Raw genomic sequence first — 72,089 nt, 5'->3', positions numbered from 1 at the left:
GGCACAATTGTAATACCGTTTTATTCTCATGATATGGTGTAGCTACGGAAAATACACACATATACAACTAACTACAATTCTTCAGCCATCCAAATATGAATCACCTACAGTAAACACTAGCAGAGATATTAAGGAAACAAGTTCGAAATTCAGCCATTTCGAAAACAGGCATTACATTTAGACTGGAACATTAATTTTAATTTGATCTGTGAAATTCGCACTTGTGGACTTCAATCACGTGTCATTCCCATTGTCAATCCCTCTTTTTCAAGTTGGTATGAGTGTCATTTGATTTATGTAATCACAACAAATGCTAAGAAATGAAAACACAGACGTGTCCTGTGCGGGTCAATTGTAACACCGGTCTCTATGGCAAAATAAACTGATTTTGTCGCACATGTGCGATTTGTCGCACATGATAGACTTGTACTTCGTTCAGGGATGACACTGAACTAAACTTAACACAGCAACCTCAAACACCACTGTTGAATCAAATGCTTCAGGCATGTAAGAAATAAGCCCTTTCTAAACTATCCTTGCTGGTTTTATCAAATAGATTTGACCAAAATAAGTATATTTAAAGGTTGTTGTGAGCTAGCATGACATACTGTCATACGTGCTGTAATGGCTAACCGCTTTCATGATTTTAGCGCTGTTATTCATGACGCTTACTGTTAAAACTGTACTGCACATTTTTTTTTGCCAGCGTCAAGGTTGTAACACTAGCATATGTCGCTGTTTAGTAAAATTCCTCGCAATTTATGCTTTGTTGTTTAATTCTGTTTCAGCTCTCTGAGAGTAGACATGTGTGGCTCCCTTGTGGCCAAATTTCACAGCTTTTAAGCCTGCCGTCTTTGTGTAAAACCAGTTTGAAAATAGAAAGTGTTAAAATTGTGCCGGTTCTCCCCTATATCCCTCTTCGTGAGTATTGCCTTATGTATTGCTCATTTTGTCTATCCAATGAAATAAACATACCAAGTAGTATCAGACGAGGAGTTGCTGGTATAGAGAGTGAACTCTCAAGATCCGCTGCAGTGGCATATCCCTAAGACACAGAAAGTGAAATACACTCTTGATAAGTCATTCCATGACTACTATGTTGTGTGTGTGTGTGTGTGTGTGTGTGTGTGTGCGAGAGCGAGAACCATGGTAACATAACTTAACCGTTACAAAAATTGGTTTGACAAAACTGTATGCGAACATTCATCCTAATAATGCAACGTCAATCGAATGAGAGTCTGTGTGTATCTGTGTCTGCACTGGTTAAGTTAAACTAAGTTAAGTTAAACTAAGTTAAAATGTGTGTGTGTGTGTGTGTGTGAGTAAGAGAGAGAGAGACAGAGAGTGTGTAGGGAGACTTACATTTGCAAGAAGAATTAGTCCTGAGACATCTTCAGAAAAGTGAGCCAGAAGAAGATGAATGACTTGATAGGGTAGCTCAACATCATCACGCTCACATAGAACTTCCTTGATACCTGCATTTGTTGGTTTAGTCTTGAACATTTCCACAATAGCTTTACATTTACATTTACATTTACATTTATTTATTTAGCAGACGCTTTTATCCAAAGCGACTTACAAAAGTGCATACAGTAGGTACAGCGACAGTACAGGGACAGGATGTGTACAGTTCCACAATGAGACAGTTCTCAGCTGAGAGCAAGGTCTGTTTGAGGACGCAGTACTATCAGATTTTTACAATTACAGCCTAAAGGGCAACTAGTACGATATACTTTCGAACGGCAAACTTCAACAACTTCAAACGGCACAATGAGCGTCAGGTTAAAGGCGGCAACAAGAGACAAAATTTAAAAGCACAATTTAAAAAAGCACAGCAATTTACGACAGCACTGATGGGCGGGGGGGGGGGGGGGGGGACAGCAATTGTGTGCTGGGTCAGTCCAGGTAGAGTCTGAAGAGGTGCGTCTTCAGGCCCCGTCTGAAGGACTGGGGTGAAGGAGCTGTCCGTAGCGAGACCGGGAGTTCGTTCCACCACTGGGGAGCGATGTAGGCGAAACGCCGATGTCTGGCAGAACGAGCACCTCCTGCCTTGACCATGCAGGGAGCAAGGCGTCCAGTTGCTGCTGAGCGTAGGGGTCGGGCTGGTGTGTAGGGCTGGATGAGTTCTTGGAGGTAGGCAGGGGCTGTCCTGTTGACTGCAGAGAAGGCGAGGGTCAGGGTCTTGAATCTGATCCTGGCAGCGACAGGAAGCCAGTGGAGGGATTTCAGCAGGGGAGTAACATGGGCGAATTTGGGGAGGTTGAAGATCAGTCGGGCAGCTGCATTCTGGATGAGCTGGAGAGGGTGGGTGGTGCATGCTGGGAGGCCTGCAAGGAGAGCGTTGCAGTAGTCCAGTCGAGGGAGAACTGTGGCCTGGATAAGGAGCTGCGTCGCGTATGTGGTTAGGAACGGGCGAATCCTCCTGATGTTGTGGAGGAGGAATCGGCAGGTCCGTGACGTGCGAGCAATGTACTCCTTGAAGTCCAGGTTACTGTCGAGGGTGATGCCCAAGCTCTTTGCTGTCCGAGAGGATGGTATTGTGGTGCCATCGAAGGTGATGGAAAGGTCATGCAGGGGGGAAGGGCCGGCTGGGATGAAGAGGAGATCCGTTTTACTGAGGTTCAGCTTCAGGTGGTGGGATGTCATCCATTTGGAGATGTCAGCCAGGCATGCAGAGATTCTTTCGTTGACCTGGGGGGTAGAGGGAGGGAAAGAGAAAAAGAGTTGGATGTCGTCAGCATAGCAGTGATAGGAGAAACCATGCGATTTGATAACTGAGCCAAGAGAGTTAATATAAATTGAGAAGAGTAGGGGTCCCAGTACTGAACCCTGTGGGACTCCTGTAGTGAGGGGGGTGGGTGCAGAGGTGGAGCCTTTCCAGTAGATCTGGGAAGATCTACCAGTCAGGTAGGACGTGAACCAGGAGAGGGCAGTTCCAGAGATGCCCATCTCAGACAGCTTTGATAATAGTGTCTGGTGGTTGACTGTATCGAAAGCAGCAGAGAGGTCGAGGAGGATGAGGACAGATGACGAGCCGGAGGCTCTAGCCGTGTGGAGAGCCTCTGTCACGGCCAGGAGTGCAGTTTCTGTTGAGTGTCCAGCTCTGAATCCTGACTGATGGGGGTCTAGGAGGTTGTTCCTGAGAAGAAAAGGGGAGAGTTGGTTAAGTACTGCACGTTCCAAGGTTTTAGATAGAAATGAGAGAAGAGATACCGGTCGGTAGTTTGTAACATCGGATGGGTCGGTAGATGGTTTCTTGAGGAGCGGTGTGACCAGAGCTTTCTTGAAGTCTGTGGGGACAGTGCCAGAGGTTAGTGAGGAGTTGATAAATGAGGAAAGAAATGGGGCGATCTCACCAGATATGGATTGGAGCAGGGTAGAGGGGATGGGGTCCAGAGGGCAGGTTGTGGCGTGGTGGTCTGTGATGAGTTGTAGTACTTCCAAGTCTTTGAGCGGCATGAAGGAAAACAGCTGGTTGATGGAGTTGCCCGTGGTGGTCAAGAATGTTGTTGAGGGAGAGAAGGAGTCCCGGATGCTGGTCACCTTTTCCTCGAAGTAGACCCTGAAATCATTGGCAGAGAGGTGGGAGGGGGAGGGGGAGGGAGGAGGAGGGGGGGTGAGGAGGGTGGAGAAGGTGGAGAAAAGTTTTCGTGGGTTAGTTATATTGGCATTGATTTTGGATTGGAAGAAAGAGGACTTAGCTGATGTTGTTGCGGTGGTAAATGCTGTTAGCAGAGAGTGATAGGCAGCCAGGTCCACAGAGGATCTGGATTTCCTCCACTTCCTCTCAGCAGCTCGCAGCGCAGTCCTGTCGGAGCGGAGGGAGTCGGTCAGCCATGGGCATGAGGGTGATGGTCGCGATGGTCTGGAAACAGTAGGGCAGAGAGCATCCAAAGATTGAGACAGACATGTGTTGAAAACTTTGAGCTTCTTACTGATATCCCTGTGCTGCGTACCCTTGAGCTTGCCATGGAGGAGTGTGGTAAAGCCTGAGCTAAATATATCATTCTCATCTATATTTCTTCAGGTAAATAAAAATGAACACAATTTATTTACATGAGTGCTGTACCGCTGAAATGAATTTCAGGCTGCTCAGGGCACGTCTTGTCAATGCGAGGAAAAGACTTCCATGACGTTATTTGAACGGATCTTAGCACATCATTGGAAGTTAGGCAAATGGTTATTTCAACTAGTGAGGTGGTGGTAGTCTGGCTACAACTGCAGGTTTACTATAATAAGTGATAATAATTCACGAATAGAAACGCAAAATACATGAGTACACACAAGTTCATTTAGACATGTAGCTATTAAAAATATTCTGCTTGTGTTGTCTCATTAATTTTAATTTACCTAGCAACTATCTGATGAACTTAACTTAGCTTAGAATCATTCTATCATTACGTGCACTACAATGCAAAACGGACTTCATAACTTCACATTAATGACTCATGTATTTAGATATGCAATGTTAGATATTGAAAAGAGCTCATTATGTTGTATGGTTAATGGACAAACTATGAAAATATTGATAGCTAGTTGGAATCACTCAAGATTAGGGCTCTGCTTCATGGGCTATCGTCTATGAATTAGGCTAGCTGCTAAACGTTTAAATTACACTTATTTTCATGACGTGCACATGCAGTGATATTACCAAACATGACTGATAGACTTTACAACGATTCATAGCTTAAAAATTTGGGGTTATCTCACCAAATAATTGTGATGTCGGTGGATATAAACTTACCTGACGAAAGAAGCATCTTCACATGTGCTCTTCAGGTCAGGTGCCTTCTCATAATGCAAAAAATACTGTATGATAATATTATTTGGATGGTGGGTTAACAGGAAACAGCGGTATTTTTTAGAAAACATTATGGGTTGGTTAAATAACAGTGAATGGAGTGTGATTTAACACATTTTCTTTTATTTTGACGGTAAAGTGCAGTTTTTGAAGATAACAGGATAATAATGTAGGAATTTGGGTGATTATGCTGTTTCACGAGCATAATCATTTACTCTACTCACGTGATTGGTGTCAATTATTCTGTGAATTATTTGTTATTGTTAATCAAGGAGGATAAAGGGGAACAGGCTTAAAGTAATGATAGATTTAAAGGTAATGTTCGGGCTTCCGCTGTTTCCAGCTCACCCGCTGCCACTGCTGCAAACCCGACTCAACACTGTCACCTGAGAGGAGAAGGACAGTTGGCTATCAAGCATTACACCAAGACTATTGATAGTGCTATTGGTTGTGAGGCTTTTAGAGTCTAGGCTGAGGGAGAGCTCTTGAAATGGAGAGGACTTGGATGGGATGAAAAGCATCTCAGCTTTACCCAGGTTCAGCTTTAGCGGGTGGTCCACCATCAACTGTGAAAGCTGAGAAGCGTGCAGACCGTCAAACTCAAAATACAGCAAAAGTAAGTTTTTACAACTGAAGAAAACATCTTTTGGGTCTTATACAGTAGACACAGTGTTACACAGCTACACAACTCACTCTGGGTGGAACTCAATGAAGTGAACAGTACTGTTCACCATTTTTAATAAATTTATTGTCATATCTGAACACAGTCTGAGATTAGTCAGTAGGGCACAAAATCTTAAAGGTATACAAACTTTTTTGTACAAACATCTTTTTGAAGACATTGCAATTGAAAAGCTGACATTTAGAAGACAGGAGTATGCTGATCATGCTGAAAAGGTTCCTCACTTGGTTCCTTCTTGCTGTGTAAGCAGATGAAATTCCTCTTCCCATCCATGGCATGCTGCCTGGCTTTCTTCTATATATTCACTCATATTGATATTTTAAAGCTGATAGGTATTTTAAAATGATACACTAGTAGAACACCTGCAAAACAGACTTATTTTTACACGTTTACCAAATGTTCTTAGTTTGTGTGATTGTTTATTGCCACTCACATATGCCAAGTCTATCCCATGAAATGTTGAAGCTTCTACAGCAGTGCTTAACTGAGCAGGGCAGAACTGTAAGCATCTGGTCGGGAGCACTCAGCACACAAGATCCTGTTGCATTTGCCTCTGAATACAGCTGAGGAACATCGTGTTCCAACCCTCCACCACCTTTCCCACCACCCCTTAACCCACAGCGTGCAGATTCCCACCAGTGTGTGGAATACAATGGTGAAAACAGTGCATGGACCTTGAGGTCTCTCTCATGTGGGCTGAGTCACCCAGCACAGTGTCTTGTGGCCTGGGTCCATGTCTGTTGTCCAACACACCCACTCGGGCTTGCCCAAATAGACTCCCCCCCATCTTCTGCTTACTGTTGCCTTGCTGCTGTCATTCACACACATGCACGCACGCACGCGCGCACACACACACACACACATTTTGACCTTGAACCCTAACCTCTTCTTGATGATTCATAGCCGCCGGAGTGGAACTCCTTTTAAACAAATCCAGAAGAATGCAACAGAATGGAACAGGAAATCGCAACCTAATCCTGACCGGGAAACACCATTGTGCCTCTCCTTTCACTGGGCTGAAACTAAAGGACACCACATCGGAGGGGAGACCATGCAGCCGGAACACATGTGTAACCAGCAGCTGGGCGGTCTCCCTGGCGGAGGACAGCTTGGGTAAGGGGACAAAGTGCATGGCTTTAGAAAACCGGTCTACAATGGTGAGGATGGTGGTGTAACCGTCGGATGGGGGCAGGCTAGTAACGAAGTCCAGGGTGATGTGGGTCCAGGGCCGTCTGGGGACAGGCAGGGGTTACAGCAGACCGGCAGGGGGTCGGGTGGAGGTTTTGTTTTGGGCACAGACCGAGCAGGCAGCGGTGAAGCTCCAGATGTCCTCCGTCATGGTGGGCCACCAGAACCGCCGGCCAATGAACGCCGCGGTGCGCGGGGCTCCCGGGTGGCCGGCGAGCTTAGACGAATGCCCCCACTGCAGGACCTGGGAACGAATGGACTGGGGGACAAAGAGGCGGTTAGGGGGGCAAGACCTGGGACCTGGTTCGTTCTGGAGGGTGGCGCGGACAGCGGTCTCAATGTCCCAAAGCGCCGCCGCGACAACGCATCATGCGGGCAGGACGGTGCTGGGCTCCTGGGTGTCTTCAGCCGGAGCATGCTGGCGGGAGAGGGCATCAGGCTTACCGCTTTTAGAGCCTGGGCGGTAGGACAGGGTGAAATTAAAACGGGAGAAAAACGGGGACCAGCAGGCTTGTCTGTAATTCAGGTGCTTAGCTGATCGGATGTATTCAAGGTTCTTGTGGTCAGTCCAAACCAGGAATGGAATACTCGCCCCCTCCAGCCAGTGCCCCCACTCCTCGAGCGCCTGTTTGATAGCCAGTAGCTCCCGGTCGCCGATATCGTAATTACGTTCTGTGGGCGTGAGGCGGTGGGAGAAGTAGGTGCAGGGGTGGAGCTTGTTGTCGACAGGCGAGCGCTGGGACAGGACAGCCCCCACTCCCACGTCCGAGGCGTCTACCTCCACTACGTACTGACAAGCAGAGTCAGGCTGGGTTAGGACAGGCGCCGAGGTGAACCGATCTTTCAGGTTGTGGAACGCCTCCTCGGCTGCCGGAGACCAGGTGAACCCCCGGTTGATGGATGTAAGGGTGGTGAGGGGAGCCGCCACCGTCCCGTAATTGCAGATGAAGCAGTGGTAGAAATTGGCGAAGCCAAGGAATCACTGCAGCTCCCTGCGGGAGGTGGGGCGAGGCCACTCCTTGACTGCGCGAACCTTCTGCTGATCCATACGGATACTTCCTGTCGTGATGACGAAGCCCAGGAAGGAAGTGGTGCTCTGATGGAAGGCGCACTTCTCCGCTTTCACGTGCAGGTGGTTTTCGAGCAGACGCTGGAATAAATCAGGATGTCGTCCAGGTAGATGACCCCGAACAGGTTCAGCATGCCCTGAAGGACGTCGTTGACCAGGGACTGAAACACAGCTGGTGAATTCGTTAACCCGAAACGGCATGACCAGGTACTCGTAGTGACCGGATGGTGTGTTGAACGCCATCTTCCACTCGTCCCCCTCTCAAATCCTGACCAGGTCGTAGGTGTTGCGGAGATCGAGTCTAGTGAAGATGGTGGCCCCCTGCAGCGACTCAAAGGCGGAAGACAGAAGTGGCAAGGGGTAACGGTACTTAACCGTGATGGTGTTCAGGCCCCGATAATCTATGCAGGGACAGAGGGAGCCGTCCTTCTTCCCCACGAAGAAGAATCCGGCTCCTGCAGGCGAGGAGGAGGGGCGAATGAGACCGGCTGCGAGGGACTCCAGGATGTATTTATCCATAGCCTCTGTCTCCGGAAGGAAAACAGGCGCCCCCTAGGCAGGGACAAGCCGGGCAGCAGGTCAATGGCGCAGTCATTTGGCCGATGAGGGGGTAACGAGGTGGCGCGCGACTTGCTAAAAACCGGCTTCAGGTCCATGTACTTAAGCGGCAGTGCCGACAGGTCCGGGAAATCTTTGCGAGCGGAAGCAACCGGCGATACAGGGGCCACGGCGTCCCGAAGGCAGTGGGAGTGACAAAAAGGGCTCCATCCCAGGATCAGATTACCCTCCCAATCAATGTGGGGGTTGTGTCGTGCTAGCCAGGGATGGCCCAGGACCACAGCGGCTTGCGGGGAACCGATGACATTGAGCACAATTTCCTTGCGGTGGTTGCCCGAGATGAGGAGGTTCACCGGGGGAGTGGCATGGGTAACGCGGACCAGAGGGAACCTGGTGATAGCGTGGGCCTCCAACGGCGAGCGCAGTGGGATGCGGGGCAGGTGCAGCTGGGCTGCCAGGTCGGCATCGATAAAACTACCATCAGCCCCCGAGTCGATCAGGACAGAGACTGCGTGGGCTTGACCTCCGACAAGCAGGGTTGCTGAAAACAAGGGCGGGTTTGAAGGGAATGGTGTAAAGGGGTTACACTCACCTGTACTCCCCTCGCTACGGCTGAGCGCTGGCTTTTACCGGACAGGTCGCCACGAAATGGCCGGGCTGACCGCAGTACAGGTAGAACTGGGTGCTGATCCTCCGCTGACGCTCCGCGGGGGACAGGTGGGTGCGGTCGACCTGCATCGGGTCTGGAGCGCCCGGGGGTGGAGGTGCAGGGCTCCTGGCCGCTGTCACGGGGGGCTGTTCACGGACAGGGCTGGGCAGGCTGCTGGATGCTCTCTCCCGGCGTCGCTGCGAGTATCGAAGCTGGCAGGCAGCTCCCGAGTGGCCAGCTCGTCTTTGATGGGCTGGAGGAAGGTGTCATACTGTGCCTCTGCGTTCCACCCGCTGGTGGTGGCCAGGGTGCGGAAATCTATGGCATAATCTGACACCGACCGGCGCCCCTGGCGGATCAGCAGCATCTCCCTCGCTGCCTTGCGGCCCTGCCTGGAGCGGTCGAACACCCTTTTCATCTCCTCAGTAAAGGCTGCATATGATCGACAGAAGGGAGCACCGGCGTCCCAGACTGCAGTACTCCACTCCCTAGCGCAGCCTGTCAGCAAGGTGATGATGTAGGCGATCCTCGCCCGGTCCGTGGGGAACGTGGAGGGTTGCAGTTCAAACACCAGGGAACACTGTGAGAGAAATGAGCGTCAGGTTCCAGGATCCCCCGCATATGACTCGGGGGGTGGCAGCCGAGGCTCCTGACTGGGAGACGCGGGCGGAACCAGCGGGCAGGCAGCAGCGGGCGAAAAGGGGCGGTTCTCCTGACTCAGCTGCAACTGTTGCAACTGAGCAGTGACCCCGGCAAGGCTGGTGGCGAAGCCGTCCAGGGATCGGCTGATGGAGTCCAGCTGGCTCTGGTGCCCCCCCAACAGAGCACCTTGAAGCTCCAGGGCTGCCCTCAGCTGTGGGAGGTCCGCTGGGTCCATGCTGGCTAGTTCGTTCTGTTAAACCGGTGATTGGGACACACACGCGGACCACAGGATATTCCGGTTCCAGGCGTTTTATTGAAATTGGCAGGCAGTTCGTAAGACCAGAGACAGGCAGGGTTCGAAACACAGAGAAGCAGTCCAGGGGCAAATCCAGAATCGGGAGTCGGGGCAGACAGGGTCAGGAACCAGGCAGGTGAGTGGTAAGCAATAGGGTCCAAGCGGTAGGTTGAAATCGTAGTCAGGAAACAGGCAGGATCGGCAATGCAGCGAACAAGCAGGAAAACTAAAGCGGGGACGAGACAGGTGTTTAAAAAAAAAAAAAAAAAAAATGACACGAACTAGCAACGAGATAGAGACACGCAGGGAGATATAGGGCTGGGGTAACGAGGAGATGGGATGCAGGTGAGCAGGCAGGCAGGTGACGGTAATGAGGAAATCAGTTGGGCGGGGACCAGGCTGGGAGCGGGGCGGGGGCTGGAACACAAGGAAAACAAGAGCACATGGACATGGAAAAACAAAAACACCGCGGCTTAAGGGGGCGGAGCCCTGACAGCGACAGTGTAACATAGGCTACTACAAATGTAATCATTAATGGTCACATACTGGGTACTACTAGGGATGGGATGCTCGATAGGCTACTGACGTTTCGACGCTGTTTCGAGCTTCCGAAGCGCAGACGTTTCGAAACACTGCTACGAGATGTGGTTAAAAATGACCATGTCACGTGATCATGGTTAAGTGACGCTTCTGTGCGGTTCACTCCTGTTTCGACAGGTTGCTACCCGCCGCTCCTACGTTTGATTATCACTGACATTGTCTGGAACAAACCTGATCACACATCTGTCTCAACCGCAAACTCCCAGAATGCTTAAAAGTCACATCCCAACTTCGAGGGCTTTTGTGAGAAGAGAGAAAGTTTGAGACGTATAGCGATTGACAGTGCGATTTAGTGAGTGATAGTTAGGCTAGATATAAGGTTAGTGATACATATTGATTGATAGGCTAGATTAATGGAGAATCCACGTAAGAGATCCCGATCTCTGATGTAAGGATCATTTCCACTTGGAAACCCCAAATGAAGTGAGGTGTATGATTTCCTAAATTCCTGAATGTCATGTCTTACACATGAAACTAAAATACCAAGCAACTGAAATAGCGTCACAGATGTTAATAAACACAACACAACATAAAAAAGAAATATTTATTGAAACACACTGTTCATTACAGTTCAAATTTGCTGTCTGACAATCTGAAAGCTTTTGTTTCTTTGCTTGTTGTATGCTGATTTCCCCGAAATATGTAGCCTGTTGATTATGTATTGATAGCCTAGCATAACCCACCATAATAATACGTAGTTTAGAATTTGTCAACGCTTGTGTGAGTCGTTGTTTCACAGAGCAGCATTATCAAGATGTGACGATCCCAAAAGTCAAAGTCAAGTCAAAGTCAACTTTATTGTCAATTCTCCAATATGTACAGGACATACAGAGGATTGAAATTGCGTTTCTCTCAGGCCCACGGTAACAATACAACAGTTAGACGTAACACAGTGACACTGAGAGACAAGAACAAGAATTTTCACAGATATACAATAAACACAAGTGGCCAGTAGCCTAGGTGTCACCGTGGAGATGGGTGTCGGATTGTTTCGAAACCTCGAAACAATTTCCGGCACAATTGTTCCGAACGTTTCAGTGTTTCACAAAGCCTCGCTTTGCCCACCACTAGGTACTACACTGAAAAATAGCATGCAGTATACAGTATATACTTGTGTAGTACGCGGTACACAGTATGCAGTAGGCGGTTTCGAATACAGCCACTGCGATTTCTGCAGCGTACTTTTTGCGTCGTGTCATGTCTCCTGCACGCTCTACTCAGACGCCGCCCCTCGCCTAAAACAACCGGAATATTTCCAATATGTGAGAACGCGTCTGTCACGGACAATCTCCTGTTGTGTGCTTCATGTGTGAAAGGGCAATTCCGGCCAATTTACGGACCCGATTCTCCAGACATTTGTCCGGAGTTCATGTGCGAAAACGGTTCAAGAGTTCCTTCTCTCAAAACACTGAGCAAATGCAGTGTATTTAAAAAGGAATAAAGAACAGAAGATTACCCCCAACACTTTCGTGACAGCTGCATGTGTGTGTGCCACACACACACACACACACACACACACACACACTTTTGCACACCCAGGAGCTAATCAGTGTGGATTTACAAGTCGAGACCCGAGGGGCTGCGTTGCTTAGCGACAGCCGTGTTGATGTCCAAACAATGTTACCAGTGGTGATTCAGTGCCAGACTGTGTTCCATCCAGAGAAGTGAAACAATGTCACTTCTGTTCCGGACGGCAGTCAGTTCTGCGTTGCGCGGCTGTCAAACAGACACGGCTTACACCTCCACCGCATACAAAGATGACTGCAAGAGGCTTGGAAAGGACGGCAAAAAAGCATTCAGCAGGATGCTCAGTTTTTAACGTTGTAGGCCTACTCATTTTCTCCCAAAATGTTATTTAACTAAAATCACATTTCGTCGTGGTCTCGCCAATCCACGTAACAAGAGCAACGCCTCTGGGGAGTTACGAACATGTAAATCCGTGTAAAGATGTTGAAATAACGAGACGCTCCACTGGCTTGTGGTATAAAGATATCTGTCCCTTAACAGAGACACACGAGGAGGATAACTTCAGATTTCCAAGAAAACCCCACCTTATACACATCAACAAACAACCACAAAAAACAACAAACAGTGATGCCCAATAATAACGAGAATGAATAGCCTACAAAAATATGAACATTCTTAAGTATTTTCCTAATATACCAAATTGCAACGAAACTATTTTAATGTCTTATTAGGCTATTGTCTGGAAATTGTTCGATTAATGTCTAACAGTCTAACAGATGCAACCACATCTCTGGTATAACCCGTACTGATTTAAAACATTTTCTATTTGCCTAGCTAAAGCCTAAATGCTTCACTGTACAAATAGGCTATGTAATATTTCATTCTCCAGCAGGGGGAGCTAGGATCTCAACGTCCCGTCTGAGTTGTTATAAATACTCTTGATGCGGACGCCGTATTTAGAAAGAGTCTTGAAACCATGTTTAAAAACATTTCGAGATCAAATAAAGTGTCGGGGGGATTTGTAAAACACAACTGTAAAAAATATTGCGAAGTTGCACCGTATTGGGATATAAGGGAAGATGTGCACATTGGGTTTTCTTAAAAAAAAGTAATAAGGCTACTACACAAGAATGTATGGGGTCACGGGAGACCAAAATATTTATTTTATAAAACAAACCCCTGATCTTTCAGCATGTAATTCCTCAGATATCCATCGATCCGTATATATGGCAATGTGATTGTAGCTAACGCGCGTTTAGAAAAAATGGAAATAATTAGCTTCTTCAAGCAGAGGTAGTTGCTAGGCATCTAAAGATCTTCAAAAATAAGTAATTGATACGGATTGTTTAGGTATTTATCCAAACTCCAATTCTCTAGTTCCTTTCACTGTGGCGTTAGGACCCAGATGACTGGGAGCGCGCTCTTCGGCAGCGGCGGCGGTAGTGGCGGCAGCGGGACTCCAATCGCTCCCCCAGATTCCAAGCTCAACTTCCAGAGCTGACGTCAGCTGGCAGCTTTGGCAGTACTCGCCGCTCCGGACATAGCGCTGTAAAAAATGCTGCTCTCCGTGCCGCCAAGGACAGGAATCAACCCTTACAACGGCTATAACAGCAGAAACAGCAAAAAGGTAAAGCGATCCTGCGATTCTTATCTTTGCTTCGTTCTCGGCTGGCCAAAAGGGCTCACTCCAATGTCTGTCGCGACAGTAGCATATTTCGTGACTGTAAACTGCAGTGTCCTTGAACGCAAGGCATACAAAAAAGCAACTTCGGTTCTCAGAGAACAGTGTTGCTTAGTCTACACCGCACCGCCGCCGTGATCCGCGTAAAAGACCGCTCCGGTCTTCTGGATATACTCTGTTGGATGCTTATTTCTTTTGGATTCTCATGCGCGTTCCCTGTTTTGATGTCTGTATGAATTCTCGTCCACCCATTTGCAAAGATAAAAAAGGGACAAACCTGCGTTGGAAATGGTGTAATAATATGATGAGGGCTTAGGTTTAGGGAGAAGGTATGTTATTTCAGTATGGTCCAGTATGATCGGTTGTTAAGTACTAAAAAACTTCGATGTTTGACAGGCAAAGCAGCGGCATAAGTTTGGCGAAGTTTTTTTAAGTAGACTAACCAAAGCGGGTGACTTGCCCCACCCCTTAAAATTCTCACTACGATGACGGGAGCCTGCGTCTGCTTGCCAAGAATTATGAATCGGAAGAGAAACTCACCATTAAGACGGACCGAACGTAATCACCGTTTCAAAAACCATTTCTGGCTTGAAACTTGTAAGAGTGAATTTGTAAGAGCTTAATAGTGCGTGTTCTGAAAGTCAATACGTACGCTTAGAAAGAACGGAAATCAGTTTTTTTTTAACTTACATAACTCTGTGTATGTGGATGTTGACTACGTTGCCTAGGGTCTGTTGTATTATGTGTCTGGCTAATAGCCGACATTGATATGGTTACTGAATAGGCGTACAGTGATCGCCGTTGCATTATTTTTTAAGTAAAACTTACAGAAAGATCTGCAACAAACATTTATTGCACTGTCGTCTCACGTCTACATGTAATCTTATGTTTTCTCAGTGTACATTTTTCTGTCACAATTATAATAGTCTATATTTTAATAAAACCATGTTCTCCCTCTTGGAGAAAATCGAAATAATGGCTTTGTATTCGTTTAAAGGATTGTGTTGCTGAAGCTGAAAATAATTTAAGAAAAATGAAACACAGGTTCAGTTTCGACAGCATATAGAAAATGAGAAAAAAAAAAAAACATCGATTAAATTGCTTTGACTATAAAGAAGTCACGAAAAGTTAGCAATACTAGCAAACATCCATATCTATAGCCAGCCCAGAGCAGTTGTGTAAGTTTCAAAAAGAACTGGTGTATATCGTGTGCAGTAGGCTAGTTGTTTTCATTTGAACACTGTCGCATTTAATAACATGATTAAGACGTGAAATTGATACAGATAGCCAACGTTTTAATGAAGATGAAAGTATATCGACACCACTTGGCTGGAATTATACATGTAAGGAATTTCAGTTCCAACAAACCGTGTAAGCAACCGTGTAAGACGTAGGCCTACTGTAACATGCGTATACGGTTCAGGCAGTATAACGTTCTCATCAATTATGGGAGTGAATCCAACAGCTGATTCAATGAATTGATGATACAGTTTCTGCATTTATCAGACACTTTCCATACGTCCCGATTGTTATTATTATTATATTATTATTGTCATTATTATAAACAATGGGTTGAACTTGCTGGACGTGTACATGTTAAATTTAGTGTTGTAGCCTACTTGGTATGCTTTACTTGAGCATACGAGGCTTTTCATTGCTTCAGACGACTAGTTAGGTTATGTTTGCCTGTCCAGTAAAAAAATGTTTCTTTAATTTGTATTGCCAAGATATTAGCTGGCCAGGCACAGTTGTGACTCCTTCACAGGAGTGAGTTTTGACTGTGAAGAATGTGACAGACTGGACAACGAGGCTCATAAAAATAACACACTGTCCTTGATAGCTTCCTTCCTGAGGTGTGGGTGGGAAAACTTTCTCCGCACATCTGGACTGACTATTCTTTAAAAAAGAGAGATGGAACTGGAGATGATGCCCCTAAAATAGTATTATTGCTAATTACAACATATTGGTATCCCATTAAATCGCTGAAAGTGATTTTTTTTTTTCAGAGGACCAGCTGTTTGTTCTTTCTCAGTCCTAACAATACTTTACAAAATCTACTATGACTGAAATTAAGAATGATGTTGATGGCAGTAATATTACACATACACCTTTACTTTGAATATTTTGCATAGGTGTGTGGTTGAAGATTCCTCAAACCTAAGTAAAGTTTAAGTCTGAAAAGTAAGATTCACACAGACACTTCAGTAAGTCTAGAAATATTTGGTTCTGCATCCCTTTGTAATATAAATACTGTGAGCAAAACTGTGCTGGTATTGAAACATTAAACCAATGCCAAGTTAGCGATAATGCTGTTAGATTCTTTAGCATGATACTAAAGTGTGTCAGCTCACAGTGTACAGATGAGCATGTTCATCCACCTGGGCTTGCTGGGCCTTCTAGTAAGTGGTTGTGCATTTCAGCCTGGTGCCAGATAGCGTTACGCCTCTTCGCAACTCACCCTTAAGCCCCCATGTCCAGTGCAAAGTTTTTATGCTTGGATGTGTAATCCAGTATCCGGAGGGTCCCCCGAACCCCCCCGAGTCAAAATGTCCTGAACATCCAGTAACATATTTAAGCAGATGTTTTGTTTGAGTTTTGCAGTCAATAAAGTTAGAGTATTGGAAGAGTACTGAGTAAGAAATACTTTTGCTACTTGTAGTTCTGTGTGGTTTCTGTTATTCTGGGCCTTATATTCTTAAAGGATAACAGGCGGTCAAGTATTGAAATTGAATGTGCTTTATGTTGTTTACCAGGCACTGCACTGTGCTTGCATAGGTGATTGAGTGTTTTGAACCACATCCTTCTCCAGCAGAAAACACAAGCAGGCCTCACTACCAGGCAGAACTTTTAATGAGAGTGAAGGATACAACACTGCCAGAAAAGCCACATTTTCTGTGGACAGCTCTGTGATCATTTAAAAACAATGAGAACTGTGCAGGAAAATCTCTTGTGAGTTTTTCAATAGGCCATTGTGAATTATGAAGGTTTTTGTATTTAGAATGAAAGCTGAACTAAAGTAAAACTAGATGTGACGTATGGATGTGCCCATAAGAGGCTTTTCTTGGTGTCTTTTAGTGGTCAGAGAGCCATCCTTTTTAAGCCTGTGATGCGAACATTCTGGTGGGTAGTAAGGCTTGCTTGCATCACGAGCAGGAGATGTTTCTGCTTGTAGGGTGACAGAGTGTTCAACCCCCACAAGATTCAACAATGGTCAGATAAAACAAGCTGTCCTCTCCCACTTTTACACGACAAACTGTCTACACTCCAGACCACAGCTGTCGACTGCGTTTTCAGCCATGTTTGTCCATGCGCACCTCCTCCTGGTTTGATGAAGTTTGAAGTTTGCTGAAGTCCAGTCCACCTTAATATATAATATATTAATAGAAAGTAAAATATAAATTTGAGATTGTGGGGAAATGGATCTTCACTATATAAGATTACATCTTCCCTGCATTGTAACACGGGCACAGCGACAACAGCTATAGCATGCTAAGTATGATGTAGCATTTGAAACAGGTAAAGAGTGTAGCTCCAGTCTTGCTTAATGCTGTTGTGCTAGCACATAGTCTGCAGTGCATGTGTCTCTGAGCCTCATGTGAAGCTGTTTGTGTTCAGCAGCCTTAAATGATAGTGAAAATGGGGACAAAAAGCAGTGAAGTATCACATACAGTCATATCAAAGTATAACAGACCACCTGGTGTACACATCTTGAGAGAGGATGAAGAATGAAGGCTAAAAACAACATGCACCCATGATTGGAATCTTTATTTATGTGTTTCTATGTTTGGAATGACCTCATACTAGCATGGCATTGTCACTGCACTCCTCAAAAGACCCCTTGTCCCTGCACAAGTGACAATACCTGCACCTCACATGGGTTGAACACCCAAAACTCCTTTCCTCACATCTGTAGATTTAAGTTATGCTGTTGGTTCATTAGACATATGTGTGAGGTAGGAAAAATGGGTTGACTCACAATTGTTTTTTTTTTTTTACTAATCCAAGCTACAGATGAGTCATAGAAAAGAGATGAATGCCCTAACAAGTGTAAGTGCCCTCGCTCAATTTTGTCCAACCTCCTCCTCACACCACTAAACGAAAGTTCACACTGTTCCAGTGTGGAACATTGCAGGAGAGCAAATCCCATTGGCCACAGCCCTGAAGTATTGTCCGTAAGCCCACAGCGGTAATGACGGGCCGTTTAAACGCCAGAGACTGTGTTGCTGGAACACTGACTGTAAGCAATCAGGTGCAGGAGCAGGATTGCTGTTGGAAGGGAGGGAGTGGCTTCTTTCTGTCTCATTCTGAATGGGCCTGACCTCACTATGCTAATCTCAGTGTCACAGTCTGAAAGGGAGTGAATGTTCTGCTTTTATACAAGGTAAGTCAGAACACAGAATGATCCATGTTCCTATAGGCTAAACAAGAATACAAAAAATGTTCTATGTTTCTATGTTATTAATCTGAAACATTTTTATGATGGATTTGTTAATTTATTGATTTGTGAGCCAATACTGCTAGAGTGTAGTATTTCAGTGGAGAAGTGGAACGTTTCCATCAGAAAGAAAGACTTTTGTTTTGTTGCAAAGACTTAAACAATGGTGGTTTAGTGCAGATAGATGCCAAATTTGTGCTTAGACAGGAGTAGACCCTGCGTCCCCATGAAACACACTGGTGCACTGGCCTCACTCTTTATCAGATTAACCTGGGCTCAGTGTATTTCTTCACTAATCAAATCCCTGCCAAGACAAACCACAGGCTTCTGAAAGCAGAGCAACTCAAAACACATGTTGGCCAACCTCACAAGGCCTCTGCCCTCACGGTTTTTACAAGAGACAAAACGGGGGTTACGAAAAGGAGTGCAGAGGACACTGCAGACTTTTTCACTGTGCTCTTTTCCCCTGTATTGTTATTCTCTGTCATCTGCTGTTGGAGAACTCTCCTTCCTAATGTGCGAAAGAGGTGTGGGAGCACCCTTGTAGTTTGTACACACTGCGTCCCAAGTTGCACCTCATTCGTGTGGAGGGGCTGAGCTGTATTTTGGCCTGCTGCCACGGTATGAGACTCTACCCTCGTCTTACAGACCAGCGCAAAGAATGCTTAATGAGAGTATACATTTATCCTCGAATGCTCCCTGCCTGGAGGGCTACCAGCCAAGAACCGCTTCTCTGTCTTCCCGCTGTTTGCCTTCTGACATAACACAACATCTGGTGAGAGGTACGGCGTGTGATTTGGTTGTGATTGTAACGTACATTAGAGGCAATTTTTCTTAGGGCTCCAGTGAGCACATATGGACTGAGCTGGCCCCTTGAATCCGCTCCCTGGTGCGAGGTCCGATTTTTGCCAAGACGTCCCAACTCGGATTGGTCAAGGTGGCCTTCACGGGTCAACGACTCAAGGAGGCGAGAAGGAGCCGTTCTCACACATTTGACACAGAGAGGAGACTGGAGAGAGGTGGGAAGCGGCGGGGTCAGAGTGTTCGCTCCTTGTGAGCAGCCTGGTGTGGAGTTCAGGTGGAGGTCAAGTGCCCGGGTGGAGGATTCCTGGCATATCTCTGTCCCATAACTGCGGTTTGGAAATAAATAAGGGAGAGGACGCAGAGGAAAACAAACGCCGCAAGAGAAAGTGAGCCCTTTACCAGATGGCAAAGGGTTTCAATTACCCTCTCACCCCCATCCCAACTCTTGTGTTCCCCCGCCCCCTATTTCCTCAGTGAAATTAGTGGAATTAAAATAAGTGGAAAAATAAAGCATTGCTCATTTTGTTTAGTCTTTGCTTATGTTTATCTCTGCCCAAGTATGTCTTGCTTGAAGTTTTATCTCAATCAGGTGTAGGTCTGCCTACAAACCTGCCTTCTTAACTGTGCCATGATACCTAGTGTTAAATAATGTAGATCTTTAAAGAAGACTTCCTCTGTTTTCAAGCCCCTGAATTCATGGTTACATCCAGTTGCAAGGAACTCAGTAAAAACAGTCAGAAGTTTCAAAAGTTAAAGCTGTAATTAGGCTGAAACCACACTCCCAGATTCTGACTTTTCTATCTGAACCAACTGGTGCAAGTGTTCTTTGTGTGATTGTAATTGCTTTAAAAATAATGAATGAAGGTATTTTATTTTTGTTAGTGTAATGAGAATGAATTAAATTTTCTATGCCACCTAAAGACAGTGAGGAAATGTAGCATCCATAAGAGGGGAACCAAGTTATTAAAAATGAAATTGTTCTATAAAAACCTGAAAGTCCATAAGACAGTACTATTGCCTACTTGCCTAAAATGCACCAACCATCAATAATGGTCTGGATGTTCACAGTTAGACATTAATTAAGAAATTTATCTTGAAAAGTCGGGTTCAGAAGTGTATCTGTAATCACAATGGAGCAGTATTAATATTTCCTACTGACCCACTGTTGTTTTGTCACACAGATTTCCAAAATACTTTCTGAAGACAGATCTTAATAGTTATGAGCCCATGCATGTCAAGTGTGTGTGCTTAAACATGTATGTCATCAGATGAGCCTTTGAACAGAACAGTTTTAAACACAAAATGTTTAGAAAGGATGTTGTTCAGCAGACCTATTGCTCACACCCCCTGCATTGTGAGTTTTGGAATTCGGCTTTTCTCGTTATTCATCCATCTCTCAATATTTGCTCAAAGTGGCTGCAGTGTTGTAGGTTCTGTAATTCTGTAAGAATGTATTTGCAATTTACAGTCATGGTTGTATATTGGAAATATATAAGGGTCTGTGTCAAATTAAATAAAGGGGTTTGAAAGATTTCTGGATACACAATAAGAAAAACAAACATTTTAACATGGAAAAGCATGTGAAAAGTCACTTTTTGCAAACTTTCATTGATTCAGCATGTTTTTACAGATATTCTCACTGGCCCATTTCTACAGTCCAGGGGTGCTCTCTATGGCCACAATAAACATGACTTTTGGAAACAGTCATGGGCCTGAAAGAGGGCAGCTGATTGCAACCATGAAGACTTCTAACTCATAAATATCGGTGACTAACGCTGCATTGCTTCTGCTACTGCTAGCAAGCATAGTGGACTCCAGTGCTAACTAACCGCTCATTTTCCCTCAAGTCCTCCTTCCCCTTGCTGCTAGTTGAAGCTCCAATTGCTCCGATTAACGCCTTGGAATTCTTGGAATTTCTGCCTCAAACAATGCACTCATTACAGAGGGGTGTTGCCAGTTGTTAACTTCTCGGAGATGGAAGAAAATCTTGCTGTGAAAAAGACTGCAGCCAGTTGTACTTATGTCTCTGATGATTGTCTGGTGAAGGGGCACAACATTCCAAAATGTTTTTTTTTTCCTTACAAAAAAGCAATTTAGGAGAATTGAAATTTGCAAGTAAATGCTTTATGCCACCCTTGTCCTGTCCTTTAATCTGTCAATCAATGCTTTCATTTAACATCAAAATTTTAAATATAATTTAAATCCATCACATTGTCATGGTCAGTGGACGCTGATGTTTATCAGAAAATTTAAGTAGATGGTGGCTAGTGTTGCTAATGGCCTGATGTTTATTTTGAAATGTGGTTACCATGCTGGAAAAGAAGTCATCAGTTTTTGTTTGCCCGCATAGAATATGGTTGCCATATTTTAACATTATATATTTTGACCCCCCCAAACTCTTGCATGAGAATGCTTACCTGAATCTGTTTTAGCTAGATGGTCAAATTCATCTGTAGTTTTCATTTTTATTATGATATTAGTACATCCAAACTTTTGTTTTTTCTCTTCTTTACAATACAGATCATGTTCACAAGGTGGCAACTGCCTATAATAGGGTTCCCCAAACTTTTTCTTAGGAGGGCCAGATCACTCTGCCTGGCTCTTTGGGAGGGCCGGAGTATGTCAGTAACAGTAAATAGTACTGTGGACAACAACAAGTGTACCTTAGTTGAATATTAACCCATTACATCTAATGATATATTTCAATCTGTTTATATACCATTGTTAGCTGGGTTTATTTTACATTTCCATGGCACATTGTCAAAGTTGTATATAAAACATAATAGGGAGATAACTAGAATAAAAAAAAAATCAAACTAATTCTTAAGCATTCCAACCATTTTCATAATTTTATTCAACCATTTTAGTGCAAGTAGTGTAATACATAAAGTTTGATAGAGTGAGGAACATTCTGAAAAAGTAAGGAAAAGCCAAATGTGCATATTGAACAGTACGTGTTTTATTTATATTAGGAAAAGAGCTGCAAATCTGCAAAACTGGAAAATGTGGAAAAAATAATTATCAGTCCATTGTTCGTTGAACACCCGGCACTCATGATCAATTTTTGTTTACAATTCATCTTTGACATTTCCTCTGAAAATAACAAGTAACAAGCTAACGTTATATGTGAAAATTTACGACATAGTCAAACAGAGTACTGTTCAGTAGTAGGCTATAGAGAATTTGATACCGAAAATAGCATGCGGCGAGTAGCCCAGAATACTTCCTACGTCCTTGATTTGCAAAGGCGGTTACCTCGTGAACTCAATGTTTTTTTTTTTAGCCCAGTGCTTTTTAAACGACTGTTGTAGGTAGCTGTGTTGTCCCAGTTAATCTGCTGTGTCAACGAGCAGGAGCCCTGAGTTATCTTCGAAAATAAAAACCTGTTTAATGGGTTTACTGTGCTTGCGGTCGTCGTTACACATGAATTCAACGTATCCTGAAATCAAATTTTATTTAACGTACACTAGTTTCAACAGTACAGAAACTAACTAGCTAATAGCCTAGGCTACAATCGCTGTTGCCAAATTATTCAAAAGATGACTAACGTGAAACTGGTTGCTAAATAAATCCACACACTCCTATCACTGTCATCTACCATACTTACAGTAGTCTTTACTCCAAAAAACTATCTAATGTTTGTTTAAGGCAGACCCTACGCTTCCATTGCAGCCAATTTTGCTTCACTCTCATTCAGGTTGTATGCCTGAATGAGAGTGAAGTAAATACGGTAGCCAGCAGAGGAAAAAATTTGGAATTTCAAGCGAAATGCACCTTAGGGCGAAAGTCAAACAAACCAGAAGGCTGGATACAATATATCACATACATTGCTTCAGGGTCCACCCAGAATGTGGGGGCGGGTCGTATCCGGCCCGTGGGCCATAGTTTGGGGACCACTAGCCTACAACATTAACAGGGGAATGCTCTACAGGACCAACCAATCAGTGTGGCAGGGTAATTTATTAAATCCAAGTCGGAATCCAAAAACGAAGTCAAGGCAGGTGAAGTCAGAAAACCAGGAAAACACGGCAATCAACACGAAATCAGATCCAAGAAACGTAGTCAAGTACAACAGGCCAACAGGTCAAGGTCAACAGCTGAGATCGGTACTGCAGGCAGGCAAAACAGGACAGAAATGGCTTGTGGCAAAACAGGTAAACTGAGATGAACTAGCAACAAGACCAGACACAAGCAGGGAATATATAGGGCAACGCTGATGACGAGATGGGCTGCAGGTGCGCAGGCAGGCAGGTGGGGACGATCTAGCAATCAGGTGGGCGGAGACAGGGCGGAGAGCAGGGCTGGAACACAGGGAAAAACAAGAGCACATGGACAGAGAAAACAAAAACAAACCCGGCTAAGATGCCAGGGCACTGACACAATCAGAAGTTTGTACACACCTGATTAGGATAATGGGAAACATACATTCAAAGACATCTTCATCTAAAGACTTATGCTTAAATGCTTGATATTTGTTTCTCAGACAAATTTATGAATTTATTTTGGAAAAAAAGTCATTTTTAGAAATATTTTTGGCTGCTTTGAAGAATCTAAAATATAAAATAGTTGATTTGTTTAACACTTTTTTGGTGGCACTGGCTGTAATGGCTTTTGTTGCTAGTGGCTGTAATTCCCATGTTGCTACTGGCTATAATGGCTCATGTTGCTACTGGCTGTAATGGCTTTTGTTGCTAGTAGCTGTAATGGCTTATGTTGCTACTGGCTGTAATGGCTTTTGTTGATAGTGGCTGTAATGGCTTATGTTGCTAGTGGCTGTAATGGCTTATGTTGCTACTGGTTATAGTGGCTCATGTTGCTAGTAGCTGTAATAGCTCCTACTACTAGAGGCTCTAATGGCTTGTGTTGCTTGTGGCTATAATGGCTTGTGTGCCCATCTTCAGGAGCTTGGTGTTTTATTTGGTGTTATATTTATTTTTATACATACAGTATATCTGAAAGTCTGTCCAGAAATGCTGGTGACACAATAAAACCCAGCTGAAATGTGTAGATGGACACCCCAAGGCTTTAGGGGATGGTCCTTTCAGAGCTTGTCAGCCTCTGCCACTTCCCACAGTCAATGGATAGAATCATGTTTCACCCTGGGTCTGTGACCTCGCTCTCCACTGTGTCTTGTTTTACTTAAACTTTTTTACTTTACCCTTTGAGTGCGATAAATTGAAAACCAAAAAGTAAGTACAGAAGAGCCTGTAAACCTTTGACCTTTATCTTCATTGCAAAAAGCAAAAGGAAGAAGATTGTTTTTACTCTAGATAACAGACAAGTTTTTTTTAGCCCTTCAGTCTGGCACAATTGCAAATACTTTTTGCCTGCTTGTAAATCACATATTTTTGTTGATGCAACTCTCTCTTAAAAACAACCATTTTTTTCAACAGGACGTCTCACTCAAATGGATTTTGCAGTTTTCTTATTCATAGGTAGTTGTATGTAATGAATGTGTAGTAAAAACCTGAATCCACGTCGATCTGTCCTTGTGCGTCTTCTGTGGTGCATGTGAGAGGAATGTTACTAGTGGGGTGAGGGTTAACTCGGTGCAACACGCTTCCACCAGGCCGTGGAATGTGAAGTGGAATCTTTGCTGGCAATCGTGGTAGCAAACAGTGCAGCTTTGCCTCTGCTGGCACCTTTCGGAGGATTTCGGCACCAAGCCAGCAACTGTCATGGAGATTAGCCTTGCACGTTTACCGTGGCGCTGCCAAGGTAAAGCTGCGCCATGTGACACATGAGCAAGGTGTGCTCCTACCTTACCTCCATTCACGCTATTGGACCTTACCCTGTTAATACACCTCAGCACATCTTTGCATGCTTGCTGACAGATATAATTTGGGATATGTCAGTTTAGACAATTTACCAGTCCTTCAGGATGAATTGTGTATAATATTACTGGATGTGTTTGGCTGTATGTCAGTTACATGAACCTGTCACTGACTGTGCAACAGCAACAACAGAAGTAATTATAATAATAATAATAATAATAATAATAATAATAATAGTCATGATCATTCCAGTGTTGGTGTCAGATAAATTTTGACAGTTATGCCAGAGATTTATGGTATCTGCATTCAGTGGGGGTTGAGCAAACCTGGAAGAAAGACAGATTCTTGTGTAAAAACTTTGAATATCCAGTTTTGGTGCAAAATGTTTAGATTTTGAATCCAGTAGAATTTTTTATGAGCTCTGTACAAGCCTTATAATGTTTGGACACAATATCTGAGTTGGTGTACGAATTCTTAAATGTTAATATTTATTTCCTAAACTTTTGAAGCTAAGAACATTTTCACTGTTTGAAGTCATTCATTTAGTTCCCCCCAGAAAACTGTTCTTTGTGCAGAAGGGGCTTTCACTGCCAGAATGAATGGCTTTTGTGTTCCATGTTTTGAGAAAAGGACCAAAAGATTCAAGCATGTCATTTTAGAAATTGCAGATCACAAAGTGATTTTATTTCATGCTCTCCAGTGTCTAGACCTCCCCAGTCTTCCAGTCTTCAGTTTCGCTTTCTCCTCTATTCCCACTGGTGGGCCTTTAAGCATCAGGCTGCAGGCCGTGGGCATTTTCGCATAAATGCATCTGAATCCTCGACTGTGTGGGGTTTTACCTCGCAGCCCCTCCTTGCTCTCCCCCTTGCCTGGTTCTCAAAAAGCTTGATGCCTTGGGTGGTGTGCAGCAGCATGTGATTGGGAAACCTGTCTGCAAGGGGAAAAGGGGAAGGGGGGGGCAGTTTCAGCAGTGCAGTGCACAAGCAGCTTGGCCGATGGATTCTGCATGGCTGGTAGGCTTCTGCCCCTTGGGGGGTCACGCCCTCCTCCCCGCGCAGCTAAAAACACCCGGGCCGAGGCTGACAAAACGGTGTGCACGGTTCAGGTAACGCACACAGACCCCTGTCCTCTGAGCAGCTCATACACAGTAAGGGAGCCAACCCACTCAGGCTGTGCTATTGATTGGGACCCCGCTGTGAGTTGTATTTATAGAGGAGAGCTGCACCACTGCTGTGCTTACGATTGTCATGCAAACTGTTGGCCAGTGTTTACTACAGATGATAGCTTGCCATGGTCAGTGGACGCTGATGTTTATCAGAAGCCAGGAACAACTGTGCACGGTCACTATTGTTTGGCCTGCTGCTTTGAGCTGTGCATTCCAAAGCAGGACTAAAGGGCATTTGGATGAGCTGAGGTGTGTGGCACGTTGCTTCTGGCTCTGGCTTTTTAGTTAGGGCTGTATCTATTTCAAACACCCCAGAGTGTAGTTACCTGCCCAGTCGGGAGCCGAGCTGTGTGGGCCACATCAGGACAGGATGGAGAGCATGAACGTTCCCCCCAATACTAAGTGTTACCTGCTCCCCTCTCTTCAGGGTTCTCCACACTCTAAAAAATGATTCATGGGGTTAGTGAGTAAAGCTTAAAATCAAGAGCTTTTTCATCATAAAAAATTTAATTTGTTACATGTACATGTTTTAGTCAGCTGATAACTCATTTTAAGAAGTTGGTCAAAATTAAAATAAAGAAAACTGTCTTAACTTAGATATATATCGATTTTGAGTAAACGTTTTTGCGTTCACTTAACAACAGAGGAGTATTAAGTTAGTGCAACTTGTATATCTGCATATTAATTCAGCAATTGTAGAGTTGTGTAGTGTGTTGGGGTAGTGGGCGGAGCTTCCCAGCATGCTTTGCAGCAATGGACTGTTATTTTACCCACCATGAGTGTGACTGTGTTCCCTTTTGACTGTATGTAGTTCCCTAGAGAACATGGTGCTTGTGTGTGTTTTTCTGGTTCTGCTGATGCTTAATGAAAGTTAGGTTATGAAGTTGCGTAATAGCAGAATCATCGTTTCAAAATGAGAACCCCATTTGCTGTATTTGATGTTAGAAGCAAAAGAAAGTACTTTGTGTATTGTCCCCTGTGCACTAGTTTTATGGTATGTTTCTTTATTGATTCATTGAAACATTGTTTGTAAAAAAAGAAGCGGGAGCAAGATAATATTACTCCAGGAGATGGAAGAGCTCATCACACAGTTAGAGCGTAAAGGGACACTGCTTAATATCACCAAAAACTTTTTCATTAAAATTAAGTTGGTTTGACTTAATTAAGCTTTTAGAGGGCAAAGCAAATCATGCTGGTTGTACTATAAAAGTCTCATGGGGTTTACTCAATAACAGCTAAATTGGAATTACATAAAAAGATCCATGCAAATTGTTATCTTAATTTTTTTAAGTTGAGCCAGTGTATTAGTTTTTAGAGTGCACCTCCTCCGCATGGTCTTCAAGCAGCAGTCTCCACCCCTCAAGCTCCAGTGTGCTTGGTTAAATGGTAAACTGCTTGGCCATCTGGATTTGATGCCATGTTGTGCAGTGTGTGCTGGTATATTAATACGGGCAGTACAGCAGTGTAGGTGGCATTCTGTGCCTAACTTAACCTAATCACGTGTGCTGTGGTGAAGCAGGGGGGTGTGTGTGTGGAGGGGACATGGTTTGTCTTGATTTGCACACGATGGCTTCAGTGCACCAGCAGACCCTATGTTTTCCAGACTTTTGTCTGCTCTTGGTGTCAAGGACTTGTGTCATGACCCCAGGCAGAGGTGACTTTTTATGATGTGCATGTGGACTTGCCCACTCACAGCCACTCACCACCTGCAAAACTTTCCTCTCCTGCAAAGTATAACTGTGGCTTCATTAGAGGTGAGCAGTAATGCACTGCCCTTGCATGAGTTTCTGTGAATCTGAAGCATGGCATGCAAGTTGGCTGGATCATCCATTGTACTAATGGCACTGTCCGGGAGGGTTTTAATAAGGTGTGTTGTGGGATACTGGGAGCAATAGACAAAATGAGAGTGCAACATCAGGGCATTAGAGGGGGAGTCGTGAGGCGAATGGTAACGAGGTGCTCCAGGGGCATGCCTGGGCCGGCATCTGGCAACACCTCCAACTGCAGGCTGCGCTTCACCTTGTTTGCACTGCGATCGGAGGGGCTGAAATACAATGGCCAGAAATCCCCCCTCAATGAGTGCCATCTCTGGGAAAGACATATTCGCTGACGGTTAACAGAGACAGAATAGGGAATGAGAGAGAAATTTAAACAGTTAGAGAAATGTTTATTTATGAAATTTTCCTGCCTTCATCTTAGTAATCGAATGGAGTGTATAGGAAGGGAAACTTCAAATACAAAAAGTATTTTCTGCATTTCCATGCTCTTAAAACTGCAAGCAAATGGAACCACAATCAGACCACAAGTTACAATGATATGTGGCAGGTATGCCTCTGCAACAGTCTTTGGAAAGAAAAAAAATCCATCCTGCATTTTTAAAAAGAACACAACAGAGATGAGTTTAAAGCTTTTGCCAATGCACACAACCCTGACTGGTCTCAGTTTCAGTGACTTTTTTGGACATGTGGAACTACCCCTTTTTTATTGGTAAATGATGAACTCTACCCTGGACGAGCGAGATTATTAAGAGTGGCTAAACACACAGCGGAAACTCCAGTGGAGGTGGATCCACACCTGCTCTTCCAGCCAATCACTGATGTTCATAGTTACGCCTACTTGGTGCGTGATTAGTCTTTCCAGCAAATCAATTTCTCTGAATCTTTTTTAAATACTTATTGACAACTGCTTGTATTACATCCCTATGTTAAATGGCAATGCTTAGGTAAAGGCACCAATTGGTTTTCAGATCAACTTTTCCTCTTTGAAGCTTCCTGGACACAATAGCTGCTCATGTGATGATGATGCTGACCATGTAACTGCCCTGAAATTGTGAGCCTTGTGTTTTTCCTGAGGGTTTCTCGAACAGAATATGAGTGACTATGCTAAATGGAAATACTTAAAACAGAGGCTGCTTTAAGAAAGGTTGGGATTGTCTGGAAGTGTGTGTGACCCCACATTCTGTCAATGATTAATGAAATCGGAGCAGAGGAGAACTGTTTGTGGTTTGCCATCTAACACGAGCACACTGCGATTTGGCCAGTCCATGGAGGCCACAAGCGGTTTGTGAAAGGGCTGTTTGGGGGGGATGATGTCTGAAATTGCCTTAGGGGACAGGACAGCGGACCACACTGAAGATCACTTCAAGGTGAAACACCAGGGCCGGGGAGAGAGGCAGAAGGGTGGAGGGATGGGCCTCCAGATAGTCTGCCAGCATGTGTGCATCTGTACCTGGTAGGTTGAAGGGTTTGCAACTCAGGTTTCAGACCTGTGGGAACTGCCCTGTGACACGCTCCCAGCTTTCACACATGCACAGAGGATTGTACATAGCAATTATGAAGTGCCTGACAAATAGCACTACAAGCACATGGAGTCTGGTTTTGATCAAGCTGTGCTGCAGCCACGTTTTGTAACAGTTTGTGCCTCCCCAGGCCAGGTACATACACACCAGTGACGACAGGTGTGCTGGAAACAGGGGAAGCCCAAACACTACCTTTTAATTATTACTAGATACTAATCTATCATTACTTTCAACGTGTTCCCCTTTATCCTCCTTGATTAACAATAAAACAAATAATTCACAGAATAATTGACACCAATGTCATAATTAGAATAAATGAAAACACTGCAGATTGTCTGAAATTTGTGTGCTATTGCGAAACCTACAGCATGAGATCGTTTAATTAACAAGGATGGCAATTTGAATAATTAAGTGGCAAGTAATCCCCAAGCTTTCTCTTAAATGTTTCACATTATAGCTTTCTTGTGTTACAAAATTCAAATTACAAAACGGAGCTAAATTTAGTTAAATCAATTTAAATTACTGAGAATAAACTTTTAGGTTAGGTTGTGCAATGGAGTTAGGAGTGCAATGAACAATAATGTTTAGAACACAGACCTCACAAAAGCTGTGATGTGTCATGTGTCAACGTAATTTAAATCGATAAAGGGGGACAGGTTGAAAGTAATGATAGATTTAAAGGTAGTGTTTGTGCTTCCCCTGTTTCCAGCTCACCCGCTGCCACTGGTACACATGCATGTACTGAGCTCTTGGGGTCACCTTTCTGGGGCCTTGATGCCATTGCAAACGTGGGCGACAGAAGGAAAGTGCCATGGGAAGGAAGGGCTTCTGTCTATTCTACAACAAAGGCAGAGGGGTCAGTCTGTGCTTGGAACAAGCACGTTGACTGTTGGAGCCACTAACTCAAAGTTAATATGCACTAGATGTACTGTAGATAAAGCTAACATTTGACAACCATTCATATGGCTGTATGTAAACTGGAGCAGTTCAATGGCAGTGGTCCATCTGGGAGTCAAACCTGCAACCCTTTCTAATCAGAGGACTGTGCCTGTCCAGCAATTGCAACAAGAAGAGTCCTATCAGATCATGCTTTAAGTCTATGCTTACTTAAGAAAACCATGTTTTGTTGGATGTACCTAAGGTTTATAAACCAGCCTTGGGACACAAAATGTGTGCATGGCCCATGTGACTAAATATTTGCTCAAGGTTCTGGGTTCAAATATGCGTGCATACTTTATACTTAATTTAAATTCCAGTCAGAAATTTCAGAGAGCATCCCTAGGCCCTTTTGAGTAGCATTTTGTATAGACTGTGTTCAGCATTTTGAATGTGTAGACTGTTTAGTGCACATTGACTGAAAGTGCTACAGTGATGTTTTATTTGACCCAGCCATTGTACCCAATAAGGCTCCACCAGGTCCAGAAGAGGTGAGGCATCAGGAAATTGAAGGCCCCACTTGAAGTGGAGGGCATGAAAAAGCAGAACAAAGCAGTGAGAAAGGCATGGGAAGATCCTCACATCCTCACATGCTTTTGGAAAGCCTTACAATGAGTGTGTGACAGCAGTGAATAGTTCCTTAAAAATGCAACCCACACAGGAAACTGGTTCTGAGGCCAGATTGGATGGGAGAAAAGGTGACGTCAATGTTTTTGATGTGGATTGGTGAAACCAGCAGCATTTCCACAGCAATGCTGTGATCAGCAGGCAGAAGCTGCTTTTAATATTTCTCCTGTGCTCTCCAGCCATAGAAAGTGCCATGGGAATTATGAGCAGTGCTCTAGAAGCAGAGTGATTGGTAAGGAGTAGGGCTCGTAACTGAAAGGCTGCTGGTTCTATTCCCTGCTGGGGCGCTGCTGTTGTACTTAACCTTAATTTGTCAGTCGCTCTGGTTAGGAGTGTTTGCTAAATTACAATAATGTAAATGTAATCATCGACTGATGGGTGCTTGTTCCATGTTGTTCTGTCTGAGTACATGCACGTCTGGTGTGTGTGTCTTGAGCGTTGGGGGAGGCAGGTGTTATGGTGTGCAGCGATCAGTGTTCCCCCATCCAGAAGAGTATTGGTAATAAGACTAGCAAGCACATGACAAGGATTAGCATCTTCTGTAACAAGTTTTGACTCCAATTAGTCAGACCACTGTTGCCCTGTTGGGTTTGCAGTAGGGGTATACTGGAACTCTGACTGTTACAGGGAGTGCAGTCGAGAGGGAGGCTGCACAAATAGAGACATATGAATGGATTCTCTTTTAAGCACAGATAAGAGAGAGAGTTTGCTTTTGGAGTACATCCCTGCCAAGTCATCTCCAATGGATGGTGTGTAATGTATGCTTGAGTACTGCAATGTAAAAATGGTGTGTATGAAATGACGGAGCTGTCAGGAAGCTTCCTGTTGCTTTCTGCTAAGGCAGCAGCGATGACATACTGTTCATGTGATGGGGGGGGGGGGGGGGGGGGGGGTGTCAGCAGGTAGGCAGGCATCACCGGGGGATCCGCATGCAACTGACAGGGACAGGGCCACTTGGCGATGTCGGGATGGTGGCATGAAGAGGTGTCACCAGCATGCTGGCTCGGACTCGGGGGGATCTGGGGAAATGCTCGGAATATACTGCTGCTGTGCTTCTGGAAGAGAGGGCCACTGATACAGGCTGCCAGAGAGGGGGGTGGGTAGGAGAGGGGAGCGGTGAGGGGGTGTGGCATGATTAAAGGAAAAAACAGAGTGCAGTCGGAGGGGGGTCTAATTGGTGAGATGGAGCTTGTTGTTTCCCCCCCACTGACGTGTTCCCAAACACATGGGGCTCTGCTCTGTGACCTCGCGGCTCCTGACCAATTCCCCCATTGTCCCTCTGTGGGTGGATGGCGCAGCCTCTTATAATTAAATATTTCACCCTCCTCCGAACCTCTGATGAGGAATAAATTGGAAAAGAAAAAAGCGCCCCGATGTAGCCACACAAAAGGGGGCTTGTAGGCGACCGGCGTCACTGCCGGAGGTGTGGGTTACAAGCTTTGTTGCTCTGGAGCGTGCTAATTTGTTAATGAGATGCACTGGCTTATCTTCAGTTGGGGAATGATGACATGTGAGGACTATAACTGTTAAGTTATCCATGCTTTCTGCATCACTCTAAATATGCTGTTTTGGAAAATGTGTTTTCTCTTCATTTTCAATGATGAAGGAAAACATGTTTTAGTTAGTTGTGCAGAATGTTCTTATTTGCCATAGTTACTGTTCTATAAGGCTGCTAGAAAGTCTGGTGGTAAATGCTTTTGGAGCGGTCAATTATTTTCATCAAGTTTATGAGCAGTAATTGTAGTATAACATAACAAGAAAGCATTCTGTTTGGGACTTGACAGCCATTGTCTCTTACTCAGTGGCTACAGCTACATGCGTTTTGTAGTTTTTTGATCATTTGTATTGTGCAGCTCACAGTCTGTCTCATACCCAATCTCTCTGATTGCTATTGAAGTTAAAGTTAACATACACAACAATGAGGCCACCTTGGACCCATCCTGGGTCCAGCTGACCCCAAAAATTTTAGCTTTTTTTGTGAATGTTGTGGGCCATTTCAAAGTCATGCTGGCTTGCAGATGGTTTCAAAGTCATGGCTGATCTGATACAAAGCAAGAGAGGGAATTGTCTGACCATTAAAAGCTCAGCTGAACTTTTGGATGTTGTGTTTGGCCCAGAGATTTAATCATTTGCCACTGCAGCTACAGATCACTCATTAGAATTCTCTGGCTAAGATCCACATTAAGGAGACTAGGTCTATTATGAAGCCCGTTATTACCAATGGTGTAGCTTTTTTACCTTATGGGATGTTGCGTTACTGAACACTGAATGTTGCAGAGGGAATATCAGAGTTTTTGAGCTGGAGACAGAGAAGCAGTGTTTCAGTGTTTTGGTCAATGGTTTACCCTGTTTCCAAGACAAGAATCAGTTTGTGCTGGTCAGTGTGTGTAGGAAGTGTGTAGGAAAGTGTAGGAAAGTGTCCTCAAAGTTGTGAACAGCATGACATATGAAGGTGTAGTCACCCCCATTGACATCTTTCATTAGAGTCCTGGGCTGTAGTTCATCAGGCAGCTCGGCTTCTCCTTAGTGTTTGTGAGTGTTGATATGGAGGTGTTGAATGTGGCAATTTTGCATACTATAACAGATTCATAAATCAGCATGGGTCTGCACAGAACAAACTCAATGTTTTGGAGGTCTCACACATGTTGTCCAGATTCCTGCTGCCCTGAAAGTGTGTCCAAAACCACAGCCATTTATAGATATGAAGGAGATTTGTTCCTTTCTGAAGAGTTTTCGAGAAACAATATACTGCAGTCACTTCAAGGTTAAAGACACATAAAACACATGTAAATGTTCCCATGTGCATCATCCTGCATGGAGGAGATGGCAGACAAAAGGAAAGATTGGCTGTAATGTGTGATTAATAAAATGGCTTAAAGCGTGCCAAACAGTATAACCTTTATTTATCTGGATACTCACGCATTGGACAGGCAGTTGCTTCATTTCTCTGCAGTTAGGCATGCTTTGGTGTAAATGATGGTAATCATTTAATCTAGCTTCTCCATTAGTGTGTCAATAACAAATATATTTCCATTTTAGATTTCCAAACATTTCTTTTGAAAACAGTGAAATGTGCCACTAAGACTAAATTAAGAAAGAAAGTGGCAAACTAACACAAAACCTTCCAGACCCTCCCAACCTTTTTGGTAGGCATATACTCCAATGCATGATAAAACAACTATACCAAACAACTAAACAAAACAGGTGGTAATCATTAGCAGCATAAGCAGGTTTAACCACAATTATTAACTGAAACAGAAACACCTGTGTAGAGGGAATAAAACTGGGTGAGGATCAGCCATACTAAAAAGGTGAGGTTGCTGAACAAGGACAAGGATGAGCATAGACACAAGACACAAGGTGGTCATCCTGCATCAGGAAGGTCTATCACAGGCAGAAATTTCGAGGCAGACAGGTGTTTCCAGATGTGCTATCCAAGCGTTTCTGAAGAAGCACAAAGAAAGCAATGTTGAGGACCAGAAGCGCAGTGGTTGGCCAAGGAAACTTAGTTCAGCAGATGAACGATATGTCAAGTTGATGTCCCTCCGCACTCGGAAGATGTCAAGCAGTGCCATCAGCTCAGAGCTGGCAGCAACCACAGGGACCCTGATATATCCATCTACAGTCCGGAGAAGTCTGGTCAGAAGTTGCAGCCAAAAAGCCATTCCTCAGACATGGAAACAAAGCCAAGTGACTCATCTATGCACAAAAACACAAGACCTGGGATGCAGCACAATGGCAGCAGGTGCTCTGGACTGATGAGTCCAAATTTGAAATGTTTGGCTCTAGAAGAAGGCAGTTTGTTCGTCAAAGGGCTGGGGAACGCTACAAGGATGAGTGTCTGCAGGCAACAGTAAAGTATGGTGGAGGTTCCTTGCAGGTTTGGGGCTGCATTGCTGCAAATGGAGTTGGGGATTTGGTCAGAATTAGTGGTCTCCTCAATGCTGAGAAATACAAGCAGATCCTTATCCATCATACACTACCATCAGGGAGGCGTCTGACTGGTCCTAAATTCATTCTGCAGCATGACAATGACCCCAAACATACAGCCAGAGTCATAAAAAACTTCTAAAAATCATCTTCATAAAAATCTTCACCAAAAAGAGGAACAAGGAGTCCTGCAACAGATGGTGTAGCCCCCACAAAGCCCTGATCTCAACATCATTGAGTCAGTCTGGGGTTACATGAAGAAAATTGAAGAATTGAAACAGCCAAAATCCATAGAAGAACTGTGGCGAGTTCTCCAAGATGCTTGGAAAAACCTACCTCCCGAGTACAGAGTACCTTTTTTGTTTTGAAAGCCAAGGGTGGGCATACCAAATATTGATTTAAGTATTGATTTTTCTGTTTCATGAACTTTGTATGTTATTAATATATAAATTAAAAATTATTCAGTTGCGGCCAATGGCAAATTGCGGCCAATGGCAAAGTCCACCTAGGATAAATTGACTTGTGTGATTACAAAATAGATTGCCATGGACTGTAGACCCATTAACATGGTTGAAGACAAGGGACTGGCAGAAGTTACCAGAATTTTATCATCTGACCCCCACTTCAAGCCACCTTCTTGAGGTACCATTGTAAGGAAAATTCACGAACTGTATGAAAATCAAAAAACGGAAAAAGAGGATGTGTTGGCTCAAGCACAGTATATTGCACTGACAGGAGACCACTGGACTTCTGTCAGTAACTCCAATTATCTGGGTGTAACAGCACATTTAATCGATAAGCAGTGGGAATGTAGGTCTTTTGCATTAACTGTTATGAAAACAGAGGAGAGGCACTTCGCAGAAGCGTGTGCCCAACAGTTCCTGACAGTAGCACAGAATTGGGAGATTCAGGAAAAAATCACTACCATAGGCACGGGCAGCGCATGCAATGTGATCTCTGCTACGGGACTGCTTCCTTTTGAACATATACCCTGCATCGCCTATATTTTACAGAGGGCGATCACTGTGTCTCTTGGCGACAGTGGTTTTGTCAGTGTTTTAGCTAAGTGCCGTAAGATAGTGGGACATTTCAAATAAAGCCCTGCAAATACAGCAGATTTACAAAAACAACAAGCGGCCATTGGACAACAGCCTGAGCCACTCATCCAAGATGTTCCAACACGTTGGAATTCAACTGTTATAATAGTAAACTGACTCCTGAAGAACCAGGCAGCAGTGAAGGCTACTTTGGACCGACAGAACCACAAGTTAACCATGCTGACAACGCTGGAACAAGGAAAAACTACAGAAGCTGGAGAACCTTCTTGAACCCTGCAGGTAAGGCCACGTACGTTTTGATGAGTATGCTATTAGTATAAATAATATGGAAATAAATTATACTTTCCAATTAAATTGATAGTTTTAATAGAAAGAAATTGGTTTACATTTAAGCAAATTGTAAAATTAATGACTGAAAGAATATTGATTAAAGTTAATCTTTAATCATTGTTCTTCTGCAGCAGAAATGTGACTGAGCTCTTGGGAGGAGAGAAGTATGTCTCATGCCACCTGCATCGTGCCATGGATATATCTGACGATGACCCAGCCTATGTGGTTAGATTTAAGACGGCTGTCAAAGAGGACCTGGCCTCCCGCCAAGCAAATACAAACACTTAATGACTGACACTTGCAACACGTCTTGACCCAAGATTTAAGGACTTGAAGAGCCTACCAAAAGGGGAAAGAGAGGAGGTCTGAACAAGGCTCAAGAGAATGCTACAAAGAAAATCACCAGGCAGCTCCTCTCCAAAAACAACTACAAAAGGTGAACCTCCAAAAAAGAAGATGGCGCTTCTCCTGATGAGATCCGACGACTCGGATGAGGAGACAGTGGCTGATAGAGCTCTAGAGCGGTACAGAGCTGAGCCCTGCATAGGAATTAATGAGTGCCCTCTGTGATGGTGGTCGACTCACACAGAAACCCATGAGAAGCTGTCTCTCTTGGCTAAAAAATGCCTAGCCACTCCTGCCTCCACAGTGCCGTGTGAAAGACTCTTCTTGCTTGCTGGCAACACTGTACAAAATAAGGTCAGCTTTACATTCTGATAATGTAAATAAGTTAGTCTGTCTTAGCAAATGGCTAAAAAAGCAGTAAGTAAAATGGACCAATTTTGTAAGGTTGTGCATCAGGAGATGTAATAGACATGATAGAGACAGACGCGCGCACACACACACACACACACACACACACACACACACACACACACACACACACACACACGCTCTCTCTCTCGCTCTTTCACTCACTCACCTCACTCACACATACTCACAAACAGACGCATACACACACTGTGCTATTCAAAGAAATTTTGTAAAGTTGTGCGTCAAATCGTAAAGTTGTGCATCAAATGTTGTATGTTTAAATTTGATTGGTAAAAAACATAAAACACACAGGCGTACTTTTTCTCTCTCTCTCTCTCACACACACACACGCACACACACACACACGCGCACACACATGTTTAAGTTTGTTTAAGTTTGGATTGTTAATAGAGACACACACTCTCTCTCTCACACACACACTTCGATTCAGTGCAATTTTGTAAGGCTGCACATCAAATCATTTCAAACCAAATTATTTGAATTTTTAAGTTTGATTGTTAAAAAGACATAAAACATGCACACCTACTCCCCCCCCTCTCTCTCTCTCACACACACACACACACACGCGCACACACATGTTTAAGTTTGTTTAAGTTTGGATTGTTAATAGAGACACACACTCTCTCTCTCACACACACACTTCGATTCAGTGCAATTTTGTAAGGCTGCACATCAAATCATTTCAAACCAAATTATTTGAATTTTTAAGTTTGATTGTTAAAAAGACATAAAACATGCACACCTACTCCCCCCCCTCTCTCTCTCTCACACACACACACACACACGCGCACACACATGTTTAAGTTTGTTTAAGTTTGGATTGTTAATAGAGACACACACTCTCTCTCTCACACACACACTTCGATTCAGTGCAATTTTGTAAGGCTGCACATCAAATCATTTCAAACCAAATTATTTGAATTTTTAAGTTTGATTGTTAAAAAGACATAAAACATGCACACCTACTCCCCCCCCTCTCTCTCTCTCACACACACACACACACACTTTTCTATTCAAAGCAATTTTGTGCATTAGTAAAGGTCTAATGAGTTCAATGTCTAATTTGCTCTGTTCTGTTCAAACAAACTAACTACATTTTGAAAAAAAAAAAAACACATCTTGTATGTTTCCATACAAGTTTGATTATTCCAAAGCCACTGAACAAAACTGTTAGTACAGGTCCAACTCAAAATTTTTGTGAATGCTTTGTGAATAAAGACATAAAAATACCCCTCCTTTGTAATGTATATTCTTTTTTCATGTTTACAACACTTTATCTTTTCATTGTTTCATTTAAAGTGACACATCAGCCAAAAAAAATGTTTTTAGTGGTAGTTAATCGAGATTAATCACAGTCTGCCATGTGATTAATTAGTTATTTTTTTTAATTGATAGACAGATCTAGTTTTTAAGCAACAAGGTCTGATTAAACATAGTTACATGTACAAAATTTTCCCCACAGAAAATGGCTGGAAACTGTCATTTTAGATTAACTAAATTTGCTCACTCACTAACAATCACATTGAAATGCCAATCTCTTTCATACAGGGGTAGTGTGACTAGTTTTGCAGTGTCTTTTAAATGCAAAGCGCTCTGCAGGAACATTAAATGGAGATTCCCGTAACAGACCAGTATCATTATTTTAGTGTGCAGCAAAAAACTCATTCTTGTAATGCCTCCGCTCAGTGTTTAAAATTCTTAAATATACAGGAACCCACAGAACTCAGTTAAAACAACAACAAAAGAGATCTGATTGCTCTTCTATCACTCATATAATTTACAGATACTAATCAGTCTGAAAAATGTAATTATGTTAACTTCAATAGTTTCTCACCATTAACATATGTAATAATATACAATTGCACCTGTTCATGCCTTCCAGTTAATAGTAGAGTTCTTGTGACAACATATAGTTTACACCGATGAGCCAAAACATTATGACTACTCACAGGTGAACTGAATAACATTCATCATCTCCAAACAAGGGCATATGTCAAGGTCTGGGTAGATTAGATGGTAAGTGAACAATCAGTTCTTGCAGTCAATGTGTTTTATGCAAGAGAAATGGGCAGGAATAAAGACCTGAGTGACTTTGACAAGGGCCAAATTGTTATGGCCAGATGACTGGGTCAGAGCATCTCTGAAATGGCAAGGCTTGTGGGGTCAGCGCTGCTCCCGGTCAGCAGTGGTAAGTACTTACCAACAGTGGTCCAAGGAGGGACAAACCACAAACCAGCACCGGGTATTGGGCGCCCGAGGCTCATCGATGCACAAAGGCAACGAAAGCTATCCCATCTGGTCCGAACTGAGAGAACGTCTACTGTGGCACAAGTCACAGAAAATTTTAATGACGGTTACGGGAGGAATGTGTCACAGCACACAGTGCATCACACTGTGCTGCGTATGGGGCTGCGTAGCGCAGAACGGTGAGAGTGCCCATGGGGGTGCGTAGTGCAGAACGGTGAGAGTGCCCATGATGACCCCTGTCCACCGTCGAAAGTGCCTACAATGGGCACGCAAGCGTCATAACTGAACCTTGGAGCAGTGGAAGAAGGTCGTCTGGTCCGATGAGTCCCGTTTTCTTTTTTCTTTTTTCTTCACGTGGATGGCCGTGTACATGTGCGCCATTTACCTGGGGAACTGATGGCACCAGGATGCACTGTGGGAAGACTCCTTCCAAGGTGGAAGGAGTGTGATGCTCTGGGCAATGTTCTGCTGGGAAACCCTGGGTCAGGCTATTCATGTGGACGTCATTTTGACATGTGCCGCCTACCTAAACATTGTTGAAGAATGGGTACACCCCTTCATGGCAATGGTATTCCCTGATGGCAGTGGCCTCTTTCACCAGGATAATGCGCCCTGCCACACTGCACACATTGTTCGGGAATGGTTTGTGGAACATGATGAAGTGTTCAAGGTGTTGCCCTGGCCTCCAAATTCTCCAGATCTCAATCTGATTGAGCATCTGTGGGATGTGCTGGACCGACAAGTCTGATCCATGGCAGGTCCACCTCGCAACTTACAGGACTTGAAGGATCTGCTGCTAATGTTTTGTTACCAGGTACCACAGGACACCTTCAGGGATCTTATAGAGTCTATGCCTTGGTGGGTCAGCGCTGTTTTGGTGGCACACGGAGGACCAACAGCATATTAGGCAGGTGGCCATAATGTTTTGGCTCATCAGTGTAGATATTTTAGTTTATATTCAATTAATAAATAAGAATAAAAAGACAACTATTTTTTTCTGCCATTGGTTCCCACCCGTAGATCTGTGTTCAGCCAGTAAGCAGAAACGTTGCCTGCATTACTCAAATGTATGTACTGCTCATGTGTCTGTAAGCACATACAATAGCACATACATGCTACTGTATGTGATTGGCTAATAGCCCATGGGTGTGAATTAGGTCAGAATATTAGAATAGTAATAAAATGGCTTGTTTCAAACCATTTTTGTCAAACCTTTATTTCTGTGTTTATACCAAGCAGTAAGATGCTTTAGCATCAAGACCTGTAATTGTGCAACAGTAGATACAGCATGTTGTAACCCAACCTTTACTTCTTTCTTCAGCAGGCCTATGTGTCCTCCAGCCAGCAGATGGCGCCCCCCAGTCCCAACACCAACAGCAGCAGCAACAGTAGCAGTGGGGGAAGCGAGCAGCTGAGCAAAACCAACTTGTACATACGAGGTCTTCACCCCGGCACCACAGACCAGGATCTAGTCAAGCTGTGCCAACCGTGAGTGTCTTGTTCGCTAACTACCCTAACACTTTGGACCCTTTTTTAGGTTTTTCGTGACTTCATACACTTTAACCTACAGCCACATCTCTGTAATCTCAAGACACTGGACTGGAAGTAGTCCATATTGTGTGGCATTGCATACAAACAGTTTCAATGCTTCACCGTATAAAAGCTTTACTTTAGTGGTGCTCTTCAGCAGCCTCATAGCCTGTTCTTTGCAGATGGTACTCTTTCCTGGAGTTGAACTGCCTTTGTCTGTTTTATGGATAGACTTGCCTGAATTTTTTCAGTGTCAATGACATTTTTCACTGTGTATTTTCAGTCATACAAGAAGGCCTTGGTATGTGTTCAGTAGGAAATATACAGAATTAGAGAATATTGGCAAGTGAAAGTGTAGCCTTGTCCTTAGACGACTCATTTTATTGAAAATATTGAATGATGTTATTGTGCTATTGTGTGTTTACATTTGCCCAGTTCAGCTACATGTGAATCTGGCCTGGAGCTACAGATACATGGCCTAGTTGAGTGTCCTATATTGACGTCCCCCGCCTAACTAACCTACCATTCAACCAGTCAAGCAAGCAGATTTAAATTAATTTATGATGAATAGTTAGTTGTTGTAGAAGCTCACCTGAGTGCCAATAACTTGTGATTTAGTTGCTGCCAGGTAGAGTTACAGATACAAAAAACAAAAACAAACAAAAAATTTAAATGAACAATATATGCAAATGATGCAGCTGTAAAACAATTGTTTAGTCTCTATCAGTATCAAGGTTGTTTTGATAGTTACAAATCTCCACACTGACAATGCAAATAGGGACAGAGTTATAGGCGGTTGACGTCTGACCCTGCTGGAAGGGGTCTAGGGTCAGCTACACCTGTGGAAATTTAACAGAAATGCAAACAGCTGCTCTAAATATCTCTGATTTAACAGACAGTACCTAGTGCAGTCAGTGAGAACAAGGTGCAAGTTCACTCTGCTCACTTGATATGAAATGCACAACTATGGAGCCCTATAAGTTAGCTTACGTTACAGGAGAGCACAGGCTTTTCAATCGTATGTCATTTTAGCTTGTCATTTATTCACTATTAAACAAGCTAATGAAGGCCAAATGCGTATAGCTATTTCAGATAAGAATTTCTATTCTGATATCCCTTTCCAGTTATAAGGTGCATTAATTATTAATTAATAATTAATTGATGACATCAACATTTATATTTGTGTATAGCATATGTTCATTACAAGCTCTTTGAGAATAGCTTTGTTCACCTCTCGTCTATTGTCTATTTGTAAAGGGCGACAGCCACACACAGCTTTAGCCTTAGAGTGTAATTTCCTCAAACATAGCTGATGCACCAGATGTGTGGAAAGTCTGTGGTCTCCATTTTCTTTAATGTCACCCTTCGAAAACATGACTCAGCTGCACTGGGCCTTTCTCACTCCAGTCTTCCTTTCGGTTTCAGATGCGTCTGTCTCTTTCATTGTTCTGGGGAAGTTATTTGGCTTGGTCCTCTTTCTTGCGGACCTTGCCACGTAGAATGTGGAAATTGATTGGAATCTTTGACTTATGAATGAGAATGATGCATGCAGTGTAGACTTCCATTTTCCATCTGTTGTTTGTTTCTGCTAGGAACTTGGTACACACCCCCTTACACAACACATGCTCATGCACAAGTCCACCGATTATTTTGTTGTCTGTAAATTTCGCCATCTAGTAAGCAGGCTTGGCTTCTGCAAGTTTGGGCCGGCCTCTGTCTCCCGGATCTCAGAAACACCTTGGGCACTTATGTACAGGATTATGGGTGTTATGAAAAGCATCCATTTTGTATTTAAAGACTGCATAACCTGTCACGGCATCATGGAAACAGAGGCAGTGTATGATATGTCAAACTCAGCCCGTCAGCCCCCCCAGGGCCGTATTAAGACTTCATTGTGCCCCTGGGCAACAACATGCAAGTGCCCCCCAACCAAACTCCCCCCGGACAGTAAGCACATTGTGGACGTAATCATAATCAAGTGGATTTTATTGATAAATTCTGACAACAAATCAGGCTTTGTTCATTCTATAGAACTTGGTACAGTAGCAAACAAGTAGCATGATGAACAGATGTACAAATGTTCAATCTGGCTTTGTTAAATTTATAGAACTACAAATACGTATCACGTTATGTATGAAAACTCATCAGCATTAGCATAGTCTGGCAAAATAAACAGCAAACAGATCTTACAGTGGCCTCCTTCTTGACTTTAAATATGCCAAGTGGTGTACAATATCCTCAAAATCAAGACCCTTAACGAGTTCATGTTCGATGGTCAGGAGGGAAAGGGCAGAAAGCCGTCTCTGTGACATTGTGGTCCTCAGCTCATTTTTAACTCATTTTAAAACAGAAAATGACCTTTCAGCCTCACAATTCGAGACAGGCAACGTTAAAAACATTCATAGTACAACATAAACATTCGGAAATGTTGTCTTAAGTCCATACTCTCAAGAACTTGCAGCAACTGTGCAGGCAAAGTCTCATTCTGTACAAAATGCCTGAACTGAATAAGTTTGTCTGCCAAGGACTTGTCCAGGTCTGTCGGACACATCACATCACAATCACCACGTGCCTCTCAAATAAAACGCCAAAGAGTTCACACACATCTATGTAGGCATCGATCCATTTGGACAGGCACAAACTGAGCCTGTCAATAATGACATAATAGGTTTCAACCTTAAATCTCAGACTACCATCAGTAAAAGCTACTTTGCCGTCATCATCAGACTCGTCTGCAAATCTCTTTCTTTTTCTCACACGACAAATGTCAAACTGGTTGGCTAGTACTGAAAGAGCGTGCTGATTCTTCGAGCTCTGCAAATTGGTCTCGTAGAGTGCCAACATACTGTATGAGTGCAATGACCACAAAAGCCCATGAGCAGTTACTAAATCCATGTCATTTTTTTGTAGATGATCACTGGTTGTCTTAAACCTACCCAGTACCCAGTCCCACAAAACAGTCATTATTACTGTGTCCAGTTTATCAAGTTTGAAAACTAGCACAGCAGCAGTTTGGTTTGGGTTTCACCTCATTGAGGAGTCGCACTGGATGAGTGAGCTCGGCACAAGTAGACAGGTTTTGTTAACAGAAAACTAACCAGAGATTTTACTTGTGCGCTGGGCCCTCTAGAGATCTTGTGCCCATGGGCAATTGCCCAGTTACCCTAATGGTTAATCCGGCCTTGAGCCCCCCCTCATCTCCCACCTTAGCTGTCTGTGACAAATGGCAGCGTACTCTCAGCAGCAGCCACAAACTTGGCTTGCTGGGCAGTGGCATATGGAAAAATCTGCTGGCGTGTGTGCCTCAGATGGAGCTCTCAGGCTGGCAGCCACAGCGACAGACTTTCCACCAACCTGGCATTCCTCCTGCCACCCCCCTTTTTCTGCCAAGGATAATGCAGCAAAGAATAGGCCAGTGGAAATCGTCACATGGGCGTTCTTGTCCCTGTGCCCACCGGCTCACCCCACTGCCTATCTTGGGTTTCCACCTCTCTGTCCTATCGCCATCTCTTTCCCTTCATTTCGTCTTTCTTTGCTGTGTAAACCCCACCCCCCTTGCTTGCCCAACAGCGCCAGCCCCTGTTCCCCCACACCTGGGCTGACTGGCTGTTCTCTCCTGTCTGGAAAATAGGGAAATGTGACTGCAGTGGCTCTTTCCTCTGTCCGCCTGGTGTCACGGAGTAGGGCCTCTGCGAGAGCATTTCAGGAGAGAGCAAATGGCTCAGTACCAGCCGGGGGGGAATGGGGAACTGGACTAGTCTAGAATCCCCCCCAAGGCCACAGGTTTGAAAGGTGGCCACAGTTTCAGGTATTTATCTGTGTTGGTCGGGGAATGCCTGCTTCCTGTCAGTCCAGGGTCCAGACTTTAGCTTCAGCTTTGAAACATGCTTTGATGATCAAAGTAGATCTGGCTGGCGATAAGCAAGCCAGGGGTTTGAAAAATGAGTCCCAGAGAGCACTCCCTTAACTGTCTGTGCAGGGAGAGGGAGAGAGAGAGAGAGAGAGAGAAAGTAATGGAATGAGGGAGAGGAGAGAAGAAGCAGAGAGCGGGGGAGTGAAGGAGTTGGGAGAGAGAGGAAGCCCCCCTGATTCGAAGAGATTGCTCCACAGAAGCCCTGCCCAATAGGAAGTAGAGAAACTGTGGGGAGAGGGAAAGACAAACATGAGTGCAAAGGCCACAGTGAAAGGGGACATGGAATGAGCTACAAGGAACTCCTCCACCCCTGTGCTACGCTGAGATATAAAGAGCCACAGCAACATGGAGTACACTCTTGGGGGGGGGGACATGGATGAACACAGCTCTGAGTTTTTCCATATGGAGTGAGGGTGGAACGTGAGCTGCAGGTTGGGGAGGATGCCGATAAAGAAGCTAATAGGACTTAGCACAGTAGGCTAAAGGAGGACATAGCCTCCAACAGAGGAGGGTGGGAAGAGCAAGGCGGAGGGGGAGGGAGAGGAGGTGAAGAAAGAGAGGAAGTACCAGCTGAAGAGGAATATAATTAACCGGGGGGGAAAGAGTACCAAGGTTCGTTAAGTAGGTCAGGGTTGAAAAGCCCCTATACCTCCGACCCCCCACCACTCAGGCACTATAACTGCCAGTCACTCCGAACGAGGTCAAAGGTCAGGGAGTTTCCGCATTCCAGTCACCTCTAGCTGCTGGCAGAGTGGCTGACCGTGACTGTGTCCACATGCAATGCAGGCCTCTTTTTGCCCTTCGCCAGGTTTGAGAAAGACTCTTTCTTTGAAGAGCTAGCTGAGGCACCTTCTGTCATATCTGAGAACACAGGGTGCCGAAACAGCTCTGGTCTTCTCTCCGCACAGCCTGTGAGGAATGGCAAATACTCCCACAGCTGGGCTTCAGACATCAAAAAGAACCAGCCCATTGACTGCTGGGAAGAAAGAGGTCCTCCAGCCTGACATGAGCCTGACATGTGCCAGCTTCATTCACAGGCAGATTTGTGAATGTCATTTTGTTAGTGATGTTTGTTTCATCTTGTACTTTTTTTTCCGGAAATCTATCGCAAAAAGCTTTACTAGGCCTTCAAGGCTTCATGTAGTAATATAAATATCAGCATTATGCATGCAGCTGTTATGACATATCAGTATGGTATGAACTAAGTGGCGTAGGATGTTAGCCACAGTGCAAAAGTGTTCATTCTAATAAATGGTTGGCTCAGAGGGCTGGACACAACATTTTGGCAGTGCCACAAAAAATCAAGTAAAGTGAATACTTTTAAAAGCCTGTATATGTGAATCAACCACACTCATCCGGGCATAAGAAATACCCTGAAGTAGAACAGTAAATTCTCCACTTAAAAAAGTGCTGCATTTGAATGGCAAATTGCTTTCAAATGGTTGCATTTAATATGTAAACGATCACTGTTCTAGTACAGAAAAACATTCAGATAATTTCAATTGATTATTTTGAAGCTATGCAGAGGCATGAAGACTGAGATTGGCCAATAATGCATATTTATGTGCATGGGGAAGTATGATGTCTAGGTGGTGGCCAGGGAGCAGGGCTTTGGCAGTACAACTCCTCTGTGCATGACGTTGGTGACTGGGAGCCTGGAGTCAGCACGGGACCCCTCCCCTCGGTGGTGGTCTGCAGGGTGGGTTGGACTGGGCCCCGCTCCTCGGTGACAATGTCCAGCTGCCTGTCGGAGGTCCTTATGGGAAATGTCACAATGACAAATACACAGCAGCCCCATTCTTCCTCTCCAGACGCCATCTCCAAACCCGCTCCCCCGCCTCTCACTTGGAGCCACAAGTACTAGAGCAGGGGTCGGCAACCTTAGGCATAATCATTGGCACGCTGGCGATAAATGCGCGAGAGAAGATTTTTAATTTTTTTTTTTTTTTTACCCTTTCACACAAAACTTATTTTTTTATGCTACGTAGCACGCGTGTTATGTTACATGGATTGTTATGTTTTCATTAGCATTATTAAGCTTCTCATAGTTTTCAGATAGCTCCCACTGCCACATTTTTCCGGATAAGATGACGCGAACCTTAAAAGTGACGTTCCACCAATGAGCGGAAAGGGGTAGGGGCGTAGCGAGCGCTGGCTGAAAAGGAAATAAAATTAAACAAAGAAAAGTGTCTTTATGATAAAGAACAGTCGGCCTTTTCGACAGGGTTACCAGTCTGATTTCAAGTGACGTCACATAAAAAGCTGAAATCGTGTTACACACTATCAAAACCGATTCCCGACAAGGTTCGCTTTGGAAAAAGCACTAAAACACCACTCTGCCAAGTGTTTACTTACAATAAACTGCTACCCATGGAAACAAACTGGCTATTTCTGCACAGGAACGAGTGTTGAAATTGATGGCTAAAATGCATGTTTTATTTTGTTTAGTTTGACCTGATCTCAGTAAGGAAACTATTGCCATTTCAGTCACACAAGTCAGTGCGAAATCACTACCAATTAGGCAAAAATAATTATGCCAAACCTGGCAGCCCGGGTTAGCAGATTCTGTTGTATTTCTGACCAATAATCTGTTGTTGGTGTTATTAGTTAGCCAACGTTACTATAAAACGAAATTACCAAATCATTCCGAGTGACCCTGTGAATGAGAAGGTAATTTTCATTAATATGTTTGATATTGTGGCTCATTAGCTACCATATGGGGACATTTTGTGATGTGTAACTTAAACGTTGCTCAATGTAAACTTAATATCCAATATTGATTTGTTATTCAGTGCTATCACTATGATGTTTAAATTTTTTTGTCAATTTTTCAAGCTGAAGTCAAATTTCCACTCTATTACAAAGGTGGACAATACAGCTGTTTTCAACGTAATTTTCTAAAGCACCTTGAGTTGTATGCACTTTCTGTCAGAAAGGTGTCTTTCCTTTTAAATATGTTTATGCTCCGCCATATAAGCATATGGGTGTTTTATGTTTTTGACAATCATTGCTGGAAATTAATAAAATTACTGTTAAGCAGATTAAAGAGTAGTGGTTTTGTTATTTTGAAATTTTATTTTAGATTTAGAATGTTAATTTTCTATAAAATATATCACATGTTAAAGTAATTTCACATAACATCAACATTTGTTTTTCGCCTGTGGCCCTCCATCCAGATTAATTTTTGGCCCTTCATAGGAAAGAATTTGGGCACCTCTGGGTTAGAAGAAAATATTTTAAAGGGAGCAGGGAAATTAAACTTTAATTTTTAATGTCTTTATTAATGTTCTGTTTAATTGGTTGGGCATTCATGTGCAATTTGTTCAATAAAAGAATGTTCGAAATAATTTATGTCATTTCTTTATTCAGTGGGCATAGGCTTTTCAATGTTTGGGGTCTATGCTAGCAGTGTACCTATTAAAGCAGAAAGATATAGGAACTGTATAGCTAATATGCACACTTCAACATTTGTTTATTTATGGCAAGTCATATCATAATCGCAAAATTGAATGATGTTATCGCACATTGCAGATTTTCCTCATATCGTGCAGGCCTAATGTTAAATTTAATGTGGATATGGCACACTAATTAACATGAACATTTCAAACTGGCGCCTCATGCCAGAAAGGTTGCCGACCCCTGTACTAGAGTATTACAGTATTAACCTACTGCCTCTTGCCTGCCGCTCCACATATAGGGTGCAGTATAGCCAGGGTTGGGAGGGTTACTTTAAATATGTATTCCACTACAGATTTCAGAATACTTGCCCTAAAATGTAATTTGTAACATATTCTGTTAGATTACTCAAGGTAAGTAACGTAATTTAAATACTTTGAATTACTTTCTGAACACTGTTTTTAATTTTTAAAAGTACGTAAGTAAAGGTGTGGATGTGGCATATACTGGCATAAACCGAAGAATGTTCTTAACAGTTTTTTAAAGAATTTTCACCAAACTAAGGTTCTGAATGGTTAATTTTAGAATATTCACTTAGCATTGTTGTGGCTAACATTTTGGCACCCGCATGTTAAGTCTATGGGGCATTTCATCGCAGTTTCTTCAGAATTGTAAATATTAATTCAAAAACTACATTACATGAAAACATGAGTTAGAAAAGGCACGAGCCACCCTAAATACATTGTGAGTGAGAAAGGACTAGCTTAACAATTTCATGTATAATATGCGTAGTTAGAGTAATCACAGTTTTGAACATGTGAAATTTCACTTGTTTTGTCACTGTATCTACTCATTAGCTAGTTAGCTTTAATACTATACTTACTAGTCTACTAGCTAGCTGAATAGCTAATCCAGTGCAGCCAAACTATGTAAGATAGCTAGCTAGTGTAAAATAGTTAGCTCAGCTTAAATAATGACAAAGAGAACTTACTTCAAGATGCTTCTTCAGGTTAGAGGTCGACTCTTTTGAAGCAGATAGCAGTTTGGTTGCTGGAAAACACAGCTTGCATTGTACTGTTATGTTGCGACCTTTGCCAAATTTGAAAGTAAAATGGTCCCGGTATTTCTATGACATAAACGTGTTGCACTGGTTGCTTTCTGTCTCACTCTCCATTCTACTGTCTGTGAGACAGGCAGGCTGCACACTTTTTTCTTCTTTTATTTTTTTTTGTGAGGGGCATATGGGAGATACACCCCGGAGTTGCCTATCATTGGATAGATCCAACTGAATAAACTTTAAATGAAAAAAATAAATGAAGTTAAATGATAAAAAATGAAATTTAATCCCTTCAGTAATCTAAATATTTTAAAAATATAACTGTAATTTGATTATCTTCAATTTAAGTGGCAACTGTAACGGAATACAGTTACTCATATTTTGTATTTTAAATACGTAATGCCGTTACATGTATTCCGTTACTCCCCAACCCTGAGAATAGCACATACAAATACGTGTGCTGACTCTCTCATTCTCACCCTCTCACCCTACTTCTCAGCTCTACAAATTGGATGCATTATTTTGTGCATTATGTTGGTGGTGATGAAAGTGAGTTAGCCCACCATCTTATCAATTGTAAAGTGTTGTAAGGTATTTGGAAGAAAATGTAGTATATAATTATGGTAATTATTATATACTACATAATTATTATAAATATTCTTAATAGTGTATCATTGTAGTAATTGTTACATTTACTTAGCAGACGTTCTTATCCAGAGTGACTTACATTACTTCTAACTTTTATTTGTTATCCATTTATACAGCTGGATATTTACTGAGACAATTTAGGTTATGTACCTTACACAAGAGTTCAACAGCGGTGACCCAGATGTGTTCAGATATCAGTCGTGATGGGTTCAGACATCAGTAGCGATGTGTTCAGATATCAGTAGTGATAGGTTCAGATAACACTAGACACTCAGCTCTCTCTTGTCTCTGGACCGATTGAAGAGAGTGAACTTATTCTATAATGTACCCCAGGCTCGGCTTTAAAAAAAAAAAAAAAACAGATTAATTGCCTACTTCTTTGGTTTTTTTCTTCATTAAAGGAAATTATTGTCAAAATTTGAGAAAATAGGCACAAGTTTACAGATTGCTGTAATGGTTTTCCCCTGCATGAAAAAGCAGCTTTGACTGACTTCTACTTAAAAAGGCCTTGCTAAAGCTGTATGCATTGAAGTTGGCCATTGAGCCACCATTCTGGAGTGGGCTATTGCTTTGCCAAAATGAATCTTTTTTTATGTTTCACCAGATTCATGTTTAATATATTTTCTGCCAAATTCATTTATCCTTCAGCAAACATGTCTGTTTTTTGAACGCTGTTTTTTGAAGTCCAATTTTCCTTGTCAGTAATGTCTTTTTAAATAAAAAAGTTGCAGTATGAACACAATTTCTGCCCCAACTTTAAAATTGCCATAAGGCTATATTGACATCACAGCACTGAGAAATCTAGTCCAGTGGTGTTGTTAGGTCCGATCATTTGGGGGGAGAGCCCTGAATATTTTAATCCTAGCCCCAAATATTTTCGCTCTGAAAAGGAGGTGTTTATAGCAAAGCAACAGACAGACTGTGTAACAGAGCGGAACTTGACTTGCAGAGTCCGAAGGTGTGATAATATTTATTATAAAGGTAGATATAACCTCCCCAACCTATGATGCCGATCTACTTTCCAAAAAAAAGACAAGCCCCAGGCAAACATGACTTAGCCCTGGATAGCTAGAATCTCGATCTCCAAATATGCTTTGTATGCTTTCTTTTGCTAGCTGGAGCATGTGCTAGACAGATATCTCTGTAGTAGGTGGGAAATCCTTGAAATCTCTTGAATACAGTAAGAGAAATAGCTTTTCAGCATAGCCCCAGAAACTCCCCCTTCTGTGATCATAGCATACATGCATGTAAACTCTACTAGCTTCAGTACTTTCACAATGTACTTTAAATATCAGACTTGGCTGTAGTTGGCATGTGCATAGAGTGAGTCAGAAATGGCTGATATGGAGCAGTGCACTAATCGTAGAAACACTGAGTACAGGCTTGGTGTGAGAGACCAGTCTTTCAAGAGAAGGAGCTCGTGGAACAAACAGCCTTTTGTTGGCCTTCCTGCACTGCATGTGAACTCAGAGGGATTTGTTCAATCCCCCTCCAGGTGTGAGTCCAAATGTGCTTAACGTGCACACACAGACACACACACGCACACATATACACACACCCACACACACACATACACACACATGCACACAGACACACACACACACATATATAGTGGATGCGTTCATGTGTGCTCCTCTGCTCCAGAGTACCTCAGAGCTCGCTGCAGACAGTTGCTTCAGTCTGCTGGTGCTGCAGGAGCCCAGACTTTGCTTGGGGGCCTGCTGGTTTGGCATGCTTCTGGGCGTACTAGCAGGGAATAATACAGAGTGAGCACTCTTCTCGACAAGAAGTTCCTCTCACTAAGCTTACTGTGATAAAAACGGAGAACAGGAAGTAAATAAGGACTGCTGTGGACATAATTGCTCTTAGGAGTTCAATGTTCAGTGTCACTGAATCAAAGTGTAAAATCATCACAGAAATACCACAATGGGTGCAGTGAGTTAGGGAGCTAATGCAACAAACAGGAAGTTAATGCATTCAGTAAACAGGCAGCCAACAGTACTGAGCTGAAGCTGGGGTATACACACAAGTCTAGGTCTGGTCTGCTAGCCAATATTAGCATTTTAAGATAAATGCCAAGCTTTTTGTGTTTTGTATACTAAAGTGCAAAAATGAGCAAGAAAAATCCCACACCAAGGACGATAATTGGGGGGAGCTAAAGAAACAAGCAGTCATAGCAATATGGGCAGCCAGCAACACTTCAGCCAAACATGCTTTTAGCCTGAAAAGCTAATGTTAGTTAGCAGACTGGAAGGCAAAAGCTAACTCACACATACACTGAAGTATGCTGGAAAAACTTATTTCTTAAAGGGATACTACCTCAGGCCTCAATAGTGGAGTGCACTTGAGTGTTCTAAAATGCTAGTTTTTCAGTCTATTTCATGTCACACTGCGTTGTGGATAACAACACACACGCGCGCACACACACACACACACACACACACACACACACGCACACACACACACACACACGTACACATACACGCACACACACAACGATACAGATGCACATGCACATGAACCACTGTAAGAATCTTACTGGGCAGAAAGGAGTGCGTGTGCTCTCATACAGATCCTAAATACGACCTAACTTTCATTGAGGAGAACAGTGAAAGACATTCCAGTCTGCCATTAATAAGGTAATGTGTGGCCCACAAGACCACCAGTTAGGTTGTGTCTTGAATTAAGACTAGGTTTATGAAATAGCTGCTAAAACTGTTGTGCTATCAGTCAGTCTGGGAATTATGGTATGACAGTCGACAGTGGAGTAGGGTGAAGGATCAGGATGTTCAGAATAGAAAATCAGTCTCCTGTATAGTTTCAATGTGGTCAGTAAAACCATATTGAGAGTACACATCCAGCAGTACTAGTATAATGGGTGGGGTCTTGTGTTGTGTTTTAATTCGAAGTTATGTGGGTCAGCGAGTGAGTGAGTTTCAAACCAAGGTTCACACTGCTCGCTGCCAGCCCCTTTCAGCCAGCATCGTTACCAGTTGAGCTAAAGGCAAATTGCCCCTAGCCTGTCGGCAACAACGCTGCTTAACCAGGTCTCAGAGTGACGTAACCGCTGCAACCGCTCGGCTACCTGCTACCCGCTGCCTAAGGCTTTACGCAGGACTCACACGAGCTAATCACTTCAGCTCTGCTACACTAGCACCAGTGTCAATATGTGATCAACACAATTTTATGAGCTATGTGTTCTGTACGAGCAGAAAAAGGACTCTCTGATCATTTTTTTTGCATCTTAAACCCTCTTATCTCTCTCATATGAAGCTGATTTCCAGCTTAGCTGAAGCTCTGTGTGTTTTGCCAGCACAGTGGCCCATATGCCAAGCAGGGGATATGATCTTATAGATCCAGTGAGTAATTTGATAAGAAATAATTATTCCTCTGTGGAAAAAGGATGACAGAAATGGTAGGAGGTTGGAGGTTATTTGGAGGCCAAATGTTACAGATGTAAAGTCAACTCAGATTATGGATTATGTTGCCCAGTTTAGTAGTGATATTTCAATTTATTTTTATTGCACCTTTCATACTGTAGAGTAGCATAATACAATACAATACATGAAGTGGCACAGTGCTTTACAGGCATAATAAAAAGAAAGCAAATAAATAGAATAAAGCAAATAGAAACATGACAGCTCATGAAGTTATACTGAACAAGATTTACATTAAAGAACAGAAACCAGTGCAATGTTTATAAAAACAGAAAAATAAATGAATCAATACTTAGTTAATGTCTTCTGTTGTACAGGCAATCTCTGTATGCTGAGGGTGGCAGTGTAGCGTACTGGTAAGGAGCAGGGCTCCTAACCAAAAGGTTGCTGGTTCAATTCCCCACCTGGGCTCTGCTGTTGTACCCTTGGGCAAGGTACTTAACCTAGTATTACCTCAGTATATATCCAGCTGTATAAATGGATGACATATAAATTTGTATCCTATATAAGTCAATGTGAATAACATTGCCTGCTAAATGACAATAGTGTAATACTGCTTTCAGATCTTGCATACAGAATCCTATCATTGGCGGCAATTGGCAAGAGGCACAATATGTGAGATCAGCGTGCAATGTTAAGTGATTATGTCACAAATGTTCATTTGTAAAGAGACAAGGGTATTCATTCATAGTGATGATTATTTTGGTCTAACAGCATTGTAAGAAATTGCAGCATTCTGCCCCAGAATGTGTATTCCACCAGATATGATATAATTTGAATAGCCACATCACCCCAAATGGTTTTATTATCATAGAGACACTGGCAGGATGGTCCACACCTCTGCTGACACCTCTTAATGTGATGTTTATGTTTCTGTCATGTTGGTGTACTATGTGGGGTCCTCCCTACTCTGATTGGTGTTCATTCTCCCCTGTAATGTATGATAATGAGTATAATTCTGCAGCAACTGCACTCAGACCTGTTTGGTTGACTTTGATTAATGATGACAGTATTAGCTGCTCTCATGAGCAGAGCTGCACCTGCTGCTGGCCGGGACAGATGAAATGTACTAGGAGGTCCTGTGCATGGTTACCAGGCTTTCCCGTGATTGTTATGTGTTAGGATGGCAAAGACGTAACATACACATCTGGTACACCTCTGCCCGGGGACTGTATCATCTTTATGGGAGCAGAGAGCAGCTGTTGAAGGCAATGTTAAGATGGTTGAGCGCTAGGACCCAGAGGAAATGGCTGAGGGTTGGGTGGCAGTGTGTAATGCAGACAGAAGGATCAGGTTACGCTGTGGGCCAGGCCAGGAGGGCGCCAAGTCCTGGACCTCAACAGCACCATGCAGTGTGTCAGTGTAGAGTGCAGTGTAGATGCATTCAGCAAAACATGCTGAATGGAGGACGAGTACTGCTCCCAGTACAGTATATATACCAGTGCAGTTTATAACTGCTCTTAGTACAGTATGTAAGTGCTCCCGTATGTAACTGCTGCTATAATTGATTCCCAGTACTGTATATAACTGCTCCAAGTTCTGCATATAACCATTCCAAGTGTAGTGTATTACTAATCCAAGTACTGTGTTTAACTGTTCCTAGTACAGTATGTAATTGCTCCCAGTGCAGAATATGACTGATGCCAGTACTGTGTGTAACTGCTGCTAGTTCAGAATATAACTTCTTCCAGTGTAGTATATGTAACCATTCCTGCAGAGGAGGTTATTCAGAGCAGCCTTACATTGCAGGGACTTCCATGGACATTGTGCAGAACAGCGGCGAATGGAGCAGGGCAGTCCACTCTGGTGTTTAAAGTGAAGGAGGGCAGGGCAGGTGCAGCTGTGGAGGTGAATGGGGCAGACAGGCTGAGTGACTGGAACAAATTGTTTCTGCCCCCATGCCATGTCTCACTCAGCATCTAAACAATGGCTCAAAACAGGCACACAGTCATACAGTGGTGAACCCTGCAGGAGCTGAGCCAAGGGAGGCCCCTTTGACCTCTGTCAAGTGCCTGTCGAGCAGCACCAGCATTACAGAACTTGTGGTTGGAAAAATTTCAGAAATGTTCCAAAAAAATATTCCAAATGGCTGAAACGTTTTCCTCTGTAACTCTAGGTCTGTTGCTTTGTGTTCTGAAGATATAAGAGGGCTGTTCTATTCTATTGATTGTGTTTGTGTCCTGCTCTTGTTTGCATCCTGAAGGTGCAGAAGGGTTTTTTTTTGTTCTGTTGTTTGTGTATTGAAGGTGTGGAAAGATCATTGCACTGTTTGCATCATGCACTGTTTGCATTTTGAAGGGGGGAAACATTGTTTTACTGTGTTGTTTGTGTTTTGAAGGTATGGAAAGATAGTCTCCACAAAGGCAATTCTGGATAAGACCACCAACAAGTGCAAAGGTGAGAGCTGCTATTTTTTTCCCCATGGTGCTTTTGGTGACACTGGGCCACTCTCAGCCTGGCAAGTAAGATGTGACACAGTGGTCCTGGCAGTAGGCCCCGCGCTCTTATATAACTCGATATCTGGTGACTGATGAATGTTTTTTCTTTCTGTTTTGTTGCCGTTACATTGTTTTGAGCATAAGCCTGTATCGTACATGCCCACGCATCACCATGCCCCTGTGCCATGTGTACGCTCCCTGCTGTCCCCTCAGTGGCATCTGTGAAATGTGTCCCCTGCAGGGTATGGCTTCGTTGATTTTGACAGCCCAGCCGCAGCTCAGAAGGCAGTGACCGCCCTGAAGGCCAGTGGGGTGCAGGCCCAGATGGCCAAGGTAAGAGGCTACTTTTTTCCTCCTTCCTGTTTAAGACACACCTACGCATCACCTGCCTGTCACCAGCAGCCATCAGTGGCGCTAAGTGAGGCTGAAGGTACCCTTTTGCTCTTTAGCAAATTGAAGTGTGACAGATGACAGTCAGCTTCTCAAACAGAGCCAGCTCATAAGTTTCAAACAAACACCACTCGTACAGCAGGGCATGACTTAACAACCACAGCGCAAGAGCAAATATATTACATGTTTTATACAGAATAGTAAGTATCACACATTTTATTGTACATAGGTCAGCTGCTTCAGGCTTCAGTAGCTATTCAGGCTTTTGGAGCTGCAATAATATTGGGAATTTTTTATGTAAATGAGATTTAAATATTAATGTTCCAATGAAATAAAATAAATGGAGAAATGCATCATACTGTAGAGGGCACCATTTTTGTAGCTGAGCCTCATGCTGTCCCCCATGTGATTCAACAGCTCTGTCACACTGCCTCTTGCTCCACAATGTCAGAGCCCCAGCCTTGGTCAATTGAGCCATATTAGTGGCTAACGTAAAAAAATTGCAGGCCCTGTAAGTTGTTCTGGATAAGACTGTCTGTTAAGTAACTGTAAGGTTCTGCTAAGCAGATGTAGTATGGTAACAGAGAGATGGGGCATGGTATGTGCATTTGTTTAGTTTTCAGCACCACTACTTAAGCCATGAGCTAAGGTACCTTAGATGCATGCTACGCTAGCAGGTATTATGGCCGGATCATTGGTCTTGTGTTAATGATCACTTTTGGGGGGGTTCCTTTAACCGTTTCCTCAGTGTTACACTACCATTTCTTGTGCTCAGATGAACACCCAGGTTTTCTGCACTGAGTGGAGTGCTTTCCCTCCCTGCTTCAGGTTGTAACAGATTCTGCAACAGAAAAGAGCAGGTGTCAGAAGGCCTTGTTTCAGGTGGTCTGGATTGTGCCATTGGACATATAGGTGAACTCCCTGCTGCTGCCAGCTGGGCCCCTCACGTGACCAATCAGCGGGCAGCCGGAGGAAAGTTCTTTGGCCTGAATGATACCAGCTTCTGCTCAGTGCACACGGCAAGATTTATGTGCTCTTACTGACCCGGATTTGCTGCTGTGTACACTTTTCTCCAATCATATGAAACGAAATGAAAATTAGCAGTGGAAAATTAGCACTCTCACTGCTCATAGTGGCTATGCTAACTACAAAAGATGTTAGTAAGATGGAGGGTGTTCACATGAAAGTGTTTGTGTGTATCTGTTTGTGTCTGTTTGTGTGTGTGTGTGTGTGTGTGTGTGTGTGAGAGTACATAGGTGCACACACACACACACACACACAGTTCTAAATATCCACAGTGGCAGCAGACTGGAAGAATTGAAGAGGGAGAGTGCTGAGTGTCTGAGTTCAGAGAGGGTTCTGCTGTGCTCTTCACTGCCCCCCCTCCTCCTCTCTCTGACCCCCCTCTGTCTGAGTGCCCCCCTCTCTGAGAGCAGGGCTGTGGAGTTGTCATCCAGCCTTTGTGCAGGTATCTGCACATGAAAGAGATCCTTGTAGTCCTATTAAGCAGATCCTCTGCACTGCATTCAGCACGCCCCTCTGAGGGAGCCTGGAGAGTGTGGTCCAGTGCCCATGGTGAGGGTGCCCCGGGACAATGGGGATCTCCAACCGTCAAACCCTCACACAGTACCCCATCGCCCACCAGCCACACAGCCCCTCCCCTTTAATAGCATGCAGCCGGCCCTCTTTGGTTGACCCAAGGCCTGGGCTGGCCTGAAGCTCTTGTGACTGGGCTTTATTTTTAAGGGACACCTGCATGTGAAGAACGTCTCTGTCCTTCGGGCTATCGGCTGCCAGCTGACGTGCTACGAGAATCCTCCCGCCTGCTGCATGTTGCGGCACGGTCGAGTTCAGACCGCTGAAGTCGGGGTGTTCCTGGGAGAATGGGAGTGAGAGGCACCGCATGCTAGGTTCAGCATGTCTGCGAAAGGAGGCACTCCATCATGCATTTTGCATGTGCCGGGCCAGTCAGCCTCCGGGCGATGTTTCCAGCATAGAGCACGATCCAGAAACCTGATACACCTCTTGTCGGGACAAAGTCCCAGACTGCACAACTATGAACTGGGCTGTGGGCCAAAAAGCATTACAGCAGGAGATGCATAAAACAGATGAACAGTTTTGTTTCTGCTGTTCACCCTTTTTCATTTACTACAAATGACATCACATTTGATTCACAGAAAAATCTAGTTTCATTCATAGAGAACTTGCACTGGGAACGCTTTCCTTGTTGTGACTGTCAGTCTATGTGTATCAGCCTGCCCTGAGGTTTGTGAAGGAGAGGCTTGCGTGGCGGTCGGGGCTTTTGGAGAGTTTTTGGAGTCTTGCATGGAGGGGAAGGTGACAAGAAAGGTATAAAAATAGCCTGAGATGTTTGCCTGCTGGAAGCCACTCCCCTCTCTCTGTGAAATTCAGTGTGCGGCGCTCCGCCTCAATAGACTGGCTCAACGAGAGCTTGGCGCCGTTCAGCCACTCCGCAAGTAGTCAGGGCACGACCAGGCGCTTGTCTGCGTGGAGAGAGAGAGACCTGTCCACATTCCATTCTGGGAAATGGATGGTTGGAACTCTCAGTGGTAAGAGGCTGAATATGGATTAAATATTGATCAACCGGCAATTTCCAATAGAGGGTGAAGTGTGACTAAGACTTTAGAGTTGTGGTTTGTTGCAGTTCTGAGAGCACGGTGAAGTTTGAGTTTGAGTGCCACCATATTCACACCTGCCAGTTTTTGTGGCAGAAAACTACAGGTGAATGCACCGCTGGGATTCTTAGTAACAGTGGAGTAACAACTGGAGGTGTGCTTCCAGTATCCACTCTGGCACCAGAAGGGTGAGGGTTCAAGTCCAAGGAAAGACACCCCAAAGACTAGGGCTGTGTCCCAGACAGTAGCAAACTAGGTAATGTGCTAATCAAGTATGCTTGGCCATCTAGTATGTTCTCACCTGGTAATGTAAATAGTGTATTATGCTTGAAAGTACCCAGATGTCATACTACAATCACTGAAAAAAGAACAAGTGTGCCACAGCTGGACATCTAGGAAGTGTTTTCATATGTCTTTTCCCAGAATTCATTGCAAAACAAAGGAAGCTGGGCTTATGGCAGAGTAAAAAAAATGGAAAAAAGTGAACAATTTGCACAGTTGTGCATAATCAGTTTACAAGCAGCTAGAGAGTGAACAACTGTTTGTATTAAACAAATATAACATTTGTTATTGGTGTTATCCTAACATTGATCATTTGACATACTGCCACACAATATAGACCAAGCCTCTTCATCTCATAGAGTGGGAGAGAAACAGCAGTCATTCTAGCTGAAACATGGCTTCCCTTTGACCTAGGTGAGAGCAAGGGATACGAGCAGACACTGTGAGATGTTGTGAAAGACAGAGGTGGAGGTGGAAGGGAAAATGCAATTGGAATCTAAGGGGAAGAAAGGCCTAAGAGAGTAATAAGTGCTTCATTTCCACTCAGCCTTTTGTACCATCTCTTAGCATGATGAAAAACATGGCTCCTGTGACCTTTTTTAAAATAACCTAATATCAAAGCTATGCTTTAGTCACAGCCCTAATAAAATCCCTCACAGCATCAGTCATATACTGTTACATATCTGGTTAGAATTGATGGAAGTTCTCTACAACAGCATTGATTGTGTCCAAGAATGACACAGCTGTTGCATTACGGGTTGTCATAAGACACACAGAAACACACCTTGCAGATCCTGCAGTTTTTCCACTCATTTCTGGGAGATTCCGTGACCCCTTGGGGCATATTCTTAGGTGGGAGACCTAAATATTTAGCCTGATCCAGTAGCAGTGACAGAGTGGATGGTGACTGCACTGGCCTGGGACACTTTGCTCCACAGAAGGGGAGCCCTGCTGACCTCAGGGGGTGGGGCCTTGGTCCACCATTGTTGCCAAGGAGCAGGCAATTGGCTAAGAGTTTCACAAAAGAAGTGGCGATTGGTGGAGAGTAATTGGTCAGCCATCCTACTGGTAACTAAAGAGGACATGGCTTCCTGTTTCTCCACAGCATCCTGTGACTGGTGGTGTGTATCCGTGCAGAGTGTTAATCCAGGACATGTGCTTTTATTACACCTTAACATGGCTGTTTGAAGCTTTGGGGTGTTGTGATTATGGTGACTGTTATCTAAGGCTGTACTTAACTGCATACTTATTTTTGAGATTTTCAGATCTGTTTTGCCTTTTGAAGTTATCACCAGTGCAAATAATGCAAAAACGGCCTCAAATGCTGATGTTTCGGAATGTCAGCCTCTGCCCACAATGGGGTGAGGATCACGCCCCCGCTGTCCCATCATATGTCAGAGGTTAAAGCATGGCGGGCACCATCGCGGAATGGGGGAGAACACAAGGGGTCCACGGTCCATATGAAATGGGACATAGTCTCAGACGCCACAGAGCAGCGAGCTCCACAAAGGGAACCTTTTTGAGCCAAAGCCCACATTTCTCCCTGGCTCGGCCCGCCTGACATATGACCCCCTGGTGCACAAGCCCGCACAATGGCCTTTCTTTTTTTCACCCCTCAGTGAATGGATGTGCAGTAAAAAAAAATTTTTGGACTGCAAAGAGGGGGACTCTCCAGGGGAAGAGTTCAGCTGAAGTACAGCCCAGACAGCATCTGTCCTCAACCCCTCCCCCCGTAATCTCTCTGACCCCTATCCCCCCCCCCGCCCACCCGCCAAGTTCCGCTCCCTCTGCTCGGCTGCGGATTTGCTCTCTACCCTTATCGCGTTCTCCTCCCTGACTCCCTCCTCTTCCTGTCCGCCCTCCCTTTCCTGATCCTTCTCTCCTCCACTCCCTGTGCGTGCAGAGTCCCTGATATCGGTGTGACTCCATGCCTGGTTTCCTGTCTGCTTCGCAAAACCCACACAAGGTTTCACTTCTACTCTGAACCAGAACCATCCCCCATTCCTGCTCCCCCCACCAACTCCCCGCTTCCACCATCACCTTTGACTAAGAGAAAATACCCCAGAGAAGTGAATATGAATGAAGGGGCACAAGCCTCTCACGAAAAGGGACTAGCATGCTTTCTACATTTGGTTATGTACAGCTTGTTTCTCTAAATGGAGTCTGATTAAATGGTCATTACATGTTCTGGATGCAGCACATGAACAAAATTTCCCTCCCACACCGTCTAGCTTATTCTGAAAAATGGATAATAAAAGGATAATTACATTGATTTAAGATGTGGGTTACCTGGGTAACATGGTGCTCAGCCAAACCATACAAGCGCCCGCCCAACACTGAAGGAACAGGCTGGACCTCAGCTTGTGGGTCATATTCTCTGTGAATAATTGAAGAATTATACATTATCTTAGACCATTATTGACACCATCTAAAGCATAAAACACTGAAAATAACCTCAATAGGACTGTTCAAACCAATGAGCACCTTGTGTTATTGTCAGTTTTCAGATTCTCTTATCCACAGCCACCTACTGTTTTATCTATTTATACAGCTGTGTATTTACTAAGGCAATTGTGGAATTGAAGTACCTTGCCCAGCAGTGCCCCAGAAGGGAATCACACTAGCAATATTTCTACAAGACCTGCTCCTTTCCACTGTGCCACACCTTAAACTTTCTATCAATGAACATGTGTGCCTGTTTGATCCTTGAAATATATGTTAAGTTCACTGGACAGGGTCAACATGTGTTTTAAAAGTAAAAACCAAGGAAAGTGTTATATGCACCAGGCTCACACCTATTACTTGAGCCTAACAAGGGTGGCTAATAAATAATTTTTTGGCCAAGAACTCTTACTCTGGCTTACATGTTTCAGTTGTAGGTGCTCTGGCTTAACGTCTTTATTTTCTTTTAAAAGTATTGTTATTCGCTGTTCATTTCGGTGCAATACATGGAATACATAATCAATGTAGGTACTCAAACAACTGTGTTGTTCATTAAAATTGCATGACATTTTTCCCCATCCGCTCACATGTAGCAACAGGAGCAGGACCCCACCAACCTGTACATCTCCAACCTGCCACTGTCCATGGACGAGCAGGAGTTGGAGGCCATGCTCAAGCCCTTCGGCCAGGTCATCTCTACCAGGATCCTCCGCGACGCCAATGGAACCAGCCGCGGTGTGGGCTTCGCGAGGTAATGACCCTGGGTCAAATGCCCACTTCGCCTGGATGAGAATGATATAGCAGGCTGGTTTGGGCTCATCCTCTCGCCCCTGGCTGTGGGCCAGTGGAGCCTGTGACTCCAGCGCACTGGGGCATTTCAGACCAGCAGGGGAGTTAGGATGAAATGGGAGCAGACGTGCTGTCTAGTGCCCCTTGGTGTCAGATGCAGATTATTGGTCACTGAATTCACAGGGGTCAGTAGCTGGTGGGGTCAGCCATTGCTGTGGAAGCAAGTAACAGGGGTGGGGGCAATGGCTATTACAGCCTCCCCCACTGCATTAATGGAGCTCAAATGAACTGCTTTGCAGGATGGAGTCAACAGAGAAATGTGAAGCCATCATTCAGCATTTTAACGGCAAATACATCAAAACGCCCCCTGGAGTCCCAGGTAAGACATGGTTTTTTCACGTACTTGTTTTCATTGTGAGAGGGAATAGTTTATTCCACATTCCAGCATCCTGAAGCCATGAGATTCTGCCTGTGTTCTCCAAATCTGCATTTGATGCATTAATTTCTGAATTCTTTACTTGCTGCAACTGTCTCACAGTACCCACGGAACCCTTGTTGTGTAAGTTTGCTGACGGGGGACAGAAAAAGCGGCAGAACCAGGGGAAGTTTTTACAGAATGGACGTCCTTGGACCAGAGATGGGGAGACGGTAAGACTGTTATGATGGCCAAGTCAGGGTTAAAGCTTTTGGTTGTTTCAGTGTTTTCAGTGACATTGGATTGTTGAATTAAGATCTCTGTTTGGTCTAAACTGGTTTAATGCTCAAATATCAATGAGGAGCTGACAGCCTTCTTGTTTAAACAGGTCTTAATCAGTTAGTTTGATTTAAGTCCTTAATTAAATTCTAATCAGGATTTAAGTTCTTAATTAATGTATAATGCTTTATTATTTTTGTAAGAAAGCACACTATGTTAAGTGCCTTACTCAAGCATACAGCAGTTTTCTCACCCAAGATTTGAACCTGAAAATCAGAGGTTTCTCCAGTCCTGTAATATGCATAAGCCATATAATATATGTTTTAAATGTATCTTAATTTATTGTAATAGGGTTGGGTACAAAGAAAGATAAAAATGTTGAGGATGTGGATCTTGTGTTCCCAGGGGGGAATGACATTAACATACGACCCAACAGCCTTACAGAATGGGTGAGTGCTGATGGCTCTGTGACTTCAGGGAACCGCCTCTAGTGCACTGACCCTAAGTTAACCCAGTTTCAGTTCACTTCATGATCAAACATTCATGCTCACACTATTATACGAACTTAACAAGACACAGTTCTTGTATTTATAAATAATAATAATACAATATGTGTAGTATAATATATCTGACTTTGCACAGAAGCCTTTAGTACAGTCCACAATTTACAAAATTTTTGATTTGCAAAGGGCCTCCTCTCCTTGACTTGGAAGGATTCTTCTTCTCAGGGCTGACCCGGGATCAGCTGCAATTTCTTCTTGTCATGGTTGTGATTAAGATCAGATATGGGTTTGTTTAGAGCAGGAAGTCCCATGAGCGTACACATACTACAGGCAAAGAAATTTCATCTGTACAACAACAAAACCAAGACTCTTACAAAAGGTTAATTACACAGTGACACCTGGTGGACGTTTAAGTCACTGCACGCCATGTCACATGTACAGCATATGTGTGCTTTGTGCCAAGGATCTTAAATCCATGTTTTACTGGGAGTCTGCCCTGTAATGTGTGTCTTTGTAAAAGTTGACTGTTTTAGTGAATAATTAACCACAGTATGTATGTGCGTGCAGGTTCTACTCCTCTCCCTATAGCATTGCGCCGAATCGAATGATCGCTCAGACGTCCATCTCCCCGTATATGCATTCTCCTGTCTCCTCTTACCAGGTCAGTAAATTGTGTTCCCCCTTAAGCAGTGATGTGTGTCATTTCCTGCCGGAGAGCACTGTCAGAAAGTGTTACACTGTTTCCCGACCTGCTCATTAAATACTTTTCCCTGGGTAGTTATACTCCAAGTCAGGAGCAGCACTTGCAGCAGAAAGGTTGCTGATTCAATACTCCATTGGGGCACAGCTGCTGTACCCTTGGGCAAGGTACCCAACCCACAATCGCCTCAGTAAATATCGAGCTATACAAATGGATAAATTGTAACCTATGTGAGTTGCTCTAGATAAGAGTATCTGCTAAATTACAGTGATGTAATGTATTATAAGTCAAACTGTGTATTTCTAGAGAGAGCTCTTCTGGAAGTGAGTGACACATGAGCATTTTTTCCCTGCATTTAAAGAGGATTTACATCTGTGGTTTCCTGCCTGTCACTCTGTCGTGGCTCTTCCGAAGGTGACAGCTCTTCTTGAAAAGCGACCTGTGGAAGCAGTACAGTTGGCTGACTTTGGCTGCTGTGAGGCTCCTTTGTTTGTATAATAGAACACAAGAAAGAAGTGTTGTGATGAGAGAGCAGGCCATTTAGCTGGTCATTCTGCTGGTAGCCCAGCGTATGCCTAGCACTGTGTGAGGTCTGGTCCTGAATACTCCAGTGGCTCCTGACTTGTGCCTTTCCCCTGCTTTGTTTTACATGCTGTTGTATCTGTACGGGTTCACCACTTCTTTTTAAGGTTGGCTTGTTTATTGTAAAAATTGTAGATGTATTATAGAAAATGTGTATAACTGTTTGCAATATTTCCCTCTTTTATGTTATATTTTGTGATCAATAGTTGTGCTTGGAGTACCATACTGGCAGACTTTTCATGGCAAGTTGAATGTGTGTCTTTTCATATGCTGCAAGTCTTCCCTGATAGGAACACCATAATTGTAGGGAGAAGATGAATGTTCAAAGCATAGAGTTTTAGAAGTGTCTCATATCATCAGGATTCATTATATGGTTGTGTTTTTTCTTGTCTGCCTCCTGTGTTTCTCTTTGGCACCCCCTGCAGGTACACAGCCCCTCCTGGATGCACCACCAGTCGTACCTCATGCAACCTGCAGTAAGTCCACACGAAACCGTGGGGTCACCAATGATCACTGGCAGCTGCCAGCTCTCTGCTCTCACTGTCCCCTGCTAGAGAGTCCCGCTGCTGGCTGGCACTTAATACTCATGCTCAGTCACAACTGGAACATATTTTTGCTCTGAATGAATGACTAATGCTATTCCAGGCATGTCCACATTGATTTAAAGCAGAAGCACACACATGTAACAGTCTTCCTGTATATGAATATTCATAAGCACTTCTTCTCACACAAAGCTCTTCAGGGTTAGTAAAGGAGGGAGAGCACTTCCAGTGCATAGCAGTGACAGCCTGGTTGTCTCAGCTTTTATTATGCTTAGAGTTAGCACTGTGGCTTGTGCATGTTGTGTGTGTGTGTGTGTGTGTGTGTGTGTGCGTGCACATGCGCGTGTCTCTGTGCTTATGTGACTGTGTGTGTATTTTAGGGGACGGTCCTCACCCCCACTCTTGACCACACCATGTCCATCCAGCCCAGCTCCATGATGGGCCCCATCACACAGCAGCTCAGCCACCTCTCTCTGGGCAACACAGGCACGGTCAGTCCCCAAGGAACACATCCGTGACTGTCTATGACCATCTATGGCCATGTATGACTATTTCTCCCTCCTGTTTCTGTCCCAGTTAACACACCCATACAATGGGCAATCCTATGGAGAATTCACACGGAACAGAAACCAACTAAAAAGAGCATGAAACAAATTCTGTTGTTTGATTGAAAGAAATGACATGCCTTGCTTTTGTGCCATGCTGTCTGCTTTTAATGTAAACCAGTATGTTTTGAGCCCTTTTTTAATTTGATCCCTGTCTGTTGTGTATCACCCTTTTCCCATGCACATTTTTGTGTGACATTAAAAGTCATTAAAAGCGAACCATTCATGTTGAGTTTATGCTGAAACTATGCCTTAAATCAGCAGCAGTAGCTAAGCCCTTTGAGTGATGACATTTGGTTTCTCTGCCTTTTCTCTCTTGCAGTACATGCCTGCCAACACAGCTATGCAAGGAGCCTACATCCCCCAGTACACCACAGTGCCTGCATCCAGTGTCTCGGTAGAGGTAAAGAGCACACGTTAACGCTCTGCATAGAGAAATAGCAGGGAGTTGTTCACTTCTCACTGGGGCAGTGCCATAGCAGCCATCGCTGGGCATGACCTTCTATCTCCACTGGCCGTACCAGTGAAAGATTGTGATCATTTTCAGTTACCCAGAATAAAGGCTCAGGAAAGCATTGTAGTGCTGTTTAGAGTGATCAAGCAGCTGTTGATTAGCTCAGCATAGTCCACTGATCTCTGTAATCTCTATACAGAATGTGCATCTCTATATTGAATGTGCAGCTATGAAGTCAACCAAGCAGTGTGGACCTGCACTAGACAATGCAAATACCTCTTATGACTTCTGAGTGAACAATAATTATGAGCGTACATGTTTAAATTGTAAATGAGCTTGCTTGGTCAGAAACTTGGAGGCTGCATGTACTGTTTCTGTCTTAAAAACTATGAGGATATGATGATGAAATGATGATGCAAAAAGTAACTGTGTATGGGTCAGCATGTTTTGTGAAGAGACAGCTGTGTATTTGGGAAGAACACGGTGGGACAGCTCTTATGTAGCCTACTGAGAGGCTGTCCCATGGAAATTAGTGACACGGCCCCTGCTGTTCCTCTTCCCCCTCTCTCCAGGACAACAGTGGTCAACAGCAGCAAGTCGCCATAGAAACCCCCTCAGAACACACAAACTATTCATACCAGCACAACAAGTGAGGTAGGTCTCTCTGTGGGGCACTCACGGGCACGTGTGAATGTCAGGAGGGCCTCTCTCACCCTGTATGATAGACAGGCTTCCGCATTTGGCAGCCCACGGCCCTTGGGTCAATCGCTCAGCCAAAGCTGTGCTTCCAGGGTTTCTCAGTGGATCTTTGCTCCTCTTCCTCCTCAGCACCTCATGAACACCATTTCTTTAAAGATTATCACTGGTTTATTCTAAAAAATGTGTAGGTTTATTATAGAAAATGTGTATAACTGTTACCGTGCAATATTTCTCTTTTCATGTTATGATTTGCTATGCTATGCTATGCTTTCCAGCGGATCTTCATTCCTCTTCCTCTCCCTCTTCCTGCTCAGCCCCTCCTGAATACAGCAAGCGGAGCAGACCAGGCGACGTCCTCGGGGAGGCTGAACTCGGCTCCACGGTCTCTCTGGGCACATGGCACCGGACTTTCACATGGAAGGCTAAAGGAATATGTTTCTTTCCAGAGGACAGATGCTAAATTCACCAGGCTTTTTTTTTCTTCAAGAGTGAAGCAACCAAAGGTGGGGGATTTCCACAAAGGACCATCGGTCTATTTTATATAACAGGAAAAAAAGAAACAAAATGTTGAAAACAAATTAAGAAAGGGTGGTTATTTTTATGCAAGTAATATAACAGATTCTTATTTTTTAAAGTGTTCTGGAGCTGCAGAATGGGATGAGGAGAGTTACAACATGACGTGTCTTTTTAGGCTTCTTTTTTGTAAAATATGCAAACATTTATTTTTATTTTTAGTTATGTCTGTTTTTTGACATTTTAATAGCTACAGTAGGACAATTTTTGTACAGATTCAAAAAAATCGAACAATGCATTTTTGTCCAATTTTGCAGTGTAGGTTTGATATCATTACTGTACTTCTGAAACTAGAAGAAAAATTAAAAAACCGCTTAAAGCTACTGCTTCCAAGCCATTCCAAAAGAAACACAGATCTTAACTTGTAACGAGGCACTGCACTTGGAGAGCAGAAATAATATTCATAGAATCAGGCTATATGGTGAGGGGTTTTAGAATAATCTTTGAAAACACCAGCCTTTTAGCTGATTCCCTCCTATACACTTTCATAGAATATTTTTATTATAAGCAAAAGACAATCATGAGTATTTTTCTATTTATATTTTGGTCATAGTTATATTTTTTTAGACTAAAGGAGAAACACAGACTTATCATATAGTTTTATTTAATTAGTCTGTTTAATCAAGTATGTAAATACTTAACATAGAGGTTAGACAGGTGGCTTCCACTCTGGATAAGGATCTATGCTCATCTGAAGTTTCAGACATGTCCTCCACAAACAGATGATCAAAAGTATGGTTGCTAATGCATCTGTGTTAAAAGACATCAACATCAAGGTTACTCCTTTAAGTAAGAAAGTAAGAATGATTTTTAAAAAGTTTAGTTGTTGTAAGACAAAAGCTTTGCAATTAAAGATCTTATGATTAGAAAAATAAGATCTCCAAAAAGACAAAACACTCAGACCTACCTAGGTATTATAAATATGTTCTTCTTATGAGAAAACACCTCTAAATTTATTGTAATGTTCTTACACAGATACATTATAAAAATGCAGTGTTTCTTGATGAATCTGGCTTTTGCAGTTGTATTGTGCAAAGAGAAATGAATGACACTTGTACCTCATTATGACTAATTAAAATGCAATATAGAGATTAAACCTGAAATCCCTGTCAGACATAACCATGCAGCTCGAAGTCTATTGCAACTTTAGACTCATTATCTGTAGGATCAACGTTATATGCGTAATATGACATGAGTGTGAAACTTTGATTCTCCCAGGGCGTAGGAATCGGTCTCCCATATTTGTGTGGGCTACCCCCCCAACCGAAAAAAAAAAAAAAACCACTGGCAAATTTAGAGTAAAGGCTTAATTTGGAAACGGAATATCCTCCTCCCTGATCACGTTTTGTGAGCGCGACACTTTTACCGACTGGATCATTACCAAAAAACACACAAGAACAATCAACTTGAACCTAAGCCTTAAACCCCGGGAAGATAACTCAGGGCTCCCACTCGTTGACACAGCAGAATAACTGGGACGACACAGCTAGCTGCAACAGTCGTTTAAAAAGCACTGAGCTAAAAAAAAAATGGGTTCACGAGGTAACCGCCTTTGCGAATCAAGGACGTAGGAAGTATTCTGGGCTACTCGCCGCACGCTATTTTCTCTGTAGCCTACTATTGAACAGTATTCTGTTTGAGTATGTTGTAAATTTTCATATGTAACGTTAGCTAGCCAGCTGTTGTCACTGACATAGGCCTATTTCTGAGGTAAAGTTAGGTACTTTAGGTTAGGTAAGTTACGTTAGTGAGGTATCAACTAGATAGCTAGTAATACCGGTGGGAGAATTATGTGACCAACTTTGTGAAGAAAACTTCACCACAGTATTCAGTCGACATTTAACTGCAGGCGAAATTTTTTCATCAACGTTGCACCTGTTTTCCCTGGCTATGCAGTGAGGGAAAACCTGTCTGCTGTGTGTAGTCCATAATTGGTAGTCTTCTGCTGTGATCGGATAGCATGCACCTTTCATTACATCAAAGTGTGACATCTGGTATGTGGATTAGTGTCATACACTTTCCATCTCCACGAGGAAAATAACTCTATTATATAGGCCTAACGAGACATATCCTAATGTTGGGTAACACACCTTCATGTTGGACAATATCTGGCCCAGATGTGCAGCTCCTATGTCCAGATGAGCTTAGTAGTAACAGAGGTGTGCAGCTCTTCTTAAAAGTACTTAAGCACTGTTTACACGTGCATAACTTCGTATTTCAAGCCATCCTGATATTGTTTTATTCTTCAATCAAGATATATGAGATTACGGATACAGACATAAAATTCATAGCAAGTTGTGTCGCGCCCCCCAATATCAAACTTTCTCCTACGCCCTCTCTCCTCCCCTTCTAATAACTTCTCTGTATAGTTTAGTTTAATCAATAATACTCTTCTGTTTGGCAACTGGTAACTGTGCAATCAACACCCTGTAGTATTTTAGTGTTGTCAAGATCTGTGGAAAGCATCCCTTTGTGAAAGGGATCGTTTGGCAGTTTTCGCTTTGCACCTTTAGAGGTCAACCACGCAAAAGCATATAATGCTATGCACAGCGTAACAATTGAACCATTCTCTGCAAGTAATCGTAGTGTAAACGTCTTTTAACTAAAATACAGTCAATCGGAGAAAATGTAAACAGTAGGGGACTCATTCGTAACTCATCCCGTCCACTCGTTTAATTCGTGCAGTATACTCTGATTTTTCATTTGTACTTTTTTTTTTTTCGTATTTTTGTTTCCTTTAGTGTTACAGTTTTCTCCAATGCACCAGATTTAGCTGCTTAGCATGCAAGCGGCTCTGCTTTAACAACAGTAAACGATGTTGGGATAAGTAGCGTTTTCCTCGTCCAGTTCCCGAACACGTGCCCACTCGCTGTGCAGGCACGCCCCCTATCAACGGTCACACAGGAGAAGTGGTTTTAAGCGGTTTTATTCACGTAACTGTTGATAAGGCTATTGGAAATTCAAAGTCTATCAAGTTGTTTAATAATTATACAAAAATGTACAAACTTGCATAAGAAAAAATGAAAAAACGTCAAAGTGCAGACAAAAAAATGCAAGGAGTATGATGATGTCCGATAGAGCGCAGAGTAGATATGGATTGTTCTAGTCGTCGGTTTTTAATTTTTTATTTTATTATTAATATTATTATTATTATTTTTGTTGCTTTTTTGCTTTCACAATGCTGCTGTTATCTTGTGTTTTTACTCCTTTCTCTGACTTTTTTTAAGAGTTTTTTTTTTTTTTTTTTAGTTTTTATCTCTCATGGGGCTTTTAATTCACTTGAAACCTGTTTTTGTTTTGTTTTTTGGTTTCTTTTTTTTTTTTTAGATTTGTCATTTTTGTTAAAATGATTTTTTTTTTTTTTTTTTTGATAAAAATTTCCTTTAGGTAATGTAGATCTTCAGTAGAAAAAAACTTTTTAGGAGTGTAGCTTATAGCTTTTTAAAAGATTCATAGGATTTTGAAATTATGTTTGAGTCTGTGAGTTTGCACATGGTCCATGCAAACCACATTATTATTTAAACCTTTTTTCACAGTTACTTCTGATACTGTGCATCATATTGCTTTTGATACTTTTTGGTATGTCCAAAAAAGGGCTTTATTTCATTTTTGAGGATGGTTTGCAATGAAAACTGGTCTTACCACCAGCTTTGGCACTTCCATATCTACAATAGCATTCGGTGTGCTTACTGTAAAAGGCTGTTACACCTACACTGTTCCTAAGAATTAGAGCTTTATTAACGGGCTCTCAGAAAAAGGATTAATAATGCATTTGACAAATGCCATTCAATATGAATGAATTATTGCAGCTTGAAATGATGAAACTTTTTTGGAGATCAGCCCTGGGTTCAAAGCTTTAAGATGATAGAACAGGTTCATTACCAGTCAGTGGCGCTTACATTTATACATGGTTGGTATGTCCAACCAGACACTTTCCCTGGGTTCTGTTTTCTCATCAAAGGTGCTTTTAGAGACACAAATGTGGAAAACAGCTGTGAGTGTTCATTGTGATGATTGTTGGTGGTATGCATGGACAGCATTTTGCCATCACTGTAGCCAGCCAAATACAAACCAATTATTCAATGACGATTCTACCAAAATGTACATCATGTGAAATAATGCATGTTTTTAATGTAATCAAAAAGAGGGCTCTTAAAACTATCAACAACAAAAAAAAATGCAATTATTATTAATTAGTATGAGTATTGTTTTTAATAGGCAAAATAATTCCTAAATTGAATATGGCTTTCAGATATTCAGAGAAGCCCATTACCTAAGAAAAGGGAAGGCTGGTGGTTTGCCATGACCACACCAAAAAGCTCCACCCAAATATTTTGCCTGTTTGCAACATGCATACAATGTACCACAAGTACAACAAAATCCTGAACAGCTGTGTTCAGCTGTGAGTAATCAACAGAGATCAGGGAAATGTCTTAGCTCCGTCCTCTAATCAGTAAGGTCTGGGTTCAAAAAGATGTTTTCAGAAAGGTGACAGATGACAGCAATTGCATGTGTCCTCAAGTGGCAAAATCCATTCAAAGTAACAAGGGTATTTAGAGGTCAAAGGTTTTCTTTTGTTTGCACCTGCCTTGGCTCTAGACAGCCACAGCTTGTAGAATGCAGTGCAGGGCTTTACTAAGATAAATCATGGAGAATGGCTAAGCTCTAACTGGAAGTTCGTATGACCAGCACATCCAACAGCAAGTGACACTTGTACCAATAGAATCATTCACAAGCTGGAAACCAAGGAAACATTGTCGACCATCTTC

General features: G+C 43.4%; 1 protein-coding gene across 2 annotated transcripts; it reads left to right on the top strand.

The window, feature by feature from the left end:
• Positions 1-13,449: 13,449 nt before the first annotated feature.
• LOC118779674 (RNA-binding motif, single-stranded-interacting protein 2-like) lies at positions 13,450-67,495 on the top strand. 2 transcript variants are annotated; one of them, XM_036531860.1, is made up of 14 exons: positions 13,450-13,578; positions 40,335-40,498; positions 55,330-55,388; positions 55,671-55,762; positions 61,773-61,930; positions 62,268-62,347; positions 62,507-62,616; positions 63,068-63,111; positions 63,733-63,826; positions 64,873-64,923; positions 65,370-65,480; positions 65,917-65,997; positions 66,621-66,702; positions 67,062-67,495. In XM_036531860.1, exons 1-13 carry the CDS (start codon positions 13,507-13,509, stop codon positions 66,699-66,701), a joined length of 1,197 nt encoding a protein of 398 aa, XP_036387753.1. In that variant the 5' UTR covers positions 13,450-13,506; the 3' UTR covers position 66,702; positions 67,062-67,495. The 2 variants fall into 2 exon arrangements, with proteins under 2 accessions (XP_036387753.1, XP_036387752.1); XM_036531859.1 differs by having other exon boundaries at positions 40,332-40,498; positions 67,062-67,494.
• The last annotated feature ends 4,594 nt before the right edge of the window (positions 67,496-72,089 follow it).

The sequence above is a fragment of the Megalops cyprinoides genome, chromosome 6 (genome assembly GCF_013368585.1).
Source record: "Megalops cyprinoides isolate fMegCyp1 chromosome 6, fMegCyp1.pri, whole genome shotgun sequence".
NCBI classification, from domain to species: domain Eukaryota; kingdom Metazoa; phylum Chordata; class Actinopteri; order Elopiformes; family Megalopidae; genus Megalops; species Megalops cyprinoides.
The sequence above is the reverse complement of the archived record's forward strand: the minus strand, read 5'-3'. Positions and strand labels throughout refer to the sequence as shown.

Excerpts from the sequence above, each read along its gene's own strand:
- LOC118779674 (XM_036531859.1), top strand. The coding sequence starts at position 13,507 with ATGCTGCTCTCCGTGCCGCCAAGGACAGGAATCAACCCTTACAACGGC. Across the intron at positions 61,931-62,267 it reads CGCGGTGTGGGCTTCGCGAG|GATGGAGTCAACAGAGAAAT; the intron begins GTAATGACCCTG and ends ACTGCTTTGCAG. Across the intron at positions 65,481-65,916 it reads CTCTGGGCAACACAGGCACG|TACATGCCTGCCAACACAGC; the intron begins GTCAGTCCCCAA and ends TCTCTCTTGCAG.